Source organism: Arvicanthis niloticus, chromosome X, assembly GCF_011762505.2.
Source record: "Arvicanthis niloticus isolate mArvNil1 chromosome X, mArvNil1.pat.X, whole genome shotgun sequence".
NCBI classification, from domain to species: Eukaryota; Metazoa; Chordata; class Mammalia; order Rodentia; family Muridae; genus Arvicanthis; species Arvicanthis niloticus.
The window spans coordinates 80,514,072-80,586,160 of record NC_047679.1 but is presented as its reverse complement, the minus strand read 5'-3'; the positions used below and the strand labels follow the sequence as shown (position 1 = coordinate 80,586,160).

Below are 72,089 nucleotides of genomic sequence, written 5' to 3'. Positions count from 1 at the left end.
AACTCTGGTTGGTTGGTATTGTTGCTCTCCTCATGGGGCCTCAAACCCTTTCAGCACCTTCAGTCTTCTCTCGAACTCCTCCATTGGGAACCCCTTGATCAGATCAATGGTTATCTGTGAACATCTGCCTCTGAATATGTCAGACTCTGGCAGACCTCTAAAGAGACAGCTATGTCAGGCTCCTGTCAGCATGCACTTCCTGGCATCCACATCAATGTCTACCTTTGTTGACTGTACATGGGATGGATACCCAGGTGGAACAGTCTCCAGACGGTCACTCCTCCTTATTTATAATAGCCAGATGCTGGAAGGAACCCAGATGTCCTTCAACAGAGGAATGGATACAGAAAATGTGGTACATTTACACAATGGAGTATTACTCAGCTATTAAAAACAATGAATTTGAGAAATTCTCAGGTAAATGGATGGAACTAGAAAATACCATCCTGAGTAAGGTAACCCAATCACAAAAGAACACACATGGTATTCACTCACTGATAATTGGATATTAGCCCAGAAGCTCACGATACTCAAGATGCAACTCACAGACCACATGAAGCTCCTGAAGAAGAAAGAGCAAAGTGTGGGTGCTTCTGTCCTTCTTAGAAGGAGTAACAGATTTGCCTCTTCTAGCTTCTCTTTGTGGGAACCCAATGAAGCCCTGAATGAATGTATAAAGTGGCTTTGGTCTTAACTATATATTAAAAGCAGCATTGTCTTAATTTATAAGTGAAGTCTTAGAACTTGCAGATAGTTATTTCATGGTTTTGTCTAAAGGAATTGTAATTCTAGAGCAATGGAAGCAGCAGAGATCTGTTTAGTTTCTACATGTGTTTAAGTAATAGTTTCCTTAAAGATAACAGTCCATTATATGTTATTAAATGAAGCTTCGAGTATTCTGATACTATTGGATTCATATTTATTTAGTAACTCTTCTATAACTCACCAGTGCAGTTCTAAAACTATTTATAAAGTTTCCAGCCTGCAATTCACACAAGAGTTTCATAAGAGATGAGTTTGCCATACTAGAGATATAAATGACTGCCTAGCCTACTATATATTATACTCAAAAGTTTTTTACAGCCCTTCCTTGCCCCATTGAACATAGACTTCACTAATAATCACAATAACTGGTTAAGCCAAAGGATGATCATATCACTCAATGATAGACAACTCCATCAAATAGACCAGCTCAGAATCACATCTGGCTTGCAGCATAAGAAAGGCTAGACTGATCAAATTCTATTATCAGGAATTGGAAATGGCCAGTAGAACAGAATGTAAAAAGCATATCTTAAGTAAATGTCATAACAAGGAAGTCTGGGAAGGAACAAAAAGCAATATAGAGATGAGAGGGGACTAAATCCATAGCAATAATAGAGAAGATATACATGAAAACATGGCTCCCCCTTTCTTGTAGTCTTTGAACTACAGAGATGTGAAACTAAGTAATAATGAAGGAAATGCCCTGGAACTGCCTGTAGGAATAAAGAAATGGTAGACATGAACATTTATTTGTTCTATGAAAGGTGTGAGGAAGTAAAATTAAACACCAGATAGTGTAGTTTGGTAGGCTCTTTTTACAAATATTTTATTTTACTTTGTGTGTATGAATGTCTTATCTGCATGTTTCCATGTGCATCAATCTCATACCTAGTGCCTTCAGAGGCTCAAACAGGGCATCATATCTCCTGGGACTGGAGTTACTGGTTGTGAGTTGCTGTGTGAGTGCTAGAAATTAAACCCAGATCCTCTGGAAGAGCAGCCAGTGCCCTTAACTGCTGAGCCAGCTCTCAAGCCCATTTTGTAGATTCTTAGGCTTTTTATGATCTAGGACTTTTTCTTTATGCTTTGCTCATAGACTTTATTTTTTAAAACTGTATTAATATATTTTTAAAATAAAATTGCTATGAACCTAACTAATTTTTAAAGTGTAGCATACAAATAATGGCTAGATATTTTATTAGAATCGAGATTGATCTAACAATAGAACAGATGTATCAGTCAAATTCTATACACAGAACAAACAAAAATGAAACATAACAATGACCATTAAAAATGTCCAGCAGCCTGGTAGTGGTGGCACACACCTTTAATCCCAGTGGATCTCTGAGTTCAAGGCCAGTCTGGTCTACAAGGTGATGTCCAGAACAGCCAAGACTACACAGAGAAACCTTGTCTTGAAAAACCAAAAATGACTCCCCCCAAAGCCTAGTAATAATTTGAATGAAATATAGGAATAAATCTACAGAAAAAGTAGACCCTAGTAGTTAAATAACCCTTCATGGAAAGATATTTTAAAACATTAAATTTCTGTGTCCTGACCCCGGGGGTTTAAACTTGCTCACAAGCCCCTCTAGAGCAGATATAGAAATTCATCCATGATCTGGGCTTATAGGTACCAAGAACTGAAGCACTGAGGATTTTACCCTACTTACAAGCTAGTAAGTAAAATGATTGCATTAGGTCAAAGATAAAGAGGTTTATTATTTATAGCATAGCAAGTATCGGGAACTTCAAGGTGGTGTCTATTGGCTAGCCAAGGTTCACAGAGACTAAAGTAAGAAGCACAGAGGAGAGGCAGGTGGACCTTGAGCACAGGATGGTTTTATTTCGTTGTAAAAGAACACTGGGGAGGTAGTCTTTCTTCTCTCAAGGCTGTTAACAGCAATTGAATGTAATAAGTGCTCTGAGTAGGTCTTGCATTGTTGGCATGTTCAGGGAGTGTTTTGGGAGTACAAAAGATTTGTGGAGGAGTATTTCTTTCAATAAAGAGGCTATTGTAAGGAGATAGCTACATGAGATAGGTGGTTGCTGACGGAACAAACTATTATTGTAATTAAAATGGTACAGTCATCATTTGGAAAACTGTTCCACCCTTACTCAATCACATGCAGGATTACCATATGATCTATCAGTTTCACTCCTAGGTATATGCACAAAAGAATGGACTGGATATTTGATCATACTGTGAACACAGAGGTTGTGTTTACTGGAAAAACCATTTCTAGTTGTGGCGTGGCTTAGCCGTTAGTACTCACCTTTAATCCCAAACAAGGAAGGTAAAGTTAGTTTGTAGGAGGAAGCACTCATGTATGAAAATGATGTCTAATTGAGAGGCAGACAAAGGGATGAATCAGAGAAAGATTTGGAAAACGATATGCCCAAATCTCAGGAGAAGGGATGGGAAGGGGGAGATACTTAAGAGAGAACAGCACAGAGAAAAACAGGAGGCAGTTTTACAGGGAGAGTTTTACAGAGACAGGTTGAAGAGAGAACAAGCTAGACACAGGTTAAGACAGAATGAGTCAGAGAAAGAGAAGGAACTAGAAGATTAGAACATATTGCCAAAGTTAGTATAAGGCTAAGCAGAGCAATTCAGAAGGCCAGAGAGGCCAGATTGAATCCATTGACGTGGAGATGAGTTTGAACCAGAGCAGCTGAGTTGATCCAGCTAGAGATCAGAAAGAACAAGAAAGTGCAAGTTTATTCAGCCCTGAGTCTCAGAGGCTAAAAACATTCTAGGGTCAGATTAGACTTTATGAATGCTAGGAGCTTCCAGGACTAGGCCTAGGTTAGCAGACAAGCAGTAAGCCTCAGAGATGAGAATTGCATCAGGTAAATAAAAGATACTTTTACAAGGAACCACAGATGTTCAAGCAAATATTAGCATATAAATGTTCATAGCAACACTATCCATAACAGCTAGAAGATGGAATCAGCCAAAATATATGCATCAATGCACAAATAAGCAAAAATTGGTCTATCTATTGAATGGAAAAGAAACTTACTGTGGCATCTAATCCATGCAGTAAGTTTATCTTTTGGGAAAGAAAAGGTAAGAAGCCCAGATACTTCTGCAGACATTGAAAAATCTTGAAAACCTTCTGCTCAGGGAAAGAAACTAGACACAAGTGGTCGTGTATGATGATTCCAGCGATATAAACTGTCTATAACAGGCAGATCCACAGAAACCAAAAGCAGATGCCGGAATGCTAATGATTATTGCTAAGGTCTGAGGGAGGCGGATGGAAGTGACTGTTTAATGAGTGGGTTTTTCTGATGTGGCAATGAAAGTGTTTTGGACCTGGATATGTTAACAATTGCATGATGCTGGGACGTGCTATATACCAGGGAGCTGTATATTGAAAAAGAAACATCAATTTTGTGTGTGTGTGTGTGTTGTCCTCAGAGGCCAGAAAAGGTGGTTATAAGCTCTGGAACTGGAATGACTGTTATTGTCATCTGTCATATGATTGTTGGGAAGCAAATATGAGTCCTCTGTAAGAACAGAAAGTGCTTTTAACCACGGAGCCATCTTTCCAGCCCCTGGACTGTACATTTTTAAATGGGTGGATTTTATGTTATGTGCATTTTATAATGATAAAACATCTTATTTACGGATAGGCATTGCCTGCTCCCCACAAGTCAATTGGTGAATCCCTGAAGCAGAACAGGACTTAGGAATACAGGTCCAGCTCATGAGCACTGTGGAAACAGCAGGCTGGGCTTCAGTTTCAATACACCTGCAGCATCTAATCCATGCAGTAATTGTGTTTCTCGTTTTCTAAACTCCAAATCCTCTCTGGATTTCAAAGTACTTTCCCTTTATCACAAGGCCAATTCTCTTATTTGTCCCTTTTTTAAAAGTAACAATAAAAACAGTTTTTAAAAGAAATCAACTAAATGTAGCAAGATTCAAATCATACTTCTGTTTTTGAAAACAGAATTTTGAAATTCAGACAATCTTATTGTATACCCTCAGTAAAGGAGGATAAATATTTGCTTTTGGTTTGCAGAATGCTCTTTCCTCTGTGTGAGCTGAGTGCTTCTAATGTAAGAAAGGGCAATGATCTTTCAAAAGTGGTGCACTTCCTTATTTAAAAGGCTACTCATTTACATCCTGCTGTATATGTGAGAAAAGACTTCTGAATCATTTACCTCATGTTATGCTCATGATAAAGGGTGTGGTTTGTCAGCCTAATTTAGCTCTGAAAACTTGCAACTATATTCTTCTGTCCCAGACAAAGCAGGAAACTCCATGCCCATAAATATGGTGGCAGAATAGTCCTTCCTTACCTTCCAGGCTTGCTTTCCTGTCACCACCATAGCAAGTCTTAGCAGTCATTGACGCAACATGAATTTTTATCATTTCACAGTACTGGTTGGCAGACATCTTCAGAGTATAGGGCTAAAATAAAAGTATTAATAGCCTGTGTTCTTCTCTGGAGGCTCTCAGGTATGTCCAACTCATGGACTACAACCCCAGGGCAGCTATGCATGTGATGGCACAACCCAAAATTATAAACATATTTAAAGCATAATGATTTTTTTTGTTATTTCCTTGGTAACTTAATGGTATGGTTGATCCTTGAGCATGAACTTTGTAGATGACAATGCCTTGTGGCAATGTCAAAACATTGGTCATGCCTGTGGGGAAAAATTCCCTCTCTTTTCCATCTTTGGTGTTTGGCCTCCCTCCCATTTTTACAGTCAGCAATAACAGTGTATTCTCATATCCCAGAATTCTGACCTGTTCTGCTTCCATCTTTCATTTTTATGGCTTCTTGTGCTTGCTCAGGCCATCCATCTAATCCGAATCTAATCATCACGTTATGTTAAAGTCAGTGATTAGTCTATCTTTAAGTTCACCTGCAACACTCATTCCTTTTTGTCTTTGGAGGCTTATAGGCTCCAATACTTACTTAAGATGGATTTATGTTCTGTGGGAGAGGGAGGCATACTTCTGCCTATGATACCACTACTTAAAAAATGTTTAGTGAACATGAACAACTGTAGAGAGCTTTATGTTCAGACATAAGGAGTGATCTGCAAGAGACAGGAGGTATTTGAAAAGAGTAAATAACAATGAAAGTTTTCATAAGTTCAGAAGATGTAAAAAGAAAAGAGGAACTTTTGGTAGGAAAATCTAAGAGGATGCCACATGATCACTGAAGAGATCAGAGAAGGCTTCCTAGAAGATAAGGAACTGGTTCAATGTTTGGACTTATTTTTGGTATGTCTTGAACCCAGGGCCTTGTGCCTAACTCTAACCCACTAAGCTATATCTCCAACTGTTGGTCTTAAGGAAACAGTTTGAAGCTAGAATAATTTATATAATATGTATATAAATATATAATATATGATATATTATATGTAATATATGAAAGTAAATATATGATCACATCATTAAGTTAAAATACAATCATGTCATTCTTATTTCTGAGCTGAAAAAAAATCTTATACACATTCTTTGGAGGTGGGGTCTCATGTATCCTAGGATGACTTTGAACTCACTATTATGCAGCTGGGATTGACACTGAACTTGTGATCCTCTTGACCATATTTTCTGAGTGCTGGTACTGAAGATGTGCTCCACCATGCTTGGTTTATGCGATAATCCAAGGACCTTGAATATGGAACCCAAGGCCTGGAGCATGCTAGGTGAGTTCTCTATCAACTAAGATGAGTGTTTTATCTATAAGGATATGGTTTACTGTGTTACAGAAGAAATAACTAAAGCCTTTAGAAATTGAACTTTTTTTTTGAAGGCTTCTGAAAGTCAGATTTAGATTTATCACATCACATGGACTTTAATAGAATGTTAATTTGATGAGGTTTTATTATTCTGTTTCTACATGGTGAAGAGAACTGATTTTTAAATAATTCCACATTCGTCATGCACTTTTATTATTCTTGGCTGAGTCATTTTTTTTCACTGTGACCAAGGCCAGACTGTTCCTCTAAAGAGCTTTATAACCTAAAGAACAAAAAGATTGTCCAACATCATCTTCCATGAATTCAAATAAAAAACAAACAACAAAATAAATATAACAAGATATCACGAGATTCTTTTAAATATATCAGCTATCATGTTCTCTGTTCTTGTTAAATTTATTTATTCGGTTTTATGTGAAGTTGTTAAATTAGAAAATTAAAAGTCATCCAAACAGAATTGAATCCTTTTTCAAGAAAAGCCATTAATTGGATGTTTATTGGGAAGTCATTAAGGATTTAATTCTGAATTTGCCTGGTTTCTCTGAAGGAAATCCCACAGATAGAGTCAGCACTGGTCCAGATAACACCCAGGACCCTTTGCATTTTCTCCCTCATATCCTGCCTCAGTTTCCTTTTTTCATTTATGCATTCTCACAAATAAACTTTGGTCACAGTCATGTTTGTGAGAACCCAACAAGAAGTGTCTGCATTTAACAGAACCAGGATAATAATTTTACATGTTATTCTTTAGATAGTTAGCTAGATAAATTGTTTTCTTATGATCAATTTCAAAAGCCAATATTTTAGAATTTTACTCTTACTCATTTTTTTCTCTTGTTGAAAATGGATGCTTCTTATACAATATATCCTGATGATAGTTTCCCCTCCCTCTCCTCCTCCCAGTTCCTTCTCACCGCCCCTTCCTTCTGATTCCATTTCCTTTTTTGTCTTACATAGAAAAGAACAGGCTTCTAGATATAACAACCACACATGACAACATAAAATAAGATAGAGCAAAAACTATAATACTGAAGTTGGTCAGGGCAACCCAACAGGAGGAAAAGAGTCCCAAGAACAGGCACAAGTCAGAGACCCACCTGTTCTCACACTCAGGAGTCCCATAAAAACACTAAACTAACAGCTATAATATATATACAGAGGACCTGGTGCAGACTTGTGTAGGCCCCATGCTTACTGCTTCAGTCACTGTGAGCCCATATGAGCCTTGCTTGATTGAGAGGGCCTTGTTCTCCTGGTGTCCTCCATCCCTTCTGGCTCTTACAATTTTTCCACCCCCTCTTCCACAGGATTCTCTGAGCACTAAGGGGAACGATTTGGTGAAGACCTCCCATTTAGATTCACTCTCTGTATAATGTCTAACTATGGGTCTCTATATTTGTTCGGATTTGCTGACAGAGGAAGCCTCTCTGATGATGACTAAGTCACTGATTTATGCATATAGTAGGATATCATAAGGAGTAATTTTACTGATTATTTTTTAGGTAGGAGAACATCACTGACTTCAATTGATATAGTAGTGGTTGCTTTTTTGTATTCACTTTACATCCCACTCACTGCCCTGCTCCCAGTCATCCCTTCCCACAATCTTTCTTCCCTCCCCTCACCCCTTCACCACTGAGTGGTTAGGGGCCCTCTCGAGTATCCACCCACCCTGGCATATCAAGTCTCTGCAATACTAGGCACAGCCTCTCCCACTGAGGACAGACAAGGCAGCCCAGCTAGAAGAACATATCCCACATGCAGGCAACAGCTTTTGGGATAGCCCCCACTCCACTTGTTTGGGACCCACATGAAGACTGATCTGTACATCTGCTACATACATGTGGAGAGGCAAAGGTCCAGCCTATGTGTCTTAATTAGGGTTTCCATTGCTGTGAAGAGACACCGTGTCCAAAGCAACTCTTATAAGGACAACAATTCAATTTGGGACTAGCTTATAGGTTCAGAGGTTCAGTCCATTATCATCAAGGCAGAAGCATAGCAGTGTCCAGGCATGCATGGTGCAGGAGAAGCTGAGTGTTCTACATCTTCATCTGAAGGCTGCTAGCAGAATACTGGTTTCCAGGCAACTAGGATGAGGATCTTAGAGCCCACATCCATAATGACACACTTCCTCCAACAAGCCCACACTTCCTAATAGTGCCACTCCTTGGACCAAGCATATTAAAACCATTACCCTGTGTATGTATGCTCTTTGGTTGTTGGGACAGTCTCTAAGGTACTCAAGGTTCCAGGTTATTTGGCAATGTTGGTCTTCCTGTGGAGTTCCTATCCCCTTCTGGGTCTGCAATCCTCAACCCCTATTCTTCCATCAGAGTCCCAAAGCTCCATCCAGTGTTTTGTTGTGGTATCTGCATCTGTCTGAGTCAGCCCAGACTCCTGTTTTCAAGCATAATAGAGTATCATTAATAGTGTCAGGGATTGATGCTTGCCCTGGCTGTCCTGAAACTGGCTCTGTTGACCAGGTTGGCCTCAAACTCAGATTTGTTTGCCTCTGTCTCCCAACTGCTGGGATTAAAGGTGAGCACCACCACTGCCCAGCTAAGGCTACTTGACAGTTCTTTTTCCTGATTACTTGTCTCATTCATCACTTGTCCTAAGCTTACAATGGGATGGGTCTCAAGTTGGGTCAGTTATTAGTTGGCCATTCCTTCATACCCAATGAAGCTAAACACAAAGAAAAACACAAGTGAGGATACTTTAATCTCACTTAGAAATAGTCTTAGGAGGCAGATGGAGGGAACTGGGGGGGGGGGGGAGGGGATGGGGAAGGAAGTGAGGGGGTTCAGGATCAGGCACGGGGAAGGGCAGGAGAGATGGCCGAATGGCCATGAAAATGAATGGAAATCTGCAACTGACATTGGGTAGGGAGGTGGGAGGCATCTCCAGGAAAAGACAGAGATCTGGGATAAAGGAGGTGCCCAAGAATCAATGGGTTTTCCTTAGCTGTGGCTCACAGCATTTGGGGACATGGAACCTGAAGAGGCCACTTCCTAGATCGAGGCAGGAACCCCAGTGGAGTGATAGAGACACCAACTCACCCACAAAACTTTCAACTCAAAATTTATCCTGTCTACAAGAAATGCAGGGACAAGGGGATGGAGCAGAGGTTATTGATATTTTTTAGACCAGTAGTGCTTGATTTTACCTTCGATCTCTGGGCTATCTAGGCTCTTGTTCTTGCTTATCATGTAAGGGCTGGGTGTGGCTTCCTTCTTGTGTAGCGTGGGCATTAAATGAAATCAGACAATGGTTGGCTACTACCACACATTGTGTGCCACCATTGCTCTAGTATATTTTGCCAGCAGGATAGATCGTAAGTAAATGGTTTTGTGCCTGGGACACGATTGGGGAATTGCAACCGGGGGAACACAAAAAGGAGAAAGTCTGCAGGCAGCCCTACCTGATTTTCTGGCAGGCATAGTCATCATATTCTTTTAAAGGTTCTTGAAAGGGTCCTATGTGTGTGTCAATGCAACCTGTTACATAGTAATTCCTGGAGATGTACAAGAACTGTAAGTTTAGGATGAGCGATGAATGAGACAAGTAATCAGGAAAAAGAACTGTCAAGTAGCCTTAGCTGGGCAGTGGTGGTGCTCACCTTTAATCCCAGCAGTTGGGAGACAGAGGCAAACAAATCTGAGTTTGAGGCCAACCTGGTCAACAGAGCCAGTTTCAGGACAGCCAGTGCTAAATAGAGAAGCCTTCTGTTAGGAAAAAAAAAACATCATCAACAACAAAACAGTTAAGTTATAGAAGGGTTGTCAGTGTGTAAGAATCCACTCCCTAGCCACTGATGCCTCTGAAGTACTCTTGAAGTCTCCAGGAAGCAGTCGAGTACAAATTTAATCAATGTCAATAATCTATAAACCTGGGAAATGCAAACATTAAGATGGTAGGTGAAAGAATAGAGGGTGGGGGAGACTTATAATATTTGGAGTTGATGAAAGAAAAGCAATATCTAGTGGATTTGTGGAAATGGGGGACTTTTGGTTAAAAAAGGGTGTGTCTTTCATTGTTTATGGAAGAGAGGTTTCACTTTAAAGGCATGGCTATTGAAGTTGAATAAGCTGTTATAATTTTCTTGCTAAATGATCTTTCTGTTGTGTAGTAGTAAGTCTCCACTGAGATCATCCAGCTATCTTAGTTCAGGATCATTGGTAATTGCCATATCAACTGACTTAGTAGTACATCTGTGGGAATAGGGGCCCCGTACCCTTAGAAACAAAGGTCCACTTAGCACGGTATAATACTTTAGGAAATAAATATAAATGAATATAGTAAAAGCCATGATGAATCACACATTTAAGGTTAGAGGATATCTGAAACATTTATTTCACAGTGCTGATATTTTTACACAAGGTAATTGGCAAGGAATTGTCTGATTTTCACTGGGTATTTCAAGTAAAAATGAACCACTACCTCTGTTGGGAGCCGACTCCTAGCAGAAAGCGGCTATCATCTTTGCAACCATATCGAGCCATATACCCTGACAAGAGACTTGTTTTGCAAACAGCCTACAACAGCTGAGCACACTCTGATAAACTTCTTGTTTTTCCCAAATATCTTTTGTTTTGTTGTTTAATGCCCCCCAGCTGCAAGGCGTCTTCAGTTGTGTTCCCCTGTTTATCCATGGCTGCAAGCACGTGGTAAAGTGTATATATACCCATGGTTTCCTTTTAGTAAATGGGACTTGATCAGACACTCCGTCTTGCCTCTATTCCCACTCTCTCTCTCTCTCTTGCTAGACCCTGTTGACTAACCAGAATGGACCAGGTGACTTGGCCCCCAAGCGTGGGGCAGTGTGGGCTGGGACAACCTCTTTACTTCTTTGAATACCAGAGTTAGAAAATTAGCTTTGTATTCAAAGAAAATTGTGGAGTCTTCATTCTTAGGTCATCTCCTTATGTCCACACCCAGGAGTGAATTATAATATACTCCTATCCATGACAAATCTCTTTTCAAAGATACATTTCCTAAAGTCCTTATCTCGCCCTAATACAGTATGTCTCAAATTCTGGTCACCTTCCTACACACAGGCTCAGGCTTCCTCTTTTAAGATGTGGTCTTCGGCTTCTCCAGTGTTCTGTGCAACTTCCAACAGTAAGTCATTTTGGGGTGAGTCATTAAAGCACCGCTCCACTCCAACTTCCCTCTGTGTCTGCTTCCTTATACATTGAATGAACCTGAAGTGGCCATTAGGGTATCTGGGATTACAGCTACAGTGATGTTGCTATAGGGATAGTCAATCTGTGATATATTTATCTTTGGTTTAGAGCAATATGAATTGTGTGCATTCTTGCACACTTCTGTGTACAATTAACTGATTTCTAGATGCCCTAGTGTAAGAATTGTTTCCATAAATACTCTTTAACACCTGCTGTTCCAATTTCAGTGTGTATTACATAACACTAAGGTGCAGGTGTGTTACCCAGATAATGAAAATGTTACTTTTATGGGTTTTGTGGTGTGGAAAAGAGTTTTAGCTTTTAAAAATAAATATAAAGTGTGCTGTGTGTTGAGCTATATTCTTCTAATGAGTAAAACATTAATGGTATAAAAATTATACATTAACAAAGCTGTTAAAACAAGCTCTAGTTTCTTTTAAACTGTTTTCTGTGCATAATGTAAAATAAGACAAGAATATGCATCTGGGTATCAATGAAACTCACACCAAAAATATTACTTAAAAGTCAACTGAATGAATCCCTCTTTGTGATTTTTATTTATTTATTTATTTTTTTACAGGCTGATCAAACCATAATTTTTACTTTTTCAAACAGGGGTTATATACACAAAAAGGCAGGATGTGGGAAGGGGATGATGCAGGAGCGTAAGTGTTCAGGGGGAGTACACATATCTTCCAGAACAGAGTGTCAGCTGAGTGAAGGTTCAGGGGACAGTTCACTATGACTCTGCCTATGATTCACTCATCCTTATCTAAGTTGGTACTATCTACCAAGGCTACCCAAGGTCTATGACTATCCACGAGACCTATGACTACTTGTTCCTATTCAGGCTGGTAAATTTCCACCAAAGCTTCCGGTTTACAATGTCTTATAGTTATCTGTTTCAGTGTTTTTCCACAGAGACCCGAGACTTTGTGTTAGCAGGCTGACTTAGGCCTATGACTGATTTTAGGCCTTCAGTGTATAAGCAAAGCTGCCCCTGACATTGTATTTTTTAAAAAGTAACTATATTGAATGGTCACATAATCAACAAAGTATATATTTTATTCAGAAACAAATCACACCTTGTACATACACACACTCGTAGTAATAATAAATAGATAAAAGTAAAGATAAGTTTTTAAATATAAGGACTAACTAAAACTACCAGTAATATGATTGACCAAGAATAGCATTTTCAAAGAAGAAATATACTTTGAAATTACCACTTAATAATATCTTAAAGGCTATTATATTATTTATAATAGCCAGAAGCTGGAAAAAAAACAGATGTCCTTCAACAGAGGAATGAATACAGAAAATTGTACATTTATACAATGGAATACTAGTCAGCTATTAAAACCAATGAATTCATGAAATTCTTAGGCAAATGGATGGAACTAGAAAATATCATCCTGAGTGAGGTAACCCAATCACAAAAGAACACACATGGTATGAACTTTCTTTGTGATTTTTAAATCACACCGACACAAATGCTTCCTTTGGTCAACATTTTAGTGAGGGGAATCTAATTAAATTTACTTTTTAGCAAACCTATAATAGCAAACCTAAATATAGAAATCCCATTAGATTTTGGAGGTGATGGTTGGAGAGATGGCTCAGTAGTTAAGAGTACTTGTTGCTGTTATACAGGATCAGTTGCTCACATCTATAACCCCTATTCCAGGAAATCTGAAGTCATTTTCTTACCTTCCTGAACATCAGGCACAGATGTGGTGCATAGATACACACGCAGGCAAATCACTTCTATACATAAAATTAAAAAATCAAATGTTTTATATGCAAATTTGGTAATTCTGTTGAATATAACGTCTAATATGTAAAAAAACAGGTCTTTATGTAATGGCTACAATTTAAACATGTATCATTTATATTCCCGTGAAAATGCAAAGTACTTAGAAATAAAATTTATGTAAAAATTCAAAATTCCAAGGATAGCCACACTTTTGAACACCAAAGTACGAAAACTTGCCCTATAAGTCTTATAAAACCATAGCAATTAAGACAATTGCAAGGGAGAACTGAATAGAGAGAACAAGAACAAAGTCACATGCAATAGACATTTGATACATACCATAATTAACACTTCATAGCAGAAAAGAAAGAAGACATCTCAGAAATTATCAAAATTTTTCTTTACACAATACATAAAAATGCAACAGCAGCAATTACTACATTCTAATAAAAAAAAACCTTAAGAATTATGCCAATTATTGAAGCTACAGGTTGCCAAATTAAAAACAAAATGCCAGATGTAGGATACCTCCCTTCAAGTTATTGCCCCAAAGGCCCCCAAAGCAATACAGGTGACTGGCATTGATCTTGATTGCCCACCATAACCTGATGGTAAGACTGTTACTGAAGACAGCATACACTTTTGTCACAGGACATGAACACATCAAGGGGGGTATTGACTGGAAGGCTTTCTCATTACTGGCTAGCTTTCATAGTACCAGAGAGTGTGATGCAGGCTGCTGGGGGTGAGCCATGCAGGTGCTGATGTGGTCAATAGTCTTAACCAGCAGTGAAGCTAGCAGAGCTACAATAACAACCAGAAAGGTAAGACAAGCACACAGGCACAATAGTGACAAAATGTTTAATAACTAACTACTTTCTGATTGGATTTAAGGCCTGCTTTCCCTACCTCATCCTGTCAGGAGGAAACACATGCTGTACTGTAAATCCCTCCCCCGCCCCAAGGACCCATAGTTGGGGAGCTCAGAGACTCAAAAGGTGAGTCTTCTACTATTATTTTACTGAATGGACATGGTATCAAACTGTTCTCTAAATCTGTATGTCTATGTCCATAGGATCACCGCAGCTCTCAGACCTATGTAGTGGATGACAGAAACTTACAGATGATCAAAGTACAGAGAGTAAAAGGCCTGTGGAGTGCTCGGGTACAAAAGGGACACTATGATTACCTTTTCCCTTGAGGCTAAGGAACTGTTGGGTGGGGGAGATTGTAAGAGCAAGAAGTCAGAGAGGATGGGGTAGCCACAAGTCTTTGGAGAACTCAAATTGGACTAGTGGGCTATAAAAGAAAAGAAAGAGAACATGAAGTTTGGGTGACAGAGATATAGTTCTGGGAGGAGTTTGGGGGAGGAATAGAGGGTGAATATGATAAAAAAAAATACCTCAAATCATGTATGAGGGTCTTAAAGAATTAATACAAACATTAATTTTAAAAACCCAATGAGAGTGCTCAGCTGATAATGGTGACCACTGTCATGCTTGACAGATTTAAATTCCTAAGTCCAATGTGATGGAATGAGAGAACTCACAATCTCAAACTGTCCTCTGATCTCTATATAAGAATGGTGGCATATGAAACAATAAAAACCAGCACTGGGAGGCAGAGGCAGGCGGATTTCTGAGTTCAAGGCCAGCCTGGTCTACAGAGTGAGTTCCAGGACAGCCAGGGCTACACAGAGAAACCCTGTCTCGAAAAACAACAAACAAAAAAGAAACAATAAAAAAATCCAGATAGACACAAAACATAATTGTAACAGGCAAAACATAACATTTTAGAGAGAGGGGGAGGGAGGGAGGGAGGGAGGAAGGGAGAGAGAGAGAGAGAGAGAGAGAGAACGAACTATCGTGACATCTGTGTAATAATGGGTTGCTAAAGCAAGTCACAAAATATAAAAGTCATAAAGGAAAAAAGAAAGAATCAAATTTAAGAATTTCTATTTATCAGAAAATGCTAGTAAGAATACAAAGATGGGGTTGGGAAGATGGCTAAGTAGGTGAAGAATTTGCTGTACAGGCAAGAGGACCTGACTCCAGATCTCCATCTCCAGTGGAAAAGCCCAGTGTGCCATGGTTCTCTGCAATCTCAAAGCCTGGGGTACTAAGACAGACGGATCTCTGGGATTTGGGGCTGACTGGCCATTCACTCCAGCCAAAATACAAGCTTCAAGTCAATGAGCAAGAGTTGTCTCAAAAAATAAACTGGAGAGTGATAGGAAAACACTTGCCATTGACCTCTGGTCTCTTCCACATACATGGGCACCCACACACACACACATGCATTTATCACCTACATTAAAACAACACAAAATGTAAGCTGTAACTATAATTAATAAACAAACTCAAAATGTATAAACAAGGGAAAAAGAAGTCAGTATGAATATTGATTTACAAAAATCTACAAACTAGAGTAGGCACTTATCAAAAGTTAAAACGAAAACATTAACAGTAGAATTAAATGATGCTGAGTTTAATAACCTGCAAAGTTCACGTGAGGAAGGGAACTCTTCTGCAGGATCCTTGGAGCAGAGAGTTATGTGGATGCTTTAGAGCAGATTGGCCACGAAAAGCATTTGCGAATCTCAGGATCCAGGAAGTCCACTCCCCAGTGTCAACTTTAAACAAAATGTGATCTATACATGGCACTCCATTAATCTTCTCTCATCATTACTCTGTTAACAGCAGAAGGAACAAATGGGTCTGTACAATGTAACTGAATTGCCAACATGCGTGACTCTCTGAAGAAAAGGTGTTGAAGAGAGCGAAACACAGAAGCAGGCAACATGCACACACACACACAGACACACAGACATTGCTGCCTTTCTTTCACAAAAATTCAAAATAAGACAAAGAATCAGAATAAAACTAACTGAAGAGTTTGTTAGCTCTGCACCTATGGTTATAAAATAATCTGACTCATAGTTCAAGTTGCATGTAGGGAAGGAGAGAAAAGAGACATGATTTAAAGAGGAACGCCAAGGTACTGAAAACAGTTGTTATATTTTCTTTTAAACCAGAAGTCAGAAATTAAATATGAACTCCTGATAATTATTCTGTAATTTACATATATATGCTCGGTGTACTCTTGTATGTATGCTCACCTTCCTACTTTTAAAAGCTCTGCCTTTTTAAAAAGAGTGAAGTATATGTTTCTTACTCGATCTATCCTTCTGGGCACTGAAGCTTTCCTTGACACACATATCATGCTCATCAGTCTGGTATCATCCTGCAAGGATACTGGTCTAGTGACATTTCCAAGTTAGCTGAACTATGGTCTGGGTAGTCAGTGCTGTTATGCAGTGTTCAGTTCCAAAAAGCTTCCTTGCTCTGGGTAATGTAACTCAGTTTCCAGGAGTATTTGGCGAATGTGGAAGAAGTCCTGATTTGGGCCCAAATACTGCATAAAGTAGGTGTGGGGACGCACTCCTATAATCCCAGGAGGCAAGAAAACCAGAAGTCCAAAGTCATCCTCAGTTATATACTATGATTAAGGCCAGCTTGGCTACATGAGACCTTGTTTCACAATAACATATCTTAAATTTTTTAAAAAAAATTTAAAAATTAGAAACTTCCTTAAAATACATGCTCCCCTCTCTACTTCTCTTCTGAGTATAATCTCAGACTAATTATGTTTCTCATATATATTTATATATATTTATATATATGTGTATTCTCATTATATTTCATAAAAAAAAACTTAAAATAAATTTCTTATCAAGGAAAGTGGTGCTTTATGAAATCACGTTGTTAGGATTACCAGAGAGACTATTTTGACACAAGAAGACTGATATTTCCTGAAGGGGTGAAAAACCTCAGCAGGGAAAACCCCTATGGTTGTCCTAGGCAGGGCTTGTCTACCTAAGCTGATAAAACAGTTCCGTTTAGAGGAAGAAGGCAGAATACACTTACCTATTTTTGGAAGCTTTCTGAGTAGGTGTGCATTTGGGTGTCATAAAGACTCATATACCTTGAGCTAGACAGAAGTTGCTCTCCTGAAGGGCCTCTCCAGAGAATCCAGACTGCTCCTAGGGGAGGCTACAAACCTCCATTTGACAATGGGAAACTGGCTGGTTAACCACTGGCTCTCAGTTTTGTTTCTGGTAAGTGGTATTTCATTTCCTATTAATTAAGGACGTTAGCCGAGTAAGAAGACATCATGTTTGTAAATATTTGTGAAGTTATTGAAAAGAGAAAGTGTCCATAGCAATTATTTGCCTTATTAAAAGCAGCTAACATGTAGAAAAAGCCAACTCTAGGCCAGATGAGGGAACAAAGCCAGATGATTGGCAGTTGTTGAAGTTGCCAAGTGATGAGGACTTGCAGTTGAAATTTGTTTTCATTTTTTCTCTTTTATTGTCTGTCTTATTTCCAAACTGTTGGCATGGAGCCTTCATTTCTATCTTTTCTATAATGCTGACATCAAGATTTCATAAAATAATTGAAGGGTTGAGATGAAAACGATCTTTGAGATCATCTTGACCCAGCAATGCTCAATAGAAACCGACTGTGACTCACTTGTGGGCTTTTAAAATTATCTCATACTTGTGCTGAAAATCAGGACAAAAAGAAACAGATGAGATTTGAGCAGTGTAATTTGCGGACATTCTTTCCACATGTAATTGACATATACAATAACAATATAATTTTTTATTGTTTATTTCTTGTTGTGACCCTGCACTCTGCCTCAACGCTTTGGGCAAGAGAGAGAGTGGGGCTGCAGGGGCAGGAGACTCGAAGAATGGAGACAAAACAGAGTGTGATCAAGTCTCTTCTTTTATCAAGTCTCTCTTATTGAAGGGAATTCTGAGGTATTTATATACACAAGCAGGAGAACACAGGTGAAAACACTTTACCACGTGCACCATACAGCTGAGGTCACTAAACAGCAAAACAAGCTATATGGGATAAACAATATATTTATCAGAGTGTGCTTCAGCTGTTATAGGCTTTTGACAACCAAGTCTTTCATCAGGGTATATGGTTCCAGGTGGCTGCAAAGTTGATCTAGCTGCTTTCTACTAAAGTCGGCTCCCAACAATTTCTAAGTCTTCAGAAGACTGTGTATTTCAGATGCACAGCATATCAGAATTAGCCACATTTAGAGTGTTTCATAACTACAGGCTGATAGCTAGCTACTGCACTATGCAGAGTAGATATAAAACAATCTCCTGAGTTTTATGAAGGAAATCAATCCAGATGGCATACAGTGAATTGACAAATTATGACTCTGACTCAAACCCAGTTCACTGGTATTCAGGCCAGAACTTGTTCACCATTCTGCTTACATGGAATCCCTTTCTACCTACCTACCTACCTACACACACACACACACACACACACACACACACACACCATCCCTTTTCTTAACCATTCTTTCTACATTTGTAAGTCACACCTATGTGTGAGGCTCCCGTGTCCTTCTTTACTCTCCTAGGATTTTGTTTTTCTCCTGGGCATCTTACCTTCTTTCCCTCTCCCTCTCCCTCTCCCCCTCCCCCTTTCCCTCTCCCCCTCCCTCTCCCTCCCCCTCCCCCTCTCCCTCTCTCTCCCCCTCTCCTTCTCTCCTTCTCCCTCTCCTTCTCTCCCTCTCCCTCTCCCCCTCCCCCTTTCCCTCTCCCTCTCCCCTCCCCCTTTCCCTCTCCCTCCCCCTCCCCCTCCCTCCTCCCCCTCTCCCCCTCTCCCTCTCTCTCCCCCCTCCTTCTCTCCTTCTCCCTCTCCCTCTCCTTCTCTCCCTCTCTCCCTCTCCCTCTCCCTCTCCCTCTCCCTCTCCCTCTCCCTCTCCCTCTCCCTCTCCCTCTCCCTCTCCCTCTCCCTCTCCCTCTCCCTCTCCCTCTCCCTCTCCTTCCCTTCTTTTTTTCTATCACCTTTCTTGAGTCCTGTAAGACTTTTCAGGTGTTACAGGCAAAAAGTATGCATTGCCCTTACAGGGATTTTATTTAATATTTAATGAAAAGCCAAGAGCTTTGTTTAATCAGGCTATTCCATGATTTATGTTTTTAATACTCGGTGCCCTGTGTTTAGTTCCTTCTGCACTATAAGAGAGATCATTAGCTCAGAAGACGGGAAACCTGGCAAGTACTTTCAGTTTTGCTACTAGATGACCTTGACCAAATATTGATTCTGTCCAGCCTTCAGGTCCCACATGGTGTGGGTGGTGATAGATCAACTGGTGGAAGAATGAGCAATTCATTAAGTGAACTGATTGGCTTCAGATCAAGGCTGTTCGTTACTCTAAAAGCCACTGCATCCCCTCCCCTGCATTTGTGTTTGGCTGGAGAAATCCATCACTTACAGGGATGAGTCATATTTAACTCTCTGGCTTCTAGTTTCCATCCTTTCTTCTGCAGCCCTGCTGGCAGGCTCAACTTCTTGCTATTTCTGGCATGTGCCCCTATGTACTATTTTTAAATAATGAATAAATTACTCAAAAATATTTTTACTCTTTCTTCCCAGGTCTTGCACTGCACCTTCTTTTCCATCCACAGTGGCTCTCCGATGTTGTATTTCAGTTACCTTGCCCACGGGTGGTCAAAGCAGTTTTGTGTTCCTGAGTCCACTCCACATTCAGAAATATTCCGATTCCCCCAAATGAGTTCTTCTGTTCACCAAATTCACTCACCTCCCATTTTTTTTGTTAGAAAATTTCACATAAGAATACTATATGTACATCATTCCCCTCTTTTCCTTCCAGCTCTTCCCATACACTTCCTACTCCAAATACCTGTACCTTTCAACTTTCCTTTTCTACTGTCTATAAAATATATCAACTCTGTAAAGGGATTCTGGGCAAAGGAGGCAGGAAGGAATCGATTGAATGTGGTGCTTATTGTCCCAGCTACTTGAGAGGCTGTGCTGGAAGGAAAGTCTAGGCCTAGGAGTTCAAAACTAGCTTGGGCAAAACCAGCTGAAATGAGACCCCATCGCTCTCACACACAAGAGAACAGAAGGAAAGGAGAGAGGAATGGAAGGACAAAAGATGAAAAAGAAGAATGGAGGGAGGGAAGGGAGGAGGGAGGGAAAAAGGGAAAGAGGGAGAGGGAGAGTGAGTGAGCTATTTTGGTAATAATGGAACTTCAGCTCTGAAACTAGCATTTATTAAGCATCTATACACAAAGTATATTTCACAAGCATTAGTTCTTGCAAGCCCTACAACTGCTATGAGGTAGATACCTCATTTTACAAGTGAAAGAATTGATCTAAATATTTAAATGTCTAATGTAGGAGGAGCTAAGGTGGGAGGAGTAAGGAGAGGAAGAGGAGGAGTAAAGAGAGGAAGAGGAGGAGCTAGGAGAGAGGAGAGAAGATGAGAGAGGGAACGTGGAGGCAGATGTTTGAGTGTCTCTAGCAAAGATAGTTGATATATCTAGGTTGGGTATTGGGTAACACATCTGATTGTATGGGCATCTTGTTATTGAGCATTACCAAACTTATAAAGCCTCTGATTAACATTTAAGCATTAGAGTCTCATTTGTACTGAGCCTGCCTGAATGGCGGGATGGTCTGGGCAATGCCCAGCCTTGCAGAGACAGCGTGGAAGATTGGCAGAGCCATCTCCCACACTGGCATTTCATGGGTGGCAGGGCTGGTGTTTCTGGCTGGCCGTTTCTAGCTGCAGTGTGCACATGGCCTCTGGCCATAGAACATGGCAGCTGAGCTAAGCAGAGCCACCACAGCTTAGATAATCGGTCTGACTGGTGGCCGTTTTTAAAATATCTCCTTCAACAACAGTCTAAGGTTACAGAGCTGCTAGAATTTGAGCCTCAGGTGTTTCACTCCAGTGTTATACTTAAAACCCACCTTACTCTACTGCTACAGGTCTATGAGTTGTCTGTAGCTAGGTCATATGAGTGGGCCATGTCCTAGGCTAAGGCCCTTTACCTATGGGATGATATTCTGTGGGATAAGGGATGTATCAAAAGGCATATCCCTGTGCTACAGAGATCTGCTCAGTTTCAGACTAGCACCTCCAAACTTGAGGTAGGGCTCAGTTGGTTCATCTCCATGGCAACACATAGTGGGTTCCAAATTGTCGTCTTAGCCAGTGTGCAGGGGTTTGGTCAGACACACACAGTCTTCACAGCTCAAGCAAGTCCAAAACAATAGGTTAATTTGTAAAAAAAAAAAAAAAAAAAAAAAAAAGACTCACAACCTATAAGCAGAAAATATATGTCAGGGTCTAATTAAAGAGGCTGGCTGACCTGGGAATGGTTCAGCTGTTTTTTAACTCCCAGTGGGCATTGTTTTAAAGATGCTAAGTTTATTCTTGGTTTCTTCAGAAATTCACATGTTTACTTAGTGCCATCTTTTAGGTGCAGTTGTTTGAAAGCTCCAGTCTGTCCAGGAACTGGCAAATGTTTCCAAAGAAAGCCAGCTGTGCATTTTAGGTTTTTCCAAGCTATTTGGTCTCTGTTCTAGCTACCCAGCTTCACCATAGCAAGATGAAAAACATCCCTAAACAATATGGACCAGACATTCTACTCCCACTTTATATATACTCAACGACATCTGAGTTCCATATCATTTTTATGTCACTATGCATTATTCTCTTGATGCTTTTAGTCAATTGGAAAGGGAAACAAAAATTCAGACACTGAGTTTTCAGGACATGTAAATCCGATGATAAGCCAGATGTCAACCATGGGCCTTAACTTGCTGATCTTGCTCACCAACATCTAATGCATGTCTCAGATTGTTCACTCTGAAAACAGGTTAGATACTGAGAGGACTATAGTAATTTAAAATGAAAGTACATGAATACAAAGTGCTCAAGATGCCTGTATCATTTTCTATCTCTTTCGTACACCATTCCCAACTTCTCCCGTATTCCTGGTTTGCTGCTTTTTCTAGGTTTCTTGGTTGGGGCTGAACATTTTTCTGTTTGTGTATGCCTTCCTGAATTATGAGAAGTCTGACAAGTACTATTACACGAGAGAAATTCTTGGGGTAAGTATTGTGCTGTGATGTGGAGAATTTTATTTTTTTTTTCTTCTTTTTAAGATGTAGTCTTACAATGTGGCCCACAATGGCCTAGCTCGTGTAATCCTCAAGCTTCTGCCTCCCAAACAGCTGAGATTATAGGCATGTGCCACCAGGCCTGGCTACTGTTTTCTTTTGATGTTGATGTTGTTTGTTACAATCCTCCATTTCTGCTCCTTCCTGACCCAGAGTTTTAATTTCTTCTGGGGCTAGGTTTACCAGGGGGGAAATACAGGATGCTTATTGAAATTTGAATTTCAGATGAACAATGAATCATATTTAATAGATATACACTCCAATTATATACAGAATTATACAAAATATTCATGTTCTCTTGGCCTCCAGAAAGCTGGGATTACAGGTGTGTAACACCATGCCTGGCTTCATATGAAGTTCTAATTTAAGTAAACAGGCAGTCTTTTTATTTGCTACATCTGACAATGGATATACACTCTGACTCCTCAGGCCCAACAAGGAAAACGAGAACTAAGAGAAACTAATAGGTACTGATTCACAGCTGGTTTTCTAAAGCTCAGGTGATTATTGATCCTACAGGATGCCAGATGGCTAACTAAACAGAGCTCCCGCCTCTGCTTCCACTTTGGCCAGAGCAGCTGTCACCTGTAAGATGGTCTCCTGTGTATGATTTTAAGGAAAAGTTTGATGACCTATAGATATAAATGATAGGACACTTGCCAGATATGCTCAAGTTCTGGGTTCAATTCCCAGCACTGCCAAATAATGTTTTGAAAATTGTAAGAAATAAATAGACAAAAGAAGAAAATAGAGGATTAAAAAGGAAGTCTTGGTTTGGGCTTGTGAGATGGGTTGGCAGGTAAAGGCAATTGCCACTAAGCCTGATTACACGAGTTTGATACCTGGGACTCACATGTAGAAGAAGTGATTCCTGCAAGTTTTCCCCTGATTTACACACACACACTTTTCTTGCATCATTAAATTCTTGGATCAATGCTTTTACTGCAATATGAGGCATTGTGATGGTTTGTATATGCTTGGCCCAGGGAGTGGCACTATTAGAACGTGTGGCCTTGTTGGAGTAGGTGTGTCACTGTGGGAGTGGGCTATAAGACCCTCACCCTAGCCACCTGGAAGTCAGCATTCTTCTAGCAGTCTTCAGATGAAGATGTAGAACTCGCAGCTCCTCCTGCACCATGCCTGCCTGGATGTTGCCATGTTCCCACCTTGATGATAATGGACTGAACCTCTGAACCTGTAAGCCAGCCCCAATTAAATGTTGTCCTTATAAGAGTTGCCTTGGTCATGGTGTCTGTTCACAGCAGTAAAACCCTAAGACACTTAAGTTTTGTGGGGCTTGTAAGAACTAATGTATGTGCAGTAATACAATGCTTTGTGTATGGTATGAGCTTACTAAGTGCAAACTACAGAGTTGAAGTTCCATCACTACCAAACTAATTTGCTCCTCTTTTGTTATTGCTGTTGTTTGTTAAAATCTTCCACTTCTTTTGCAAGTGGTTATCAGGTGGACACAGCTTCTGGGTTAGGGATGGGGGGCACACGTCTACTCCTTTCAGCTCTTGGACCCCATCTGATGCAGACCCATGCAGGCAATGAAATGTCATTAAAAATTAAAAGAAAACTTAAGAAAGCACCGCTGTGGTTTAATGTCTTCCTGTGAAATAGAGAGATACCTAGGATGGAAGGGAAGGGGTATGGTGCTGTAGAACTCAAGGCCTACCAAATGGTTGGGTTATCTCAGAGTAAGGACAGAAATGAGAAGGTTGGAAAGGTGGTAAATCAGGTACAGAAAAGTGGGGCAGAGTAAGCTGACCACACCTGTGGAGGTGGCTGGGAGGAAACCCCGAAGTGAGGCAGTTTCTTTCCAAAGTGGAACTCCTACCTGGGTGCTTACGGCAGCTTGCTTTCCACTTCTCTGTAGCATGGATGGTGGGGATTGGGTAAACCACTTTCATCTCCATGGATCTTTATTTCCACAAAGACTCACACCGTGTGTTCATGTTTAAAGGCAGCTCTCCTTTAAAAGGATCTTTTTGTCATAATCACAGGACACGCGTTGAGATCACGACGAATTTGAATGCTCTGGTTATTGCTTATTTCACCCTGCTATTTCCTACATGAGAAGTTCATGCTTCGCCCCCTTTAGAAACTAAAGTTCCAAAGGAAGTGCTAATTTGTCTTAAAATAGCCTTATATTAATAGAATGATGCAATAAATATGACTAGTTATTAAGGATGTTCTTCATGACCAAAAAGTCAGCTGCAAAGAAATGAATCATACTGACATCCTGTGGCTGTTTTGATTTTTAAAAGCCCTATTTAGAAATGAATTATAGATATAGAGAACCACACAAGAATCTCATAAAAACACTAAAGTGGGAACCATAATATATACACAAAGGACCTGTAGGGTAATATATATATATATATATATATATATATATATATATATATATATATGTAAATTAAAATGAGGTAATTTTAAAAAACAACAAAAAAGCCCTGACAGGATATTATGAGACAAGGAACTGCCAAAGATGCTATTGAGTTCATCTTCTGTTGGCATCTACTGCTGGGCATGGGGCCCACTACTCTTAAGAGTAGTCTGTTTCCCTAGTGAGACTCTCTTGGAGGAAACAGTTTTCATTTGCAAGTGGTTATCAATTGGAGTTACCTCCAGGATTGGGGATGGGGCTATGTGTCCACTTCTTTCAGCTCTATCTGGTACAGGCTCTGTTCACACTGCCTCAGTCTCTGTGAGTTCAAATGTGAAATGACACTTCTGCTTCAGAAGGCCTTGTTTCCTTGGTGTCCTCCATCCCCATTGACTCTGACTCTGCTTCTCTCTCACCTCCTCCTCCTCTTCATCCTCCTCTTCCTCTTCCACTGGGTTCCCTGAGCCCTAAGGGGAGGGATTTGATGGAGACTTCGTGTTTACAGCTGAGTGTTCCCTTCTGTTTCTTGTTCCTTTTCTTAGACCGCTTTTCTCTTTTGTTTTGTCCTATTCCATTGTACTAGTTTTTGTTTTATCTTATCACTATATTATATTCACTTAGAAGCCTGCTCATTTTCTAATGAGAGAAAGAAAGGGGTGGGTCCAGAAGGGAAGAAAGGTGGGGAGGAACTGGGAGAAGAGGAGGGGAACCATAATCAAGATATATTAGGTGAGGAAAAAAACCCCTATTTTCAATAAAAGGAAAAAAATGAATTACAATGATGTTGTGTTCAATGACTATCATTGTAAACATTGTAAACAAAGTGTGTCAGTAACATGTGAAAACTCATTCTATCTACTCCCCAGAGATCACCTGCTTACTAGGTTGCTGTATACAGTGTAAATAACCACACTGTTGTGTTCACAAATGCATCAGGCAGGCACACATTTTGTTTATGTTCCCAAGGTAGGTAATGTTTACTTACTTTTGAATTTTAATTTAATAAAAATTGTTCTTTTTTAGTATATATGTCTACAAATACAGTAGGGCTCACTTATTATATTTTAATTCAGTCAAAAAGGGGATGACATTCCAGATACTGGATGGAATATCACTTCCTACACTCAGTGTGTCTTATATACCTTTTCAGGTATCTGCAGTCAAGACATCTCATTCTAGCTTACAATTGCAAGCATCTCTTCCCAACACTGCATTCAAGGACTTCAAGCTGGCATCTTCAAATCCAGCATGTTTACATTATCCAAATAGGCAGATGTTGGAACTATGGAGGCTCCATTTAACGGGCCTAAAATGTCTATGGACTGTTAGCACAGAATGAGACAAACAAAATGTAGTATATACACAACAGAATGCCTTTGTTACTTCAACCATAAGGAAGAAACAGAACTGGGTTATTTGCAGAAAAAAAGGATGCAACTGAAAATAATTATATTAAGAGAATCATATCAGCCTCAGAAAGGCAAACATGCAATTTTCTGTCACGGGGGGGGGGGTGTCTCAAGTTTTAAATGGGTAAGTAAAGCCACATGTGTATATGACATGAAAGTAGAAGTTAAACTGTGTGCTCTCTGGTGTGAAGCAAAGACTATTAGAAAGCAGGGAGTAGGATGAGATAAAGAAGGGTGTGGGTGGGAATCTGATCAACATATAATATACTTGTACAAAAGAAAACTAAAAGATAAACTTACATTTTAAAAGCTGGCTTTTAGATATCTACAATGCCTATACCACTGCTTTCCATATTTGAAGAGTATCAGACCTTTCTATTGATGGACCATAATTGATTTAATCATTACCTATGGTATTTTTTTTAAAAATTCATGCTCATCTTAGGAGAATACAGAGAACCATCCAACTAACTATGAATCATGGAACAAAGGAGCAGAGGAAGGAATTTAATTAAAATCATCGTAAATAAGGCCATAGTGACCACAGGATTTCAATAACATTGGTTGATATAGAGAATTTAATATACATTGGGATAGTTCCATATGCTGCCACAGAAGAATAGAAAGGGTTTTTGTTGTTGGTTTGGTTTGGTTTTTGTTATCGTTGTTTCTTTTCTCTTCTCTAAAGAATTAATCCTGGATGGATAACTGCCACAGAATGTGGAGATGTGAAATTATAGTCATATATTTTCAATTCACTTGCCAATTTTAGCTTCAAGAGTCCTCTGTGACTCAAATAACTACACTGTGGGAGCCAATGTGGAAATACAAGATCTTTGAGATGAGCAGAGAAAATTTCTTCTGCCATGGAACAGGCTGTCTCTACCAAAAACAGCCGGAGTGTGATTTTAACTGTGGGAGAAAGCAAGGGTCATGTGAAGCTTCTGAAAGAGAAAGCAGTAGGAAAGCTCTTGCTTACTGCACTGCCTGCTGTTGAAACCCATTATGGATGATAGCGACCTTGACCTGACTTGCTTTACTGAAGTTACATTGTCCTGCGTTTAGGGTGCGTGGAAAAAGATGGTTTTCGTTTTTCTTTTCTTTTTTTAATAGTTGACAACATTTATTCCTCCCTCCCTCCCTGACTTTCTTTTTCAAGTTACCCATATAAAGTAATGGGTTTCCATTATGATATTTTCATACCTATATGTCAATTCGACTTTGTTCTTATTCACAATGCCTTCCCTTAGTCTCCCCTATGCCCAGCTTGCTGGATTCCTAACTCTGGAAATGTCCCCTCTTCTGCTTTCAAGTCACATGCAATCTAGTTCTCTCATTTTTTCTATCTCCACCTTACATAAGATCTCTTCCTTTCCTCCTGTGGTCCTTTTCTGCTTTAATGGCCTGCATACACACAGACATAGACAGAGACAAACAGACACATGCATGCTCCAACAAGGGAATTTCTCTTTCTTCCATGTGTGTCCTGGGGATCAAACTCAGATTGTCAGGCTTAGCAGCAAACATCTTTACCAGCTGAGCCATCTCACTAGCCCCTGAGAAACTTTAATTTCATATAATCTCACTTTTCAATTCTTAGGGTTTGGGCCTGTGTTATTAGTCTTTTGCAGAAAGACTTGCTTATATATTGAAGTAGTTGTCCCAGTGTCTTTCCCTAGCACAATGAGAGTTTGAGGCCTTATATTCAGGTCTCTAATCCATTTTAAGTTGATTTTATTTTGATAAAGTCAGATGTGTTTAGCTCTAATCCTCAACAGATGTATCTCCAGCTTTCTCAGCATCATTTGGTGAAGAGGCTAGATTTTTCTTCATGTGTATGTCTGACACTGTTGTCAAAATTTAGGTGGGGATAAGCATATGGGTTTATTTCTGAGTCTTCTATTCCTACAGACTATGTATCTGATTTTAAAAATTATTTACTTTTTTTGTATATGGTGTGTGTGTGTGTGTACATGCTTAAGTACTTCTATGCAAAAGCCAGGAGATGTTAGGTCTTTTCCTCTATCCCTCTCCACATTATTCCTTTGAGACAGGGCCTCTCAGGGAACTTGGAGCTAGCCAGGTAGCCAACAAGCACCAGTGATGCTCCTGTCTTTACCCACATTCCCCAGTCATTGTGGTTACAGGTGTGGCTCTCATGCCTGGCTTTCTTCCTTGGGTGCTAGGGGTTTGAATCCAGGTCCTCACGCTTACATAACAATGCAGTTCTTCCCTGCTGCACCATCTCCCCATCCCTTTATAGGTGTTTTGTGTTGTTGTGTATATGTTGTGTGTGTGTGTGTGTGTGTGTGTGTGTGTGTGTATATATATATATATATATATATATATATATATATATATATATTTGAGATCAGGTTTTGTGATACCTATTGTGGGGAAGTTAGCTCATGCATGGTTGGGGGCCATGGGTTCTTGAATCTTGTTGGGCTGAGTTGTGGGTCCCCACGGGTCTTCCTCATGGGAGCCTCAGGGTGGCATGCCTCCAGAGAGAAGCAGAAGAGTGGGATTGTTGATTGGTCCCCGTCCACTAGTTGGGAATCCCTGGGCCAGAAGGTGGCTAGGGACTGACTGGTCTCAAGACACTGCTGAGAGACTTGAGGGAGGGAGAAGGAAGTCCCGACCACGGGGGGGGGGGGGGGGGGGGGGGGGGGGCAGAGTACTCACTTTGCTCAGCTGCTTGGCTAGCTTGCTTGAAGAGGCGGGCCTCCAAGGCAGAACTCCATGGCAGGCCCCAAAAAACACTAGGAGTAGTTGAATCTGGATGTACCCACCACTTAGGTCAGGGCGGACCTGACTTGGGAGGCAGGAGGGTCTGGGGGTCTGGAAAAAGAATACGTAATTGGGTACACACTCTGGCCTTTAGGTATCTCATTAATATGGAAATCTCTCTAGGGCCTGAGGCCTGTAGTCACACCCTCTACCTGCGGAGGGTGACGCAAACCTCTCTTAGGGAGGGGCTGTATTGCCCTACATGACTGAATGGTGTAGATCAAATGGAGGTCTTCACCATGTGTTAGGAGCCTGGATTCTGGGAGTGTGGCGAAATTGAAGCCTGTCCCTCACCAGCATGGACACCTGTTGGGTCTCTATTTCCAGCCAGCGCTTCTACCAAAACCCAAGCCATCCTTACACGGCCCCACAACCTATAATATTATTCTTTATACTAAGGGTTTCTTTGGCCATTTGTACTTTTGTAGTTCATATGAGTTTCAGATTGTTCTTTTCTAGTTCTGTGAAGAATGTCATTGGAACCCCTTGGGGAATTGTATTGGATCTTTATGCTACTTTTATTAATTTAGCCATTTTAACAATATTGATTTTCCCAATACATAAGAGGTGTGCCTTAATAATTATTTAAAAGGGCTAAGATATTGTGAATTCTCACCCATACTTGTCTTTTTAGTTAGTTGTTCACAGGCACACATGTAAGACTCAGCAATTAGCTGAATTGTAATGAAAAATAGCCTGGCTGTTCCCCCACCCAAATACTACCATAAAATTGTCAAAATTCATAGCCAGCATTCCAAAAACATAAAGCAACTTGGAGACCAGTAATGTTAGTTGAGAGGTTATAGAATTGAGCATACCATGAGCCCATACCTTTTACTGAGTTTGCTTTATGGTTCCTGGTCATTTAAGGAAATCATCCCTAAATTATGCACATAAGAATTACACTTTCTTGGGGGCCAGTGCTTACCTAGCATGCAATGGGCCCCGTGTTTCCATGCCAAGTACTGAACAAAGCTTTCCCTTCTATCTCTAGGTATATTTGAGAATATTGTTCCAAGGGTTTCATTTTAAATGTCTTGCATAACTGGTTAAATTTTTATTTTCTACGCAAGTATTACTTTATTATAATTTCAATATTAGAAAATATAGAATAGAGAATGACATAGTCATCATGCATAATTGTACCTTAATATAACGTTTAGTTAAAATATATATAAAAGGATATATGATCTCCAAGGCTATTTTATGAAGGGCAAACAATAAAATCATAATTAAATGCATGAAATAAAAATACCCACTGCAAAATGTTTCATCCATAGACTGTCTTTGCTAATGTGGAATTGCTGGATCTTGTTCTTGCTCACATTAGTAAATATATCACCCAACAATTGCAAACCACTCTCACAGGGATTTCTCAATTCAATTAAATACATTCAGCACATTTTCCTCTGTTTGGAAACAAAGAGATTGGCCTGGTATGCTAGATATGCCAGAGAGGGTGACAGAGGGGTGCAGGAAGCTGTTCTAGTATCCATTTGCTCATCTTAGAAAAGTAGACTGGACCAGTCCTCACCTGCTAGATGCTGAGATAAAGTAGCAGTCTCTCTTTTCTCCTCTGTTCCAGACTGCATTGGCCTTGGCCAGAGCATCTGCTCTGTGCTTGAATTTTAACAGCATGATGATCCTGATTCCTGTGTGTCGAAATCTGCTGTCCTTCCTGAGGGGCACCTGCTCAGTGAGTTCCAGCTGTTGTTTTTAGTTCAACTTTCACATTAAAGAAAGGGGACCTGAAGCTCAACACCAAGTCCTTAGGAATGGAAGCCAGGGGTCTCCTTTGGTGGATGAGGCTGGCATGGTATTGATGTGCTGTGCCTAAAGATATGTTGGTGTGAATGAGTGAATTTCCTAAGACTGGGCTGGGGGTACCTGACCAGGATGATTTTGCATTTATAGTTTTGCAACCGGACACTGAGAAAGCCATTGGATTACAACCTCATCTTCCATAAGCTGGTGGCATATATGATCTGCCTGTTCACAGGTAACTTGGGCAAAGCATGCAGCCATGGACAGTAGGTGATTCAGGGTGTAGTGTTATTTGCTTGTATATACAAACATTAAACATATTTAATGATCACCTGGAACTACTTAAGAGACACCTTTTAGATCCATATTCATGGAGTATATATTCAGTTCCTTTGGGAACTGAATGGGTGGGAGAAAAACAGGTCTTGGGCCTTTCTGTGTTGTTGGGCACACTGTGGAGTCAGCACTGTAGGTTGAGTCTCTTATTTCAGTGAGGTGTGGTTCCAGAATGTTCCTGACACTCCCCATCTTTTCTCTTAGCTATTCATATCATTGCACACCTATTTAACTTTGAACGCTACAGTAGAAGCCAACAAGCCATGGATGGATCTCTTGCCTCTGTTCTTTCCAGCCTATCTCATCCTGAGAAAAAAGAAGATTCTTGGCTAAATCCCATCCAGTCTCCAAACATGGTGAGGTGATTTGATGACAAAGAATGGGTATCTGGTCATGATTAGGAAGATCATGGTATTCTTGGTGGATTTTTGTGTGTGTGTGTGTGTGCGTGCCAGGCTGACATTTTCTCCTTTCACAGACAGTGATGTATGCAGCATTTACCAGTATTGCTGGCCTTACTGGAGTGATTGCCACTGTAGCTTTGGTTCTTATGGTAACTTCAGCTATGGAGTTTATCCGCAGGAATTATTTTGAGCTCTTCTGGTATACACATCACCTTTTTATCATCTATATTGTCTGCTTATGGATCCATGGCCTGGGGTAAGGTCTTCTGCTCCCCATTCTCTTATCCCAGCCCCCCCCATATTGCATAATTCATTACCATAACCTGTCCTACTTCTACGTTTCAGTGGGATTGTCCGGGGTCAAACAGAGGAAAGCATGGTTGAAAGCCATCCCCACAATTGTTCCCATTCTTTTCACGAGTGGGATAAGTATGAGAGGAGTTGCAGGCGTCCTCATTTTGCAGGGCACTCCCCTGAGGTAAGAATGCTATGGGAGAATGACTAAAGCCTACTTTAATGTTACCCCTGTTACGTAGTCATTATTATTAGCTCCTCATTGATTCCTTCCTGTGGAAGATATCTACAATCTTCCAAAAATCACCTGTATCAGGCAATGACAGAGATGCTTGAAAGAGATAGAATTAATGGTGGCTAAGTGTTGTGGGACCGCCCTATAAAGATGAAATAATATTTACTATGCCGCAGTCTTGCTGCCTGATATAGATGATTTCTGAGGTAAGTAATTCTTTCATATCCATTTTGGGATAGAAGGACTAAAATTTTGTAAGATGAAGTAAAGTCATGATCAGTGTAATGGTGCTTGTATTCAGGTCTAGATTTTTTTTTCTTTGAAATCCCAGTCAAATGTTCATGGAGAAAAATCAAAGCATCCTTGAAGCAGGCTATCTTTAATGTTATAGAGTGCTTGATAATCGTTGTTTCAGTTTTTATGAGGGCATGCAAAGTGCTTGTTATACAGGCATTAGAACATAAGTTCAGAGCCTCAGCACGCATGTAAAAAGAGGGCAAAGTCACAGGGTCATAACTGAGCAGAGCTTCAGCCTTGAGCTTACCTGCACTTGCTAGGCGTAGGGCCATGGAGGCCGTGGAGGTCAAGTACAGTGTCAGACCTAGATAAGTGGGTGGATGGACAGATGGCTGGGATTAGAGTGGATTCTATCAACACTGGGGACTTAACTGAGTTGAAGTCAGCTGTTAGATGTCGTGGTCTTTACAGAACCCAGGTGAGGATTATTGTTTATCAGTGTATTTTCTCCATAAAGTACTGGAGACACATTACATTGGCCTGTTTTGAGGTATACTTAAGTTCAGAAGTTACTTTGATTGGAGATATAATATTCCAAGGGTGAGGATACCAGTTTTGCCACCCAAATGTTTGCTCTTTCCACAAACATTTACAAAAAGATACTCTTAACACATTCACCATTTAAAAAGTAGATAAATAATACATTTTTATTATAGATAGTTTAAAAACATAAAAATTGTTAGAGGTGAATTCATATAGTTCTACAACCTGAGGTGATCCCTCTACATCATAGCATCTGTCCTATATTGTCAAATATTCCTTTTCAAACATTTGTTTTTAAAACATCTGCAATATATGGCATTTTAGTCATTTTTTCTTAGTCAATATTTTGACCAATATAGTTGTTATGGGCTTTATGCACACCCTCGTTATTTTTTTTTTTTAAATCCCTACTTTCTAGAAGTGAAATTTCAGGGTTAAAAAGAGAGGAAAAGCTTTGGACTCTGTTGTGATGTACTGGCAAACTGCCAACTAGGAAAGTGCTGTGGACACCTTTAGCTACATACGTGAACACGTGGGCCGCTCTGAATCCCAGTTAATTCTGGACATTTATTGCTGAACTTTGGCTTCCAACTATAAACCTCAGCATCCAACTTGACAGACTAAAGTGTTACTGTGCTGTTTTTAAAAACTCAGTTTACTTTTGGTATTTTTGCGGTGCTGTGATGGAAGTCAAGTTTTGTGTATTCACACACACACACACACACACACAAACCCCCATTTTGCTGTTTAGTAATTCAATCATTTGCTTCTATTATGCATTTGCTTTTTTTCATTTTTTTTTTTAAAAAAAGAATGGACTACTTTTCTTAGATTTTCAAATTTTTAAATTTGAATATAATTTAACACACACGCACATGTACCCTTATGCTTTATCTTTGCCATTTGCGTTCTGATATGACCTGTGAATTTCAGGGAATGATTTATTTCATTAATGAGATTGACAAACGAAACTATTGTTTTGTATTTGTTCCCATTTTAAACTTTGCTGAAATTGGTAACTTGATAGTGATATACAGTAGAGAACTTGATACGTGCACGCTAACTGAACAAATGAACTGCTACTCAAGTTCTAAACGAGAGATTGAAGATTAATTCCATTCTTTACCCTGTCTTTGTGTAGTCTTGGAAGTGGATCCTCGCGCCTATTGCTTTTTATATCTTTGAAAGGATCCTTCGATTTTATCGCTCCCAGCAGAAGGTTGTGATTACCAAGGTAACAAAATATACACTTTCCATTGCAGTGATAAAAGTTGTGTTCTACTTGAATGCGGAACTAAATTGTCATGATGTTCCCCCTGAAGGGATAAAAAGGATTTTGGAAGAGGAAACATGCTTAGTGTCTCCAGTGCTGGACAAGACTGTAGGAAATAGGGCTTTGGCTGGAACAATAATATGTTGCAAGGTACAAACGGGACTGGAGCCAGAGTTCACCTACAAATGTATTTTGTTTTGTGTACATGGTGATTATTTAAAGGGTGAACTGAGACAGAGGATACCACTTAGTGATAGAATGCTTTTCTACTATGGTCAAGGCTGTGGAACTGTTCTTGTGAGCTAAAGAACTGGTTACCTTACTGATGTTTAAACAAACCGGATGGCAGTTATCCTGGGACTGGGGAGATGTCTGAGTAGTTAAGAGCATCCATGGGGCTGGTGGTTAAGAGCACTGACTACTCTGCCAGAGGTCCTGAGTTCAATTCCCAGCAACCACAGGGTGGCTCACAGACCATCTGTAATGGGATCTGACGCCCTCTTCTGGTGTGTCTGAAGACAGCTACAGTGTACTCATATACATAAAATAAATTAATTAATTAAAAAAGAGCACCCACATGGAAGTGCACCAGAGGCCCTGACACCCTGCTTTGTCCTCTGTGAACACTGTATGCACATGGTGCAAACAAAGACAAGCAAGCACACAGAGAAAGAAAAGCAATTGTTAAAAAAACAAAAAACAAAAAACAAAAAACAAAAAACCAAACAAACAAAAAAAACCAACCACAATAGGGTTTTATTCAATTATAAAGAAGAATTAAATGAAGTCATTTACAGAAAAATAGATGGGAACCAGAGATTATCATGTTAAGCAAAATAAGCATTTTCTCCTGTTTGCAATAAATATGAATGTATATAGAATATGGACGCAAAGTATATGTATATATGTGTATGTATGTATCACAGTGATATATATATATATATATACATTTCACAATGAAATCCATCATTTTGTATGATAACTAAAATATAATAATATTAAAGACATTTTTGCTTCTCTTGAAGTATCAAGAACCCTGACAATGCAGAATCTCAGTTCCACACTGCAACCATTGTCTGGAGCTAAGTAGTAACTTAGGGAGTGCCTTCTAGAGAGGACTTGACCTCATACTACAGTACCCAGGCTATACTCATCTCTTTAAATGTCTGTCCTTGTCATGTTTGGAGTTTGCCTCTAATGATCTATGTGTTTCATTCACAGGTTGTCATGCACCCATCTAAAGTTTTGGAATTGCAGATGAGGAAGCGAGGCTTTAGCATGGAAGTAGGACAGTATATATTTGTAAATTGCCCCTCGATTTCCTTCCTGGAGTGGCATCCCTTTACTCTGACCTCTGCTCCAGAGGAAGAATTTTTCTCCATTCATATTCGAGCAGCAGGGGACTGGACAGAAAATCTCATAAGGACATTTGAACAACAGCACTCACCAATGCCCAGGTAGGTCCTGGAGACCTTCAGAGACTCAAAATAGAATGCAGAGTAACCAAAAAGAGAAAACAGCTCCTTTCTGAAATGCAAGTCTGTTAAATTTCTGAGATGATGTTTGAGCTCAAGGATGGAGATGAGTCTTTACGCATCCATTGTTTTTTCTCATTTGCTAGGATTGAGGTGGACGGTCCCTTTGGCACAGTCAGTGAGGATGTTTTCCAGTATGAAGTGGCTGTACTGGTTGGGGCAGGGATTGGGGTCACTCCCTTTGCTTCCATCTTGAAATCTATCTGGTACAAATTCCAGCGTGCAGACAACAAGCTCAAAACACAAAAGGTACATTCCCACATTCCACTATTCCCCTAGTAAGTGGGGCAGGAGAACCTATCTGGAGATAGGAGTGAGGCATAGGGCAGTGGTGGCTTCAAAGGGGCACTAGTAGGGGATGCACTCGGCAGGTGGTTCAGCTTGTTGCTACACAACTGGCCTCTGCACCACTGCTGCACGGCCCAGACTGCTAGAGAGCAGTCTGTATCTTGTCAATTCAGAGGCCATAAAAGAGAAACACCCTGTCTGGTGGATTCTCAGCTCTGTAGTGCTCTAACCTGTTGGTGTATTTGTTTTAAGCTATTTTATTGGGTTCTTGTATCTCTTACCCTTCCAACTCTTATTCTACCCTGATCTCTTCCAACTTCATAACACTCCGTAGGAGAGAAACAAAGTTTGAGGGGAAAGAAGGGAGTGGAGACCTTTTTAAGACGACTTCCTGCTGATGAGGAGCATTTGGTTCCTTGGGGCAAGTCCAACCTTTGTTGTCAGGATATTTCCAACTTCTTCTAGTCTCTTAGCTCATGGACAAACTGCAACAACAGGAACCAGAAGCAGTTAAGACAGCAGCAGGGGGAGCAGCCACTGTCTCAGGCCCTCTCAGGATTCTCATTTGTACCCTTTCCAGAGTCCCCAGAATTAAACTATCTGCAGCTATCAGAGATCACGCTCCTGCTACTGCATGAGGCAAATCATAATCACCTGCTGTGAAGTAGCCTCTTATCCCACACCTGGGATTCAAACAAAAACATACCCGCATAACTGGATTTTTAAGAAACCAAAATTCTCACTACACCAATTCTTCAAACTAAAGCTATTTAGCTTGTTGCCCAAGGTTATCCCAATAAAATCATTTTTAAAGTAGTAGCCTTTTATAATATGGACAAAATACCTTTGAAGGTCCATGATAAAAAGAAAAAAAAACCTCTCATATCTCAAGCTAAAAAAGAAAAGAAAAGAAAACAACAAATCAAAACAAATCCCCCCTCCTGAAAAAAAATAAACCAAAAATGTGAGAGTGATCTTTGTCCTTACAACTGCTTTTATGAGTTGAATGCAGGATTATTTTCAATTTGCAGTTTTATTTTTATTTATTTAAACTTTTAAATTTTTACTTTGAACTTTTTCTTTTCTAGTTTATGTTTATTATACATAGTATTATTATATAATGACATTTCCATTAAAGTCATTTACTGTGACCATATTCACCCATCCCCTTTCTCCATCTCTAGCCTCTGTCCCAGTAGCTTTCTTCCCTTTCCCCAAATACTCCTAATTCTGTTTCCATGTTTTCCATATGAAACAAAACGCAGACAATATTTGGCTTTCTGAGTTTCCCTTATTTTGTTTATCATGATGATCTCCCAGTAACAAAGATGACCTTGGAAGATTCCTTCTGTAATGAAAATTCGTCAGACCTCTGGACATTCAATCTAAAGTCTTCCATTCTTTGTGATTCATTACCCTTAGACTTGGTCAACAAATATAGATATACCTATATGTATACATATATGTTATATATGCACTTATGCTACCCACATACACACACCCCTGTCATCACAGTGTACATTGTGAAGGATTCTTAATAAGGGTATGAATTCTTTTGCTCACTTCAGATCTATTTCTACTGGATCTGTAGAGAGACGAGTGCCTTTGCCTGGTTCAACAACTTACTGAATTCCCTGGAACAAGAGATGGAGGAATTAGGCAAAACGGATTTCCTAAACTACCATCTCTTCCTCACTGGCTGGGATAGCAACATTGTGAGTTCAAATAAAACACCGATTCCAACAGCAAATGTTAAGACAAAATAGTGCATGTGAACCAAAATAAGTATTCCCTAGCATTTCTTACCTGACCTCATCCTCACACTGAAAGTTAAAAGTAGCTTACAGAAGAGGCAGCTGTCAAACTTGGGTTTTCTAATTTTCTATTTCTCTGGTTCCAGGCTGGTCATGCAGCATTAAACTTTGACAGAGCCACTGACATCCTGACTGGTCTGAAGCAGAAAACCTCCTTTGGGAGACCAATGTGGGAGAATGAGTTTTCTAGAATAGCTACTGCCCACCCCAAGTAAGTACCTTGTCCTTCTTGTCAACTGAGTCTGCAGAGTTCAGATTTAAGTATATTGAGCACACCTGGGACAGAGTAGGCCAGTGAAATGGATTATCAGGGAAGGGTGTTTGCCACTAAAACCTACGAGGTAAGAGAGAACAAACTCCCTTAAATTGTCCTCTGCCCTCCACATATGAAATATGACACTCTGCCCACTTATTGAGCTCTGACGGCACTGCACACACATATGTGCTCATGTGTGCACACACACGGGTACACACACATAATAAATAAATTTAATAGAAAACTTTAAGAATGAGGAAATTTCATCCAGGTTTTTAGTAAAATAAGGGTCATGATTTTGTAATTGCTAAAAAGCTGTTTATTTTCTCCATTGTTCTCTATTGAATGAGCAAGGTGAAGAGACTTTGCTTATATAGTGCTGCACAAAACAGAAAACTGGAGAAATTTGCATATATTATTTGCTTATTCATAGGCATCATCATATATCTTCATACATATGTGTTACTGTATTGTGTTTTCATGTGTTCCCTTCAACTACCACCGACCCCAAACCAAATCACCTTGGCTGGATCTGGATCTTTCTTTCTGGGGATATTTCGCCATTCTGCTTTCTCATCACATTGCTCTTGGAGAAAGAACACTATAAAGGTCTGCCTTTATAGAACATGGGGAGGAGTAATGATGACCCAGAATAATTGCTAAGGAGCATGAGAAGTGCTGTCCCAGGAGCCAGGAGAAAAAAAGATTTCAATGCAGCATTGGCACAGGTGTTGGAATGACAGGTTCAAGAAGTGCTTACTATTTAGTGTAAGGGTGGTCTGAGTGTATTTTAGAAACAGGACAATATCCAATATGTAAGAGAGAGGAATAAAATGGCAATAGCAAAAAGTGAACAATAACAAATGTTGGCAAGGAATTGGAGAATTTGGACTCTTACTATATCAATTATATAAGGACAGAGACTGCAACTCCTAGAGAAAACTTTCAGCAGTTCTTCACAGTGTTAGACATGGACCCACATGGCCCAGAAATCTGGCTTCTTGATATATACCCAAGAGAAATGACAACATAATACACACACACACACACACACACACACACACACACACACACACCACAAATTTGTACATGCATGTACACAGCAACATTACTCATAATTTCAGCCCAAAGTGAAAACCACCTTGGGCTGGTGAGATGGCTCAGTGGTTAAGAGCACTGACTGCTCTTCCGGAGGTCATGAGTTCAAATCCCAGCAACCATATGGTGGCTCACAACCATCTGTAATGAGATCTGATGCCCTCTTATGGGGTGTCTGAAGACAGCGACAGTGTACTTACATATAATAAATAAATAAGTTGTTTAAAAAAAAAAGAAAACCACCTGACTTCCCAGAGAGTGGGTTTGTATTCATCTATAAGAGTACTTCTTTCACATACTGACCCATGCAACACCATGGATTAAATTTGAAGGTATTATGCTGAATAAAAGAAACTAGAGGGCTGGAGAGATGGCTCAGTGGTTAAGAACATTGACTGCTCTTCCAGATGTCCTGCGTTCAATTCCCAGCAACCACATGGTGGCTCACAACCATCTGTAATGGGATCAGATACCCCCTTCTGGTGTGTCTGAAGACAACCACAGTGTACTCATATAAATAAAATAAATAAACTTTAAAAAAAAAACAAAAGAGAAAAACTAGAGGGGGTTTGACAGTACAGCTCAGTGATGTTTGTGGTTCTTCCCAAGGACCTGAGTTCAATACCTATCACCAATAAAAGGTGGTTCACAACTTCCTGTAACTTCAACTTCAGGTAATCTCTGATACCTCTTTGGGACTCTGCAGGCACATAGAACATGCCCCTGGCACTACATGTGCACATAATCTTTAAACACTTTAAATTATTAGAAAGAGAAGGCCATTTATGGTATGGTAATATATGTAGAGAAAGTAGATCAGTGACTATGTAAGGTAGGGTGGTATGGCTGGAATGTAATCAGCAGATTTTAATGTAGACAGTTTCCATTAAGGGGGATGGAATATAGGGATGATGGTTTTATAATTTTGTGATTACAGCAAAAAGCACTAATTGTACAGTTCAAAGGGTGCACTTTATAGTACACAGATTACACCATAATTAGGTTTAAAACGAGAAGTTGGAGAAGTTGACATCCATGGTGTAATTAGAAAGCTGGGCTTTGGGAGAAAACCACCTTCATAGGCACATCAAAGTTTGGGGTGAGGCTAGGTACAGCAGTTAGCTCAGGTGCACTTGCTGTGTGCCAGGTACTCATCCATTTATTTTATGTTTTTAATTCTTAGAACAACCCTGCAAGGTAGGTACTATTTTTATTCTCCTTTTGATTCAAAAGGGAAAGCTCACAGTAGGGATGGCAGAGCTGGCCAGGCAGACTGGATCTGCCAGCAGTAGCTGAGATGGATCAACCCATTTCCCTTAGAGACCTCCATTCAGTAAGTCAAATCCTTGATTATTTGGCAGAAAAGAATTTGAAGACCAGCCAAAATGAAACAAAGTGAGTGTAAGTATTTAAAGAAAAGCATATAAAACAAGGACAGTGTACAGTTCCACACCATGGACACAGGCTTCTCAAGAGAGTTGTACCTAGGTTTCTTTACAATGACTATACACATAATCCTGTCCTAGGGTTACATCTCTGAAAGGGTATAAGTGACATGGTTTAATGGTTAAGGAAGGATTAAAATTTAGGGGGAGTTTAAGAATTGAATAAAAACCACAGGTTTCTTTACTTAAGTGTTTTTCTTTTGTAAACAATGTTGTCAGGTACCTTTATGAGATATGAGATACAGGAGCTTATGTAGCCAAACTCAAGGTGCCAGCCACTCCAGTCCTAAGTAAGCATACTCCATTCACTGTTTAAATATTCCTGCTTGACATGTCTTTAGAAAAACTTGCAGTATCTCAGTGGGTCACCTTGGCTTCACCATTTGGGCTGAGGTTTCTTCACTCAGCACGAAGGCAAACTAGATCTCAGGGTGAGGCGCTTCTTTACCTGCTCATGTCCCTTTACATTCTTTCTATGCTGTCTCTAAGGCACCTAGCATTTAACAATGCTATTTATTGTACTGCATCTCTTGGGTCTCCGTTCTCAATAAAATAGAGGAAGGCTGAAAGGCTGGGAGCATATTTAAAACTTGGGAACTAAAAAGTTTAAGAAAAAATTTACTTGGAAGTAGAATTTTAACAACTGAATTTAAGTTTTTCTCAATTTTTCCCTATTATATACGTGTTTCATTATATTTTCATATATGTCCATAATGTATATTTGTTTGAAATTAAAATTATATCATTCCCCCCAACTCCTCCCATGTATCCCTTACTCTTTCAAATTCATGGCCTCTTTAACTCATCCCTCTTCTATTTTCATGGTTCTTCTCTCCCTTTTGGTGACCTAGTGGGTTTAATTAGGGCTGCTTCTAGAAGCATTGGCAAGGTACCAGCAGCTACACTGGAGAAAATGTTAAAATGGCTCTCATTTCCCAGCAACCATTACTACCAATAGCTCCTCAGGGCTAGGTCCTTGAGACCCCAGCCCGACCTACTTCAGGACAGAATCGTGATGGACCCAATCACCAACTGAGCTTTTGTTCAACACTGTTGGGAGTAGCAGAGGCTCTTCTACATTTCCACTGTTTTCAGCTTACAATCGCATTCAAGTAATTACTACTGCTCTGTTCTTACAGGTCTGTGGTGGGAGTTTTCTTATGCGGCCCTCGGACTTTGGCAAAAAGCCTGCGTAAATGCTGTCAGCGATACTCAAGTCTGGATCCTAGGAAGGTTCAATTCTACTTCAACAAAGAAACTTTCTGAATTGTAGGAAGCAGCACAGTAGTCCACACTTTCCTTTTTTTTTCACTAACATGTGGGTCAGCTACTAGATAATCTTTTGTCTCAGGACTTTTCTCCCAACTTAAAGTCTGATTCAACTTCATCATACTTGGGCTTTGCTAACCCGAGAGCTGCATAATTCACAACTGTAAAACCCATGAATTGTCTGTATTGCAGGGGTGTGGGGGGGGGACTGTAAATCCTTCTGGGAAACCCGCCTTTAGCTGAATTTTGCTGGTTGACACTTGCACAATTTAACCTCTGGTGTCTTGGTTGATAATGTTCCCTCCCACGTGTCCCTCACAGAAGATTTCTAAGTAGGGTGATTTTTAAAATATTTATTGAATCCATGACAAAACAATAACCATAAATAATAAACATAAAATTACCAAGATTCCCACTCCCATATCATATCCACTAAGTACACTGTTACACATGAACTAATCCAGTGTGACCAACAATTTACACTTCACTTCGTCAGAACACTTCACTTCGTCAAAACAATTGAAAGACGTTCATCTTTGTTTATTGAACAATTTTACTGACTTTCACTAGTAATATCTTAAGTATATTAACTGTAATCAAATTTGTATTGTAGTTAGAAGCCAACTATATTTGTCACTTTGTATTATTTGAAATAACTGGAAAGGCCTGACCTAGGATAATTTAACAGAAGCTCTTTTAAGTTTCATTGCTGTTGTTAAAGAGATTTGTTTATGAATGTGTTATAAAAAGAAAATAAAAAGTTATAATTTTGGCTATTTTCCAGGTCTTACTCAATGAGGAATCATCCACTAAATGCCATTCTTTTTCCTACAAAAATGTTTATTTTTCCTATCAACCAGGACAATAACCACACTGGCTCTGAGATATTAGTTATAATGAATTACAAGAAAAGGTCCAGGCTCCTGGAGGGAGAAATAAAACCCCACACTTCATTGTACTCAGGCAGTTGACCTCACATATTTAGTAGAATGAACTTATATACTTAGCACTAGACCATCTGTACCATTAATTGATCAAGAGTAAACAAATTTCTGTTTTCAGTTATCTAGGAACCCATAGCTTGAAGTGGGATCATTTTCAGTCACTAGTCTGAACATAATAAAGGCAGATCATGAACGTGGGGTAGCTAATTGTATTATTACAACAGTAAAAAATAACAGCAAACAAACAAACCACTGATGAGGATGAGAGTTTCCATAGTGATGAATTGGAATGCCACTGCTCTTGTCAACTTATTTACCTGAATGTCTGCTAACCAAATTAAGTTTAATGAGGCTTTGGGAAAATGTGCTGGATTTCCAGGATATGGTTTCTATTGGACAACTGTTTCCCAAATAACTTCAGCTTCACTTATCTTGATTTGGAATTGGTTGTGTAAAACCCAAGTTCCTAAATAGAAGTATTTTCCTCTTGGTCTCTGCATCTAAATACATTGGCGCTTTTAAGTCACGACAGCTGCCAAAATCAACACATCAAGGACTGCTTCTGCAGGAGACACAGCCAGTAACAAAAACAATGAAGTGCATGCATAATTAACATCATGATTTTACTGGGGAGGAGTGGAATAGGCAGGAGTGCTTGTTTTGCACTTTTCTTGACAGGTTATAGTTATGACATATCCAGCAAATTTTCATAAATATATGGAGAAAAATCCCTCAATTTTAATATCTTTGCTTTCTTTTTCTTGGCATGTAAACAAAGTAGTGATTTTAATTCACCCGCCCATAATTCTAATGCACAGGGTAGGGTTCTGGGAATACAAATAAGCTCACAATTAGTCCTAGTAAACTTTACTAATTATTAAGGCAACTCTTCAAACATCTTGAGGTTGACCTGGTAAAGAAACCATGCTCCTTCTTAATGCCAGTAAGGGAGAACAAAAGGCAAGGCAACCTGCAGGTTAGCACAGGCTAATGGCACTAATTACCTTCCAAGTAGGTAGTACTTCGAAAGAAGCAGGCAACCATAATGGGCAATTTGCCATCCTGTGTGCTCTCTACTTGGTCCTCTTAAAAGACTTGAAAATGTAAGTTTTAGGGTTTTCTGTTTGAAAGTTCTTGGAATGGATTTAGTTAAGATAATAGGGGCTAAAAGCTTTGTGATTTTCTGAAAGATTGGAATATATTTTATTCACTTGGTTTTCTTTATTAAATTTGAACATGTGGAAAACCAGTGGCCTTTTAAACTTGTAAGGTTAGCTACCTAGACAGAAGAGCTTTACAACAGTCTTTTAGGTTATGGATATATACTCAAACCAGTGACAAAACAATCTTTGTCTTATATATGTTCAGACTTGCTACTGACCAAACAACACATTTTGACAATTGTCATTTCTTGAACCAAACACACTGCTGTGGTACGCTCTTCACTTGTTGGCCTTCTGATCATTTAGTTCTAACCACATGCTTTTATTTTTTCCCAGAAAAGTCTGAAACTCTAGAAAGTTTTCAAGGGGTAAAGTGTTATTACCTTACTGAAAGCAAATTGAACAAAAACCGAAGTTCCTGAAAACATTGTTTCTGAGAAATTCTCAAGTATCATGAAGAAGAATAACTGCTTATGCTAAAGTAAGAATAGAGCTATGGCAATGGAAGATTAAAGAATGATGGTGCAGTAGGTTAGAAATCACAGCTAAGCTTTTATCCTTGCTGTTAGCTTTTTAAAAGCAAAAGGATTATGTCTATCAATTTGTAGTATGTTAAACTTGTGTTCAAAGTTTATTTAATGTCACAGAAAATACACACACTACAACAGAACGAACTGTTTTCCTTTGGAGAAATGGTGACGAAAGTCCTCCACCTGGCACCAATCGAACTCATCCAGGGAGGTTAGGATGTAGAACTCACTATGTTTTCAAAGTATCAACGTTATGGAATTATATTTCCAGATTTGTTGCCAGGTATTTTTGAGAACCTGTAAGACAAATTTGGAAGAAAGCTGTTATAAGTGGACTTCTCTTTCCTAAATATCAGGAGACAACAACCACCCCTTCAGAACACAAATGGACTGAGGGAAGGGAGGATGTACCAACCATCAAATAACCATTGTCTGACTTTTGTTATGTCTCCCCATCATCCTTTGCAGCAGGGTTTCTCAACCTTAGCATTATATGGACATATTCAACCAAAGTGCTCTCTTGTAAGAAGTGAGAGAGATATTCTGTGCATCATTATGGAATGTGCAGAAGCATCTCTGATCTCTACTCATGGAATGACAGTGGCATACCACTTTCTAAAGTTGTGACAAGATATAATTGACAAATATACCATAGATAGGTAAGCTTCCCCTACTTCAAAACTACCTTTCTCATATGTCTATTTGTGTATATGAGGGCAGAAACCAGAGGTCCAAGTCAACTTCAAGTGATAACAATCCTTGTGAAGACCATCCACGTGGCTCTGAGTCTGACTGTCTCATTGGGGTCTAGGGCTTATTGATTAGGTTAGGCAGCCTGGTAGACAAGCCCCAAAGATCTTCCTGTCTCCACCTCCCCCTCTAAGATCACCATAGTGTGCCACCACACCCAACTTTTCAGGTTGGTTCTAGGGTTTGAACTTGTGTACTCAAGTGTGTATATTGGGTAAATGCTGAAACACTTTAGGAATTGAACTCTCTGTAGTCCAAGAACTACTTATCTCTAATAGTGATAAATAAGCCTGTCTGGGATGATAGAAAGGAATCAAAGCAGTTTAGGAGGAAAAGCCACTGCTTTAGCCACAGCATTACTAAATGCCAGTAGAGAGTTTGCTCACATGAAAATCACAGTTGTATTTTCACATCCACTGGGATAAATCACCACCCCCACAGTTGTAAAAACTGAATCTAGTCTGTAGTCTAGTTCACAGTAATATACCAGGACAACTGCCTGGCCTTGTACTACAAAACCAAAGTGTAAGATGTTACCACTGTGAGAAGGCCAATGTCCTATGAAACAATGATCATTTCAAAAGGTTAAAATTTAAAAAGAAGTAAAATCTTGCCCTGAGATAGTATGCAAGGCAAATGAGAGATAACTAGGAACTTTCTAAAACCAGTAATTTTCTCATACTGCAAAGAATACCTTCTTTGACATAATTTTTAAAAAGTAAATTCCTATGAATATTATAGTTCATATTTTTAATGAAGAAAATAGAATGTTTGGGATATATGGGGGGAAAAGGTAGGATATACTAAACGTCTAGTTAGCTAACTATCTATGATCCAATTATAGTTCAGGCATTTAAAGTCTCAGTAAAATAAGATGCATATTTGCAGTTTGGAAGCTTTAAATGTACTACAAATATGAAGTACAGTATAGTTAGTAAGACTGCCAATTATCATAAATGAGTTTACTGTTACATGGTAACATGTACATGGAAATTATAAGACATGTGGGTAAAGTAGAAGTTCCAAAAAAGACATTACAATAGGTACAGAAACTATCTATCTAATCTATCTGTCTGTCTGTCTGTCTGTCTGTCTGTCTATCGATCTATAATTGCTTTCAGAGAACAGAATTATTTATGAAATACAAAGATGTTGGGAAATGCTTTCTAAAAAACAATATTTATACAGTAAGTTTGGTCACATGATTATTTATGAGGCAAGTACACTTGGATCCTTCATATCTGACTGATAAACAAGAAAAATAATGGTAGTGTACAGTCATCTTTATGATGTAAAGAAACTGATGGTCACAGGGACATCTACTACTTTAAATGGTTTGATAGTGAACCATCAAAATGTTCATTACAAGGGCTGAGATATACTCTGCTGGTATAGTATATGCCTCAAATGCATGGATCCCAGGTTTGATCTCTAACACCTCAAAAGCAGAGGAGTGTGGCACTGCATGCCTCCTGCCATCACACTTGGAAAGTGGAATCAGGAAGATCACAAGTTTATGGTCATCACCAGCTACATAGTAAGTTCAAGGCTAGCTTAGGCTATAAACGACCCAGCCTCACACATAGACAAAATTATTATAAAACAAATATTAGAAGCCAAAGAGTAACATTTTATTGAAATGTTTTATATTTCTTTCATTTTGAAGGAATGGTCAGGAGTAAAATAACTGGTTATAGAATGATACACAGCAAACTTTAAATGGCTTGTATTAGTGAGCCATCAAATGTTCATTACATGGGCCGAGTTCTGTTGGGAAATGAGAATTCAGGAAGCAGGCCTTTTCACCTTTACCCACCTCTCCATCCTTTGTCCATTTCTTTCACTTATATTTATTTATTATATTTGGGTGCATATGAGCTACTGTGTGTGTGTAGGGTCAGAGGACAGATTGAGAAGAATCAGTTCTCTTTTCTACCATGCGACTTCTGTGGATCAAACTGATTTCATCAGACCTGGCAAGAGATTTGGTACTTTTGCTTGCTAAGCTGTCTTGCTGGCCCTACTATTAACTTTCTACATTCCTGTGTCTTATTAATTTTAGGAAACCAACATTAATTTCACTATTACAAAAGGCTGAAAAAGATTAGAAGTACTTCTACAACTGAACAAATGTTCTACCCTATCCCCAGAGGTCCTGACTACTGAAGGGTAAAGAGAGCCTAATGAAGACTGAGGATCTCAGAGAACATTATGTTGTTAAAGGGTGAAGTTATGCACTTCAAATACAGAAGGACCTAGTCCTGCCCAGGTGCCATTCAGTCAGCTCACCTTTCAAGGTGCCCCAGTGGATTTCTGTATCTGTTCCTTTAAGATTAGGATACTCTGTCTTTGCTCAGGAGGCAGCATGGCAATCTGGTCTGCAGTGAGTTGAAGGACCTGCATAATCAAAGCAGCCTGTGCAGAGGAAGGGAAAGTTGTGAGTTTCAAGGATGAGTCAGAAAGCCAAATAAAACAAAAACATCACCGGCTTCTGTCCAAAAGGCTACTGTCATGGGATATGAAGCAAAATGGGAAAAGGGAGGATATTTCATACTCTCATACACACAAAACAAACTGCAGGCCAAAAGAAAGAAAATCTGGCAAGAGAAGCATAATGAAAAGCACAAGAATAAATGAAAACATCTAAGATTACACGATGCAAACAGACACCTCAGGAACTCCAAGTTCCAGCAGATTAAGATGGTATTTGTGAGCCTCGGGAACTCTTAAGTTTTGAGTCCTATTTTGAGTTTCCCTCTTTCACAACTTTAAGCCTTTCCATCAGACACAAGCTCCTAACAAAAGCTAAGAACAGCAACAGAAAGATATACTTGTGGTCAATCTGCTATTGTTTCTATAGGGACTGGGTAGAAATGGCAGGGGAGGGGACAGAAAGGAGCTTGGATTTTTCAGGTCAGTTTGGCTTGCACAGAAAAAAAAAATCTACCATTTTTAGATGAGTCTGAAATGTAAAATAAGTTGCCAGTTACATTCACTTAAAAACTTTAGGAGCAGGTCCCCAAAATGCTCAGCCAAATTCATTTGAAAGTTCCAAGTTAGAGTAAACATCACCTCCAAAGAGATTTTGAAGACCCAGGATCTTCATGGTAACTGTGAAAAGATAAAAAAGACTAGATTTGTGTGCAGGGAGGCACTCAGACAGTGTTGCTTACCTTCTCATGATCCTGGGGTGTGACCTGGCTCTGTCCAGGACTAAAGCCACCAGGCTGGCTTCCACCTTGCATGCTTGCTCCTTGCATGCCTGCTCCCTGCATGACTGGGACCTATTTGTACAAAAAAGGAAAGAGTATACAGAATTCCTGATATCCATGGAATCTCAATACACTCAACGATCTTCACACAAATAAACATAAAAAGAGAATGACTTAAAGATCAGCAGAAGGCAGTGGTTAGCCACAGATATAACATATACATACTTCTTATATCATTAACAAATACTACACAGCACAGGAAATGGGCATCAAATTAACAAAACTTAGCCCAATAAGCACAGGGAAAACTATGAACACTGGAGAAATGAATGCTCAGAGGAAACACAAGCTAACAGATTTTAAACAACTATATACTGCTCTGCTGGTGAAGTCACAAGACCATGGCCTACCTCTAGTTCAATCACACAATGATAGCTATTCTCAAAGAATTCTATCCCATAAAACAGACATGGTCAGTGTCAGGCAAAAAGGAGATAGGAAGGTCTCTGGGGGAAAAGACGTTATTAGCCCAACATTTGCTTTTTAGAAATTCCTTTTAAAAATCCCTGAATATCATTTTAGGGACTCAGAACACACAACAGTAGTGTGATTTGTTTTAAGAAAATTTCATTTTTTTCTTTTGAGTGCTTTCTATATAGAGCATATAACAATTGCTTAATGCTTAATGCAGAAGAAATATTACTTGAGTAAAAGAACACAATCCAATTATGGCATGTGTAGGTTGTGAGTCCAACCCTTCGGAAGAAACCAGAACTCAAAGAAAATGCCTCTGTTCATCTATTATAACTGTTAGACAGGCTCTACACTCAACACCATGCTCACACTGCTTACCCAGAGTTTAGAGATTTTTTGCGAACAAAATTTTTAAAAATCTTGTTACCCACTTCCTCAGATTACAAGCAGGAAAGTATAGAAGGGATAGAAAAAACACATGTTAGAAATAGATGATATGGTGACACTGAAGAACCAGGCGACAATCCATCAGCAAAGGGGGCAGATACCCACAGGAGAATACTATGACGTATAACATAAATAATAATGAATCTATTTCCATGGTGAGTGTGAATAATCAAAAGATGATTTAAATTTTCATTTAAGAAAATAGAAGTGTAACACACCCTTTGCCCACTAAAATAGTTGAAGCAACTACTTGTAAAATAGTTCTTTCACCAGATATGGTGGTTTGAATAAGAATGGCCCCCATAGGTTTAGATATTTGAATGCTTGGTCACCAGGGAGTGACACTATTTGAAAGGATTAAGTGTGGCATTTTGGAGGAAGTGCATCACTGAGGGTGGGCTTTGAGATTTCAAAAGCCTATGGCAAGCCTAGCACCTCCCTTTCTGCCTGTGGATCAGGATGTAGCTCTCATCTATTTCTATAGCACCATGCCTTCTGCCATGATAATGGACAAAACCCCCGAAACTGAAGCCCTCTATTAAATGCCTTCTAAGAGTTGCTGTGGTCATGGTGTCTCTTCACAGCAACGGAAGAGTGACTAAGGCAGAAGTTGGTAACAGAGACTGGGGATATTGCTGTGACAGGCCTGACAATGCTCTTTGTTAGAGGAATATGGTGGATCCTTTAAGCAGGGCTTAATGAGAACAGGGCTGGTAGGAACATGGAAGAGAGTGGGTGCTGAGGGTGATGTGAACTGTAGGGTCAGCACAAGAGGTTTCAGAGGGGAAGAATACTAGTAAGTGGCCCAGATTTTGGCAGACTATAGCTGTTTCTGATTAAATATCTGCCTTAGGCTAAATTGAACAGTTTTGAATGGATGGCCTTGGCAGAGATTTTGAGAATGCCAAATATTGACTATGTCATGTAGTTATTAGTGGCCACTTCTATGCAGATCTATAATGAAAATGAGCAAGCTGGGCAAGGAAAAAATGTACAGCTTAAGGGCAAAAATAGCATCAGGAAGTATAATGGAGCTAAGTCCAGTGCTCAAGGAAAGAAAAAGTTTAAAGAAAAACCTGATACTAAATGGAATAAATGGATTGGTGAGTTCAGGATAAGATCCTGCCTAGCCAAGCTTCAACTTATGGAAAGGAATTAAAGAAAAGCTTAAGAGGCAGAGGAAACCATCAAGAAGAAAGCTGATGCAAATCTAAGTGAGAACAAGAGAGCCTAATTCCAGCTTCACCCGGCAGTTGAGCTTGGCAGTGTCTGCCACAAGTGGCTCTTAGAGGTCAGTGATACAACAAAGGGGTTGTCTAATATCCCTCCAAAACTAAAGGCAGCTGCTGAGGCCTCGCATGTGTCAAGGGTGTGGATGGAGGCAGAATCCGCTGCATGAAAATGTGAAGGTGAAGACTGGATTTTACTGAAGATCCCAGTATGTTGGAGATGCCAGAGTTGTAGGATATCTGCCTAAAAGAGCTGCTAACAGGGAGTGGATCCAGCCCAAAAGAGAGAACTGTGTTTTAATCAACAAAGCTAAAAGAAGTTGGAGATCTGGAGTACTTTGACATCAGACATGGAGATACAGAGTTTAGAGTTTGCCCAGCTGGTTTTAGTTCTTGCTTTGATCTAGTATTTCCTTGCTATGTTCCCTTTCCTCCTTTTTGGAATGGTAATGTATATTCTGTGTCATTTTATGTTGGAAGTATGTCATCAGCTTTTTTATTTTACAGGGTTTACAGTTAAGAGAATGTCATAAGCCTCAGAAGAGACTTTGAACTTTTGAACAGTGTTGAGACTATTATAGACTATGAGGACTTTTGAAGTTGGACTGAATGCATTTTTGTACTGTGATATAGCTACAAGCCTATGGAGGCCAGGGAGTGAAATGTGATGGTCTGAATAAGAATGGTCCCTTATAGCCTCATATATTTGAATGCTTAGTCACCAGGGAGTGGCACTATTCTAGATTAGGAAGTCTGGGTTTGTTGGAGGAAGTTTGTCACTGAGGATGGGCTTTGAGGTTTCAAAAGCCCATGTCAAACCCAGTATATCCTTCTCTGCCAATGGATCAGGATGAAGCCCTCAACTATTCCTCTAGCATCATGCCTACTATGTCTGCTGCCATGATGATAATGGACTAAATTCTGAAACTGTACGCAAGTCTTCAATTAAATGTTTTATAAGAGTCGTCATTGTTATGGTGTCTATTCACAGCAACAGAACATTAAGACACTTGAAATACTCACATGCATCAGCTCTTTGCCAAGACACTGGGTACGTGAGCAGTGGGACATCTTTATAGAGGGCGTAGATATATCACCACTATTCCATCTATATTAATACTTAGTCCTGAGATTTTTGTCAATTGATCTGTTATGGATCTGAACCATCTCTGGGTAGTTACTTGGGAATTTACTAATACTGATTAATACCAATCAAGACACTAGTATGAAATAATTACCCAACATTGGCTAGTTAAGTTCCCAGGAGTACCTATTCTAGGCATTACTAGCAAGACTGGCCACATTCCTTGGTTAGCTTAAGACAGTCCCAGTGTATGCTTCTGTCTCAAAGTAAATTGTTGATAGCACTTTCACTCTCAAATGCATCTTTCTTTGTATGACAAATTATATAACTACCCAAGCTACAAGCTTTGAAATGCATGGAATGGAGTTAAGTTTAAAGTCTGATTTAAAGTGATAAATGAAGGCCATATGAAGTTTTTTTTTTTAAAGCCAAAAATCATAAAAAGGATAAAAGTGGAAGCTACACTTAAAATATCAGATAAGCTAGATGTGGTGGAGTATGCCTGTAACTTCAAACACTCCAGAGACAGGCAGATCTTGGTGAGTTCAAGGCCAGCCCAATATATAGTGAAATCCAGGTCAGCAACATAAAGAAACCCAGTCTAAAAAAATAATCTAATAAAAGCAATTATCTATCACAAATGAGAGGTAAAGGGGAGAAAGTGAGATTCCTAACATACAACTTTTATAGGAGACTATATATATTTATATATTTATTTGTAAGTGAATATATTAATTTTTAAAAATGCAAAAACTATCAATATTAAGTTCTTATTTTCTCTACCTTGGATCTAATTGGTTTTATAGACTTCTAATACAAACTATATTGGGCTGGGGTTCTAGCTCAGTGGTAGATTATTTAGCATCTGTGAGGCTCTAGGTGTGAGTCTTAGCATCATAAAGTCAAACCAAAACCCTAGCATTAAAAAGTAATAAATTTAAGCACTAGCAGAGAAAAAAAAAAGAACAAGATATCAGCCATCATTTTCAATGTCTTTTCTCATAGAATGGTGTGCAGAATCATATAAGCAGAGCATATGGTCACTTGGTAACTATCTCCTCGGCTAGTATGTTGAGACCTTGCTATTCACACTATTATATCCCTAGTATTCTGCTTAGTATTCAGTAGGTGCTCAATAAGTATGTACAGAAAGGATACATAAAAAATGTGTATTTTGAGGCTATTGACCATAGAGGGTACAACAAAAATCAAAGCCCACAAACATTTTTTAAAAAGCAAAACTTGAAATACAACAGAAAATACATTTTTATTCTATATATACCAAGAAAAGAGTCACATTTTTATCTCAAATTAAAAAGGATCAGGCAAACATCTATACACATACATAACATGCAAATAAGAGAGTTGTTTAATAGAAAAGCAAACTGTATTTCTTTCTCTGTCATTTTTTTTAGTTAAGTAAATTTGGCCACATCACCTGACTTTCTGGTTTCAGTTTCCAAACAACAGAACTAAATGCTGAACATGTTGCATTCAGCTTTGATATTTTTCTCTCTCCCTTTTTTTTTTACTCCCCACCCCAATACAATGGAAGAAACAGAACCATGAAAATAGGAATAAATAAAAAGATGAAGCCATCAACATAAAGAACCTTGCAAAGATACATATATTCCATGTCCCCGCAATCAACTGGAGATGATAAATGAGGAAGTGACTACTACAAAGCATCCTATAGGCACAGCTGAAGCAAACCAAGTGACAGAGACAGAGAAAAGACAGACTGCAGCTCCAGAATCATATGTATGCAGACTGACTTTTCTATGTCACTGTTCATTTAGATGCTGTGATGACAATAAATCCACATAGGTTTCAGTCACCCTGAGATGATCGAAATCAGTGGCTCTCAACCTTCTAATGCTGCGACCCTTTAATATATTTCCTCATGTTGTGGGGACCCCAACCATAAATTTTCATTGCTACTTCATAACTGTAATTTTGCTACTGTTATGAATTGTAATGTAAACATCCAATATGGAGGTCGGTCCTCAAATGCTGTAATTCATGGTTACACAGTAAAATCATCTGGTGGAGGCTTTTCAAATGGCTTGAGATCTGCACAAGTATATTTTTGCAGGGGACAGGGCCTGTTGTAATTGTCTTTTGACTTGAACCTGCAGGTTTCACAGTTTTAGTGGCTATTTCATTCAGAAAAACCTGAAAATGTACAGGTCAGGGATTACTCTGCACTGGGGATACAAACCAAAATCATTTACAAAAATAAATAAATAAATAAATAAATAAATAAATAAATAAATAAATAAACCAGGCTTAGTAACCAATTCTTGAATACATTAAGATTTTATGTATATGTTACAAGCATTACCTGTCTGGATCCCTGGGGAACAACTGCCCCCATGTTCATTGGATTGGGACCTTGGATTCCACTAGGCATAGGTCCTCTAGGTCCAGGTACTGGGCCTCTGGTATCCATGCCTCTGGCCTCCATGGCACGGGCCTCCATGGCACGGGCCTCCATGGCACGAGCTTCCATGGCACGGGCCTCCATAGCACGAGCTTCCATGGCACGGGCTTCCAGTCCTCGGGCATCTAGTCCTCTTGCTTCCATGGCTCTAGCCTCCATCCCGCGTGCATCTAATCCTCGGGGATCTCTTCCGCCTAGAAAGTTGTAGGAAAACCTATGTGTAGCTACTAACATCTAGTCACATCTTCTTTCATCTATAAGACTGTGTCTTCTTTCTAGTTTATCAGATTTGTAGATAAATTGGAAAGATTCTTGTTAAGACTTTTGTCCCATATAAGAGCTGAAGAGACCCAAGTACTTCATCAACCCACAGCTACCATTTGGCATTGTGATGCAGTTTCCCCTTACCTCTGGCATCCAAAGGCTGACCCCTCTGATCTAGCATGGGTCCTCTTGGCTCTGCCATTAAAGGTCTGGGTTCAGCTAACGGTCCTCCCCTCATGTCATGTGGAGGCGGTCCACGACCTTCATGGCCAGGAACATGGTGCATGGGCGGGCCCTGATGAGGAGGTGGTGGTGGTCCCAGGTAAGCTCTAGAGATGAAAAAAATGACGTATTTTAAAGCAGAATGTACTGACATTGAAATTTCAGCCAGATCAGTAAGCAAACATCCAACAGAGAACTGATTTAAACATCAGTAAATAAATGGTAACAAGAAACTAAGATAAAAGGAAAGGTATGGAATATACATTTGTGCATTTTAGAATTGATTTGACCAGGGCATTCAATGTTAGGGAAGAATTAATGGATAGTTATTACATGATCAATGAGTAAACAGTATAGTGCAATGCAGGTTTTGGATTCAGACTGAATACTGAAATACAGGTCTTATCATTTACTAGCTGTTTGATCTGGGTCACTGACTTATCCTCTATATGACTTAGTTTCTTAACTTGTAAAACAGGATTAATAATTCCCATCTCTAACTTTGTGGGGCTGTGGATTGAACTTAGGGCCTTGGGCATATTAGATAAGTGCTCTACTGCTGGTGTTATACCCCCAGCCTAAGGCAGATTTAATGAGATGATCTGTGTTAGGTACATAGAGAAGAGCCAAAGGTATGATCCTTGTCAACATCAACAACTATTGTTATTAACAGTATCATTACCCCAAGTTTTCCTTGTTTAGGTATATATTACTAGAATTTTCAATTTCTGAATATATAGTAGTCATGGTTAGCTCAAAGTTACCTTCTTAACTATATAATTATGCTTTAGCAAAAGTGCTTGGTCTTGGACAGTGGCTACAAATACTTTATCCTTTGAAGAAGGCAAACAGGTCCAACTGTTCCAAAAAGTCTTTGCTTCCAAAGTAAAAATAATCCCCAACTTTTCAAGCTGTTTCCTTCTATATCAGTACTTACCTAGGTTCTACCTCTCCAGTTACAGTCATTAAAGTGCCTCCCCGCGGGTCATTGGGAGCATCACCTAAAAGACCACGAGGAGTTGGGACGTTGGTAGGCAAGGCTCCCCGCTGCATAGCTGCTCTGGGGTCTTGCATAGGCACTGACAGGGAAACAAATGGGGAGTTACTGCTGTGAAAGACACATTAGCAAACAAGAAATGACTCTATACCACTGACAATGTAATTCAAACACCTTAGAGTGGGTGAAACCTCACCACAGCAGAATCCTCTTGCAGCTCAAGAACAGAAGCAGGGTGTAGGCAGAATCTGTGCCATGTCAGAGGTATGGATGGAATTATATATAAAGAGCAAACTGGGGAGCACCTGCCAAGAATTAGCATTGTGATCTGAAGAAACTTATTTTCCTGGTTTTCTTTCTAACCAATCTTAGTTTAAGGACCAGAGTCACAAAAGAGAGGTAGGGGCTTGGCATATGAACACTGTCATGGCTCTGCAAGAACCTGCTGTCTCCTTACAGACTGCAATTCCATCCAAGCCTCCTGACACCAGTATGGAGGGAGTAGAGCCTCGGACAGATGCCCATATCATCCATGTTCTCTGCCCTGTGTGAAGAGGTCAATCTTAGGCTTGTGGCCTCAAGAGGAAAAAACACAAAAATAATAAGAAAAACCAAAAATACCCCAGAACATCATTACCCTTTGGGGGTTCTGAACGTGAGGATCACTGCCAAGCAGCTCTTTTCCCCTCAACGTCCCACCCTGAACACCACAAGCAAAAGGGAACCCGCAGATACAATGGGTACCTTGAACTCGCTCAATTGATGCAGGCCCGGCGGGTCCCACGGGCGAGTGCTGTAAGGTTCCTAGGTAAGCAGTAAGTTCAAAAGGAGAAATAGCAGATACTTAAAATAGCTTGAAGATTCATAAACATACACACGCACAAACACACACATACACAGAGACTGGAGATTTACATGTCAGTAAGAAGCCAAAAGTTCATTAGTTTGCCCTAGACTACAAAACTCCTTAAACTATAATAACTCCTTAAATTCTTATCCAGAACAGTTCCACTTTGACTAGACATCTTTCTTTGTAAAACCTGTTTAAAAAATTCATTTGTTTATTTTTTAAAATGTAGGTATGCATTGTCTGCATGTACACCTACAGGTCCGAAGAGGCCATCAGATCCCTTTATAAATCGTTGTGAACCACCATATGGTTGCTGAGAATTGAAGTCAGGACCTCCAGAAGAACAGCCAGTATTCTAAACCACTGAGCCATCTCAATAGCCTCAGATATCTTTCTTAAGGGAAACCTATGGGCTGGTTTATTTGGGCAAAAATAACCAACAATCTTGAATTCTTTTTTTCTTTGCCTAATCTCTTCTTGTACCATTATTTAAAAAAAAAAAGAAAACAGAAAAATATTTTTTTCAAAAGCAAAACACAAAACAAATGCACTGAATGTGACATGTGAGATTCATCAGACAGCCATAACAGATGTGGAACAATACTAATTCTGTCTTATTTTAAAGTATAAAATTTTCAACCAAAAATATCAAATGAAAAAAATGCAGCTGGACTTTAGATGAGGAAAGAGTATTTATCACTCTGAAAGAAATAGTCTACTAAGCCAGTCTACAGTTATAAAAAACATGACAAAGATTGAGTTGACAAGATACAACCAAATATTAAAGGAGATGGGTAAGGAACAAGTTCTGTCTCAAACATCTTCCACCATTACAAACACACAAACCCAACAAGGATTCCAGGCAAAAGAAAACAAATCTGGTCACAAATGAAAGTATTCTTATTTCCATTGCTGGGTACTGAAGGAAATTATTTTTACAAATTCATCTTACTTTGTCTTTTCCTTAAAAGGTCCTTGCAATACTTTCAAAATGTGAGCCAATTCCTTTTGTTAATTCTTACCAGAAAGAAGGGACTAAACTAAAGTAGGAAGAAAGATCTCTGTAGAAGTGTATGTTAAACAGCTGAAGGGTTCACTGATAAGACTGATGGCCTGGGAAGAGGAAGAGATTAATGGAAGGCTAAGCCCTTCTCACTACTGCAAAGATACTCTGAGGTAGATACACCATGTACTGACAGTAATGAGGTGGGGTACACAGCCGCACAGAAGCATGAGATACTTTAGAAGGAAGGTAAGATGTATGTTACAATTTGTCTTGTTGTCACTTATCTGATGTGTTTAGACTTGTCATTTCAATCACCAATCCCTGTGTACCAATCATGGGCCTGTATCTTATATGCTTTTGAAATGGCTTTCTCTTATAGGGAATCAGTTAAGAAAAATATTAAGCCCCTTTGGTCTGTCCAAAGCAATCTGTTCCCAAATAGTCACCTAATGAATAATAAGATTATTTTGAAAATTAATTCTGAAATTAACAGTGCCAAAAGAATGTTAGAAAGAAAGCAGATTTTGTATTTGGAGACTTCAATTTATTAAGTTAAAAAAGAAGAGCATCAGATTCAGACCACAGTACTCCAAAATGAGTATGTACTTACCTCATCCTACTGAGAAACTTAAAACTCCTGTGCTTCCATCTCTTTACCTGTAAAACTAAGGCACTGCCATCTAACTCAAAGATTTGTCTATGAAAATGGAAGTGACTGAGTATATATAGTACACATTCAGTTCCCTTTTACCATCATCTTTTATTTTTTAACTGAACTAATGTACTTTCTTCTCCTTCAAACTACAATAACATGAGGAAAGAACACAAAGATACTAGAAGGGCTGCTGCTGTTATATACAGTGTTTTTTGTTTTGTTTTGTCACAGTACAGGAGACACTTTATAACTATGTTTTATAGACCTCCGCTTTCCTCACAGTTTGCTATGGGACTTACATCTTATCATCTACAGACCCAATCATATACTAAATGCTCATTATTTAAATTTCTTACAAAGTAAATAGCTATTCACAAATTGAGTGAGACCATGACCATAGATTATCAGGAAACAAAGTATGCATTTGCCTCATCATAAATCTTGTAGAGTTAGGCGCTGGATCTCCTATGGAAAGTCTGAACCAATAGAAGTTTGGTAAATATAGAAACATTCTACATCTGCAATGTCCAGTGTGGTCTTCATTAGCACATGTGGCTACTGAACACCTGGAATGTAATCATTGTGCCCAGGAAATCAGAGTATTTGGCTTTTATGATTAATTTGAACTTAATTTTAATTAACGTAATCTTTAAATTGCCACTGGTGATTAGTGGCTGACACATTAGACAGTGCAGATATGAAACATTTCCATGTCTAGTCTCTATATATTAATATTTACCTTGTCCTCGTTCCATGGGCACTGGTCCAGCTCCTTGCATTCCAACTTGGGCTTGCATAACTCCTAGAAAATAAAGGGCAGGGAAAAAACTGTAAATTAGACCTGTAGAAAAAAACCAACAACAGTGGCTGAGTTTACAAATGTCATCCCTTTCCCCACAAGGAGAAAGTTCTGATGAATGGTGAGGACTACCATTCAACAATGCCATGAGCAACAGTTGAAGTTTGTCAGTATATGTCACACTTCAGTAACAAGTGAGTTTAGAAGGAATGTTTCATCACAATTAACAAAATTGTAGCAGAAATCCCTTTAATACAAGAAAATAACACCTCTTACCTATACTCATGGAAGGCAGTATCACTCATAGGATATTTTATAAATGTATGGGTATATTATTTAGTTGGCAAAACTTTTGGGGACATAGATGCACTGAATGAAGTGGTGTCAGGGATACTAGGTGCCCTACAAAGGATGATACAATTCTACAAAATCAAGGCTGATCTTGTGTCTGATAAAACATTCAAATGTCTCATTCAACATTCATACAAAGGAAAAGCTGTCTGTTGTCATCTCAACCTAGAGACTGAGTCTGTTTTATTTGTAAACACAGAAGTTATATGCACTATTCTAGTATATATTCACTGACTTTACCAGAAATGCAACTACTGAGTAAATTACGGAGACTGCAATTTGTTTTAAGAATTTTAATATGATTTTTCACTATTTAGGAAAACCACATCAATAGTCTTTGTGGTGTTTGTAATACCAAAGCAATCATCACTGTAACTGTCTACAGTTTTAGTTTTTACACTCATGGGACAGATGTAAACACCTATTTTGTTTTCTAACCATACATGGACATTTACATATTAATTTTTAATAAGTTAATTTTCTTTTACTTTTCATGTGTATTGCAATTAGGATGTTATACTGATTTTTTGAAGTCAGGTTACAAAAGTATCATCTGTGCACTAAAAGCTGCTGCATGGGGATAAAAGGCAAGCAGATTTGTTTGTAGTTCACTAATACTTCCTTAAAATAGAAAGTACATATCACATTGTCCCTATTTGATTGAACATGCTAAGCACTAAAAGTTATAGATTAAATACCCAAAGAACTGGATGCTATCCCAGCTCTTGCTATATTATATACCTGTGATTCTGAGCAAGTGACTCAGTAAAGGTCTATAATCCTGGCTTCCTTATCTGTAAAATGAACAAGTTGTTCTAAATAGTAGTCCTCAGAAAGTGGTCCCCAGCTAGACAAGCCGTATCAGTATCAGTAACAACAAAAAAATGCAAAACCTGAAAATTCACAGGTTCTGAACCTCAAACCTGTTAAATTATAGTTTGGCAGCAGGGACTATCAATCTGCATTTTATAGGGCCCTTCAGGTGATTCTAACACAGATTAAAGTCTGAATATAACTGCTAAATGATTTCAAAGCTTTTTTGGCAATAATGTTCCATTCCACTAAATACAGACCAACCACCAACACAATACAAAGGTTTAGGATCTGAGGAAAAGGCAACAGAAGGTATTAGGAGTATGATTTCCCACATAAAGAAATCATCACATAATGTAGGAAGCCATGGTCAGTGGTGATATATGCGCCATTCCAAGATGGCGCGGGCATCGTGTCCTCCACAAGTAAATAACTAACTGCGCAGGTGCAAAAAGGCAGAAAGCCCGCCAAAGTCACTGGCCAATCTGAGGTGTAATATTGGGTGATGAGTGAACAGCCAATCAGAAGTGAATACGTCACTCTAGGGTGTATTTAAGCTGTGCCTCTTCCTGTCTTTGCCCCTTCCACGGTCTTTCACGTCTGCTGATACAGATTAAAGCCTCGCTGTGGTGATACCCGAATACTGTCTCACGTGTCTCTCTTCCACGGGCGGAGGGGACACGGGAGGCACGCGGAACAACATAATACCTTGGTCAGAATATATAAATCTTTCATGTTATTCTACTTTCTTGAAAGGCTGAAAACCATCCTATTTCTACCAGTGATGTATAAGTACAAATTTCTTTACAAATATTGTCCTCTACTTTGAAACTTGGCACTGAGGGGTGTAAGTGGCACTTTATTGTTACCATGAATAAGGCTGCTGTATTGGCCATCTGGCTTTGCTTTTCTATGAAGCTCTTAAAATAGTTTCTTCCTGTACTTTTCTATAGGTTGTTTTCCCTCTTCTTACCAATTTTCAAAGAGATCTGTAGGACAACTCAAAAATCCCCATGAAGTTTTAATGAATTCACAAATATAAATACTATAAACTCCAAAACATTCTATGAAAGTTAAATTTTATGGTATGCTCAATTTTTGTCTTTTGGTTCTCTTTTAGGAGAGCATTGTTCTGATAACAATATTTCTCCGACTGGTGCTAGGGACTGAACATGGGGCTTTTTGCACATTGTAAACAAGTGCTTTAACACTGAGCTATACCCCCATCTGCATTAATTTCCTCTTTTAGGTGTCTTGTGGTTTATTATTTTTCTAATTAACTAGAACTAGTATGGAATTCCTTTTTAGTTACTTTTAGTCCTTTTTAGTTAATGAGTATTTAAGAATATTCATTTTTTCTTTAGGTACCACCTTTACTATTTCTCATACTTGTTTGTATGAAATATAAATATTTATTTATTTTTAGGATTTATTTTAGGTATTCACCATTGCTCATCAGAAGAGGGCATCAGACCCCACTGAAGGTGGTTGTGAGCCACCATGTGGTTGCTGGGAATTGAACTCAGGACCTCTAGAAGAACAGTCAGTGTTCATAACCACCGAGCCATCTCTCCAGCCCTAAGTATTTATTTTTTGTTTTAATTTTTATTCTTTAAATAGCTACAGTATGTTCCTTAATTTTCCAAGGCAAGATTTCTTTCCACTCACCTTTTAATTATTTATTTCTAATTTTATTGGTTTAAAATCAGACAATGTGATCTGTAAAAATCTCCACTGCCTTTTGTTAAATTTAACTTATGGCATGTGGTCTTCTTTTTAAGGGTTCCATGGACATTTGGAATAGGGGAATGTATTCTGCAGCCAAAAGATGTATGGCTTTTTCTAAATAGTGGAACTTGTTGATCCCATTAGTCCTTGAATATGTGTCTATTCAGCTTGAATATCTGCATATATAGCTGTTTTTTATTCACAAGGACAAGGTTATTCATCATGTCCAGAGAAGGTACTGACCAATAACCTGCATGTTAGTATTTCACGACAATGTAAGTACAGAAACAGAGAACAGATATTTAGCAATGTCTATGGCCATTTGCCACTGTTATGACATCCAAGTGTGTGAGCAGCCCACTTGTCTCACTTAAGAGTTTATTCAGTTATGACTGGTGGCATATGCCTCTAATCCAAGCGTGTGGGTACCTCAAATAGGGGGATTGCACATTTGAGGCCAGTCCCAGCTACAGAGCAAGACCTTGTCTTAAAAACGATATAAAAGAAGAAATCATCTAGTTTCCTCAGCCTAGAATACATGTTATAGCTATACATTTATTTTATACCAAGATCCTATTGTTAAATAATTGGCTGCACTTCAGCAGTTACTACTATAAAACCTCAGCAAAGTAACAGAATGGTAAGGACTCTAACTGCAAGTTACCTGCAGGGGCTAAGGAACCAGGGCCAGGTCCTGCTACAGCAGCTGTCATCTGCACTGGGGCTGGAACTCCACCTGGCATAGAAGCTTGCATCATAGGAGGTGCGCCATTGACATGCATTCCACCCTGAGCAAGAGAAAAACAAGTATTGAGCATGTCTCTGCAGAGACTCCAAAACATTTAGTCTATGGCCTTAAGTTTCTCTTAATATTGGTAGTTGCAATAGTCTGCCAAACATCCTTTTTGTATATGTCTTCTATAACAGTTTCATCACATATTCTGAGTCCCACAGAAGCAAACTGTAATATCTTGAGCCTGTTTGTGTGAGAGTAGTTAAGATAGAGCATATGCATAATACAGAGACGGATAATCATGTCTTGTTCATGTGGCAAGGCAGCAAATAACCCATTCTTGACTTTATTAATTGGTGCATAACAATAAGTTAAAAATGCCTTATATAGTGACTTGATGTGCCAGGGTAGATTGGTACCCAGGGGTTCCTCCCAGAGAAGGGGAGGAAGAAAGGGGATATGTGAGGGGGAACCAGGAAGAGATGGGGGACTGCAACTGGGATGTAAACTGGATAAATGGTGAGAGAGAAAAAAAAGAAAACCTGAAAAAAATGCTTTAATACCCAGGACACAAAAGGGACTGAGACTTCAAAAAACTTGCTGGTATTCTACACTTTTAAGATGAAAAAGCATTTTCATTTGTTCAAGTTTTAATAACTCCTGTCCTTGGGTGTAACTTTTTTGAGGACGGTAGTGAACTTTTTAATGATAAATTAAATTGCCTGAGAGAAAGGAATGAAATTTTTTCATGGTGCATTCCCTAGAGAACTATGCATGTCTTTGGAATGTAAAGAACTGTAAAGAAGACAGTTCCAAAAAAATCGAATGCATGAACACCAAAAACAAAGTTTAGAGTCTGAGTTCAGTAGAACCCTCTTTCTGTAAGTCTGCAGTCTGTGTACAGTGTAACATAGAGGTCCAAAACAGTATGAATCTAAAGGAATTGTGATTGGTTTACATATTCATGCCTAAACTCATCACTGTGAGTGGTGATGGGAGAGGAAGAGAGCGAAATATATTAGCACCTTGCTTTCTGCATAGACACATTTCAAGACCTCCGGTGGATGTTTGAAGCTTTAGTTTTGCACTTGTCTGTATGCACCATTATTTTCCTCCAAGGTTCAATGTATAGGTTTACAACAGTAATTAAAAATACAACAATTAGAGCAAAACACTTCAATTAAAGTCGAATGGATATTTTAAAAATCAGGTATGTGTTCACTGTAATCAAAATTAAAAGAGAAAAGGGGAAATTGTACAGGAAGTAGTTAAAACAGGTTATGAGATTAGACTATGTTCAGATCCAAAGTTTGACACTTATGATTCTGCTTTTAGATCAGTTGCATTTTTAGTTGTAGTTAACTTTCCATTTCTATAAAATTCTTATTTAGGACAGGAGCTGATAACTACTGCTCATTGGTTGAATTCTCTTCTTTTTGTTCTTGAAACTCAGAAATCCAGCTGCCCCTGCCCCTAAAGTGCTAGCTAGCATTACCAAATTGGCTAAACTTGTAACCAGTTATCTATCTATCTATCTATCTATCTATCTATCTATCTATCTATCTATCTATCTATCTCAAGCTAAGCATAGTGGCATATATCTTTAATCTCAGCACTCAGGAGGCAGACAGATAGATTTCTGAGTAAAACAGACTGCCTGGTCTATATACAGTGAGTTGCAGAACAGCCAAAGCTATATAGTGAGACCCTATCTATAAGTTTTTTTCTCAAGTATCTTCTGTTTGCATATACATAGCAGCATGCATATGGAAGTCATAGATCAGAGGACAACTTGTGTAAGTTCCCTTTTCCCACTATGTGGCTCCTAGAGATAGAACTCATTGTCAGGCATGGCAACAAGTACCTTCATCTACTGAGCCATCTTGTTAGCGTCCATCCATCCTTCTAGTATATGTCTGTATACTAATGGCACAATTGAGGACAATTTGCAGTAATATATTCTCTCCTTCCACAATGTGGGTCCCAAGGATTGAACTCAGGTTGTCAGGCTTGATAGCAAGCACCTTTACTTTCTGAACCATTTCATAGACCCCAGCCTTTCTGTTTGTTTTGTGAAGCAGTGTCTCAAATAGCCTAGACTGGTTTCAATTTTGCTAGGTAGCCAAGGATAACCCTGAACTCTGATCTGCCCACCTTTACCTTCCAAGTGCTGAGATTATAGGTATGTACCACCATGCCTGTTTTTATCAGTAGCTTTGTAAGTGAAGTTTTACTAGAATACAATCACATTTTACATATCTCATTGTTACAGAGATCATATAGCTTATAAAGCCAAATAATTTACTATCTGAATTTCTTAAGAAAATGTTTACTTTACTAATCCTTGCCCTATACCATTCATTGGATTAATCCACATTATTTACTTCTGCCCATCTGAAAATGGTAAAAAAAAAAATGGTGGCTTATTTTAGCTTTTATTTGTTTATTTAATTTTGAGGTTGTATGCTTTATTTTCAGTTTTGTGAGCTGTTTATGCTCACTACTCATTTTGATAGTTTTTTTCTGTTTGTTAGATTTTTACTAATTTATAGGCTTTTTTGCTTATGAAAAATAGAGCTATAAACACAATCTGTGTGGTTTTCTTCAGTTATACCATGTATTTTTTCTACTATTCAGAAATGGCTATTCAGAATTCTTATACATGTTTAAAATGTTTACATTTGAGCTGGAGAGATGGCTCAATGTTTAGAAAAACACTTGCTTCTCTTGCAGAGGGTTTGGGTTTGGTTCCCAGCACCCACATGGAAACACAAAATGGTTTATAACTCCAATTTGGCCTCCTCACACTGCAGGCCCACAGCGTGAGGCATACAACAGATACACATAGAATAAAACAAATCTTTAAAATGTATCTATTATTATATATCATACTAGTTTTGCAGTTCACTTAACAGGTTGAGAATTTATGCTGATATCCACATCCATATAGAAAAGGTTTCTGTAGTTTTACTTTCTGTACAGTGTTAAGTTTTACTTTCTTTACAGTGTTAGACATTATCTCTGTTGATACCACATATTCTAGCCTACCTTTAATCCTGTTTGGCATTACATTTTTAAAAGTCATTCCTATTGATATATGTAGTTTACTTAGAGTTGCCCATTGGATAGATAGACCAAAGTTTCTCCACTTTTCATTAATGAACATTTCCTATGTTTCCAATATTTGCTATTATCATAGAGCAATAGACATCTTTGAGCATGAGCAAGTATTCATTTATTTAGAAGTACCTTCTGCACATGTTATCTTTAGATGTATCAATTTCTTAGGTCTCCAGCGTGACAATCATGCTTTTAAACATGTTGTTTTTTCCTTTGTTACTGCTAAAAATGGAGACAGTAAGAGTTCTTACTTCATTTTGCTGCTATGAGGACTAAATGAGATTACATGTAAGATACTGAAGTGATAACCAGTGGTAGATAAACACACCCACAAAAATTAGCTTATTAGAAAATGGTTTACAGAAAGGATCTCTTTGTTTTATTATCCTGGAACTGAATCTACATTCTTTCAGGTGGCATATGCTCTGCAATCTGGAAATTGCTTTTATGCCTGAAAATTTAATTACCATCTCCGAATCCTGCTTCTTCTTCTCTCAATAGTTTCCTAGAAAGAAAATAACATTTTAAGACAGATTTTAAAAATGTGGAATAAAGCCCTACCAAAGATTGAGCCTGAGGGGCCTGAGGATTCTGCTGGTTCATTGAAACATTGGGTCCTGAACCAGGCCCGGCAACATGGACTGCCTGAGGGTTGCCTGAAATCAGCGTTGGGATATTTGTCTGGCGATGCAGAATTTTCTAAAAAGTGAAAAAATATATCTATGAGATGTCTGTTTAACAAGCCAAACGGACAGTTCCTATCCCAAAGATAAACCTGCTAGTTCTATACAAGAACCAGAAACACTCACCAGGGCAATCTCAGGATCCACTATTCTCATCACTACCTGTGCTTGCAGCAAAGCATAAGCCAGCTGTGGATTCTGAAGCAACATGTTTCTTGCTTCCTGGGGACTATTCTGGACACAAAGCTGAGAAGATAAGAAAATTCACCTTCAGATTCAATGCTAAGAATCTCATCCCCTCTGAATTACTACTGGTTTTCTTTTTGAGACAGTGTCTCATGTTTCCCATTCTGGTTTTTAATTCACTGTGACCCTTCTGCCTCAGCATCCCAAGTGGTGGGACTACAGGCACATGACACCATGTTGGTGATTTTAGCACTGATTTTGACATTGAATACACAATTTTGGCTATGGCAGGCAAGAAGAAGAGGTATTTATAATAATGTAATAATACCACTTAGGGAAAACACTACAATTTAACATCTACAGAGGACACAGAAACAGCTGGTTTGGGCAGGTCCACTTATGGATAAAAATACCCCTGTGTACAAAATGTGAAAGAAATGATGTTTACAGAATCAACTATTTAAGCTTCGGAAATTATATCCATTAACTCCTTGAAAATCTGATCTAAAAGATTTTGTTTATACTCTAATGTCTCTTCCCACCTTCATTTGTTTCATCAGCTCAAACATCTGTTCTGGTGGAAGACTGGCAACTGCTTTGCTAATGGATTCAGGAGCATCCTCAGGGCTGATGCTTTCTCCATAAGGTGACTCTATGACAGGTGCACCAGTGCCAAGGCCTGATTAGGAAGAAAGTATAAGAAAGTTAGGATGGTAAAGTAACAACCCAAGTCACGTCAAGTATCTATTTTCTAGGGCTACTGTGAGCACCAACCAATAACTTGGAACTCTCTGGAGCTGGGCCACTTGAAAATCTCCTTTCTGTGAAGGAAAGTGAGGGTATATCTTCTGTTCTTAGTGGAAAGCTATGACAGTAATAATGTCATTATTTATTTCTTTGATAAGTCACTTCAAGAAGAAAAGCATTGAAACCGACAAAGGTGATTAATTTCAACAGAGAATTTGTGGAAATGTCTTTAGTATCCACCACCTGTTACTAATCTGGCAACACAGAGAAGTAACTGATGGGTTTAGTAGACCTGCATTTCCCTTAAACTGGAAATTAACTCCTAAGGAACAGAAGGATCACTAAAGCCAAGTTTCTTAAACATAGACATCCCTCCCTCAGGCACCTCAGGTCCTAAGAAGCTATTCATTCAGCTAATCACCTCAGCACCTTCTAAAATATCTGAAAATGCAAAGCTTCCACCTGCTCATCTTTACTAACTTTTAATGCATATGACTTGGCTTTATACTCACTCTTCAGTTCCTCTTTGTTCTTTTCACTGGCAGCATTATCCACTCGAAGTGCTCTCCCACTGAATTCACGCCCATTCAGGTTCCGCATGGCACTAAGTGCTGTCTCTTGGTCTTGGTATTCACAGAAGCCATAACCCTTTGGTTTTCCTGTCTCCCTATCATATACCAATCTGAAGACCAAAACCAAGTATTAGGAACAAATGCTACACACACACACAGGCTTCCTGCTAACACTGCTATGTTCTAATTTAGTCTACAGTAAGATACCTTTCCAACTCTGCTTTCTTGGTTTGGAAACATTTTTAATGAAAGAAATCTTTTAGGCAAGACTAGATATGAATTATAGAGCATGTGCATCTATCCAAAAATCTGTGCTTTTTAACACTCTCACAATGAAGACTCCTGAAAGAGGATCTCACCTGAAACTAACAACAGGCCCAACCTCAGAGAAGATGTCCTTCAGTTGTTCTTCAGTAGCTTCATAAGGAATGTTTCCCACTAAAGAAGAGACAACACATTAAAATTCTGGGACAGTAACTGAGCTCTTGAGTGAGCAAGTGAATAGTAGGTTTTCTATCTGCATCAATCCATACGAAATAACTGACTGAACAGTGTTCTCTAAAAACCCCACTCCCACTGTATCTTTTCAGATCTTGTAACAAGGGAAATGAGCCAGAGACTAAATTTAAAAATGTGTCTTTTAAATAGTTCTTGCACTGGTATGACAAATAAAAGGTTTTCCCTAACTGTGCTGAAAATAAAATATTTAATTAAGCACTGTTATTTACTCAAAGCCCTTAACAGTCAGAGGATTATGTCTGTATTTCCATGTATACATACACTTAGAAAGGAAAAGCCATGAATACAGCAGAGGATGTTTAAAGATTATTCTGTGCTTTTTAAGATTCTCACAATAAAGAGACCATTTTGTCATGTCTCTTTCAAATAGTGTTTATTTCTTGTTATTTTTGTTTTGAGAAAGAGTCTTGTTATGTAGCTCTGCCTGGTCTTATGAGGTAACCTAGGCTGGCCTTGAATTCGAAGCAGTTCTACTGGCCCCAAACGTGCTTTAAAAGCAATACACGTATTTTAGAAATAACTCATTTAAACCCTAAGAATTGCTTAGTCTCGCTCCTCTGAAATCTCCCTGAGCTTTAATCATTCATTCATTCATTCATTCATTCGCAACCCACCTCAAGATGCCAGGTGGCCGCTACCACTATGGTTGGATGAAACGTTACAAGTAAAAAGCAAGCCATTATTACACGTTTATGAGAGGGCGGGAGGTGGATTATGGGGTCGGTGGCTTCAGAATAAAATCTGTATTTTGGGCTAGGAGAACCAGCACGGAACAGGGACGCTCTGTTTCCACGCACCTTTTCTCCTAAAAAATAACTGAGAATCATGAAGGGGAAAAACGCAGAAGACAGACGCTAGATTCCTCCCTGAATCACACTGCGGGAAACCTCTGGGTACCTAGGAGACGGAGTGGGGGGGGGGGGGGAAAGATGGCGGGGGCGGGGAATCTCGTCTGCCCACGAGTACGCCAGGCTGCAGTGCCAAAGAACAGCAGCAAACCCGCACGCCCTCCCAACAGCCGCTCCACATGGGGGACCTCAGGGGACGTCCCTCCCTGACCAAGAAACCCTCTCACCGAATACAGAACGCAGAGAACGATCCACCGCAGGGTCTCTAACTGGCAAACCCGCCATGGCTCACCCCCTGAGGTGGCTTCCGGTGCGCTAAAGCACACTTCCGTGGGAGAGCGGCTCCACGACCGAGCCCGCCTCCGTCCGGTAGGCGCCGGAAGCACCTGGACGAAAAGCGCCGCGGATCCTGCTGCGAACCACACCGTGTTGGTTCCCGCCTAGCGTTTGGCCCGGGGGAGGGCCAACAGTCTGACTGAACGGCTGTGGCACGAGAGACGCTGCGTAAGCGGCGTGCCGCGGGGCGGGGCTAAGCTCGTGTACGTCATCGGGGGTGGGGCTAGGATAATGAGAAGTCTTGGAGCTTGGAGACGCCTTTCTGCGGCTTCGTTTTTTTTTTTTTTTTTTTTTTCCCCACTGGCGCCCACACAGCATTTAGAAACATTAACTACGTGAGCTGGGTATATGGTTCATTCGTAGAGTGCTTACATAGCGTGTATGAGGCCCTCCAGAAAAACACATCCCATACTAGAAGAATCTGCTTTAAATATGATGCATACAACACGCGCACGCGCGCGCACACACACACACACACACACACACACACAGGCTTTGTGGAACGTGTCTCAAGCTATAATTCTGGTAAAGAGAGGAAATTCGATTTAAAATCACTGTGACTTATAGAATACCTTAGATAATAGAATTATTCAAATTCAGATATTTACAACTATGTAAGAGACACAGTATCAGAATTTTCATGTGTCACAGTTGGGAGTAGTGAATTTTCGCTAAATCAGTATGTATGGCTAAACAGATTTCTCACCTAATATAAACGAAGTATTTACTTGGAGTACTTAACTAAGGATAGAGGGTTTTTTTTTTTTTTGGACTCCCACTCCAATCTATACAGTAAGATTTACACATTGAACTGGGGAATCATTTTTCAACGAGTGCCTCTAGTGGGTCTCAGGGCTATGCAATTTGGGAAATATAGTTGATGAAGTAGTTTTATGACAACATTTGGTACAGTCATACATTCTTTTTTATCTGCAAATTGTTAAGTAATAGCTGGACAGCTCTTCTAGTAGGCCTAAATGTTCTTTGTTCAGCTCTATCCCTTGTGAGGGAGGACATTTGGAAATGTACAGGAGCGTGGCTGTTGGGAGCCGACTTTTAGCAGAAAGCAGCTATCAGCTTTGCAGCCATCTCAAGCCATATACCCTGACGTGAGACTTGTTTTTCAGCAGCCTACAACAGCTGATCACACTCTGATATCCAACATATTATGTTTTGCTGTTTACTGCCCCCAGCTACAAGGCACACGTGGTATCCACGCCTGCAAGGCATGCGGTTCACGTGCTGTCCACGTGCTATCTACACCATACATGCCCGTAAGGCACACGTGGTATCCACGCCTGCAAGGTACACGGTGCACGTGCTATCCACGCTATAGACGCCTGTAAGGCTTACATCATATCCACACCTGCAAGGCACGTGGCAAAAGCCTATAAATACCCCAGATTTCCCTTCAATAAAGAGACAAGAGGAGACGAGACAATATGGGAGACAATAAAGGAGAGAGAGACACAATAAACAAGACTTGAGACTTGATCAGACCCTCTGCCTTGTCTCCATTCTTCGTGTCCCCACACTCTCTCTCGCTAGACCTGGACCTGTGGGCCGTTATAGTTTGGCCGCCCAACGTGGGGCAGCTCAGGCGTTACATGTGGCTGCCTAGTGAAGCACTATTACTGGAAGAAGAGCCAGAAACAGCAAACATACTGTCAGATGCAGAGTTCTACTCAGTGAACCCCTCACTTCATCAGATGCCAATATTTCTTTGAGAAACACGTTGTATCAGCTATACTGGAGAAAACAGACATTGGCTCTAACAGCTATGTCCTGTGCTCAGTTGTGTGGATAACTTCAATGTTAGCTCTCTCACAACTATGCAGCTGTATTAGTCAGGGTTCTCTAGAGTCACAGAACTTATGGGTGGTCTCTATATAGTAAGGGAATGTGTTGATGACTTGCAGTCTGTAGTCCAACTCCCCAACAGTGATCAGCAGCAGCTGTGAATGGAAGTCCAAGGATCTAGCAGTTTCTCAGCCCCACAAGGCAAGCAGGGGAAGAAGAGTGAGCCTTCCGTCTTCCAATGTCCTTATGTAGGTCTCCAGCAGAAGGTGTGGCCTGGACTAAAGGGGTGTACCACCACTCATGGATCTGGGACTTGCCTTAGTCTCCTGGGATTAAAGTCGTGTACTACCTTGCCTGGGCCTAAGCTTTTCATAGCCACTATGCCTCAAGATCAGGATCACAGGTGAGCCTTCCAATTCTGGATTGTAATTCATTCCAGATATAGTCAAGTTGCCAACCAGGAAGAGCCACCTCAGTGGCTAATTCCAATAAAGGCTGACATTTGTATTTGATCCATGTTCTAGTGTATCTGTTTTTGTGGGAGTTACCGAGGTTCTTGGGTTCACAAATCAGCACTAGGGGAACTTGGAATAGTAAACACACAGTGTTGTCTCTTCAAGGGGAAAGATGTATAACCTAGTTTTGCCCAGAAGCTGGGGGCAGACATGGTTAACAGCCTGGTGACTTTTGCACTGTGTGACTGAGACCACCCTGGATCCTTCTCCCA

At 39.4% G+C, this 72,089-nt stretch overlaps 2 protein-coding genes across 9 annotated transcripts; one reads left to right on the top strand and one right to left on the bottom strand.

Moving 5' to 3' along the window:
* Nucleotides 1–17,377: 17,377 nt before the first annotated feature.
* Nucleotides 17,378–42,202, top strand: Nox1 (NADPH oxidase 1). Of its 3 annotated transcripts, XM_034485160.2 has the most exons (13): nt 17,378–17,560; nt 22,308–22,403; nt 30,652–30,762; nt 30,981–31,065; nt 31,371–31,522; nt 31,645–31,826; nt 31,916–32,048; nt 34,021–34,113; nt 35,374–35,609; nt 35,774–35,936; nt 37,544–37,690; nt 37,876–38,000; nt 41,728–42,202. In XM_034485160.2, the coding sequence occupies exons 1-13, from the start codon at nt 17,516–17,518 to the stop codon at nt 41,852–41,854; spliced, it is 1,695 nt and encodes a 564-aa protein (XP_034341051.1). In that variant the 5' UTR covers nt 17,378–17,515; the 3' UTR covers nt 41,855–42,202. The 3 variants fall into 3 exon arrangements, with proteins under 3 accessions (XP_034341051.1, XP_076774715.1, XP_076774716.1); XM_076918600.1 differs by lacking the exon at nt 22,308–22,403; XM_076918601.1 differs by lacking the exon at nt 37,544–37,690.
* On the bottom strand, nt 42,196–69,723 carry Cstf2 (cleavage stimulation factor subunit 2). 6 transcript variants are annotated; one of them, XM_034485153.2, is made up of 16 exons: nt 69,454–69,722; nt 68,219–68,297; nt 67,800–67,969; nt 67,083–67,219; nt 66,481–66,600; nt 66,233–66,370; nt 62,483–62,606; nt 58,867–58,929; nt 56,361–56,420; nt 56,074–56,160; nt 55,557–55,698; nt 54,542–54,726; nt 54,035–54,327; nt 48,418–48,528; nt 47,534–47,659; nt 42,196–44,791 (listed from the first exon to the last, which is right to left on the bottom strand). In XM_034485153.2, exons 1-15 carry the CDS (start codon nt 69,509–69,511, stop codon nt 47,537–47,539), a joined length of 1,890 nt encoding a protein of 629 aa, XP_034341044.1. In that variant the 5' UTR covers nt 69,512–69,722; the 3' UTR covers nt 42,196–44,791; nt 47,534–47,536. The 6 variants fall into 6 exon arrangements, with proteins under 6 accessions (XP_034341044.1, XP_034341045.1, XP_034341047.1 ...); XM_034485154.2 differs by having other exon boundaries at nt 55,557–55,620; XM_034485156.2 differs by lacking the exon at nt 56,074–56,160 and having other exon boundaries at nt 69,454–69,721.
* Between the last annotated feature and the right edge of the window lie 2,366 nt (nt 69,724–72,089).

What these genes read in the sequence shown, in the direction of transcription:
- Nox1 (XM_034485160.2), top strand. Translation starts at nt 17,516, where the DNA reads ATGGGAAACTGGCTGGTTAACCACTGGCTCTCAGTTTTGTTTCTG. An exon ending in TTATGGATCCATGGCCTGGG is followed by an intron (nt 31,827 to 31,915) that starts GTAAGGTCTTCT and finishes TCTACGTTTCAG; the next exon opens with TGGGATTGTCCGGGGTCAAA. An exon ending in TTGCAGGGCACTCCCCTGAG is followed by an intron (nt 32,049 to 34,020) that starts GTAAGAATGCTA and finishes GTCTTTGTGTAG; the next exon opens with TCTTGGAAGTGGATCCTCGC.
- Cstf2 (XM_034485153.2), bottom strand. Translation starts at nt 69,511, where the DNA reads ATGGCGGGTTTGCCAGTTAGAGACCCTGCGGTGGATCGTTCTCTGCGT. An exon ending in ACTGGAGAGGTAGAACCTAG is followed by an intron (nt 54,727 to 55,556) that starts GTAAGTACTGAT and finishes TTTCATCTCTAG; the next exon opens with AGCTTACCTGGGACCACCAC. An exon ending in CACCCCAGGATCATGAGAAG is followed by an intron (nt 47,660 to 48,417) that starts GTAAGCAACACT and finishes TCCTCTGCACAG; the next exon opens with GCTGCTTTGATTATGCAGGT.